This window comes from Gossypium hirsutum, chromosome A04, assembly GCF_007990345.1.
Source record: "Gossypium hirsutum isolate 1008001.06 chromosome A04, Gossypium_hirsutum_v2.1, whole genome shotgun sequence".
NCBI lineage: Eukaryota > Viridiplantae > Streptophyta > Magnoliopsida > Malvales > Malvaceae > Gossypium > Gossypium hirsutum.
The window spans coordinates 12541729-12613817 of record NC_053427.1 but is presented as its reverse complement, the minus strand read 5'-3'; the positions used below and the strand labels follow the sequence as shown (position 1 = coordinate 12613817).

The 72089-nt window shown below is 32.0% G+C and overlaps 5 protein-coding genes and 1 long non-coding RNA gene across 24 annotated transcripts; 4 read left to right on the top strand and 2 right to left on the bottom strand.

Moving 5' to 3' along the window:
- Positions 1-2990: 2990 nt before the first annotated feature.
- LOC121227960 (uncharacterized) lies at positions 2991-4179 on the top strand. The gene is made up of 2 exons (XR_005925475.1): positions 2991-3611; positions 3896-4179. It is a non-coding gene; the product is annotated as an uncharacterized lncRNA (long non-coding RNA).
- Positions 4180-5417: 1238 nt separating this feature from the next.
- LOC107944770 (tubulin-folding cofactor D) lies at positions 5418-17920 on the top strand. Of its 3 annotated transcripts, none has more exons than XM_041110949.1 (17): positions 5431-5913; positions 6010-6560; positions 6673-6775; positions 7051-7227; positions 7596-7787; positions 11974-12090; positions 12277-12381; positions 12606-12776; positions 12881-13096; positions 13524-13722; positions 14345-14550; positions 14652-14882; positions 15385-15951; positions 16039-16299; positions 16530-16574; positions 17178-17353; positions 17530-17920. In XM_041110949.1, exons 1-17 carry the CDS (start codon positions 5704-5706, stop codon positions 17738-17740), a joined length of 3738 nt encoding a protein of 1245 aa, XP_040966883.1. In that variant the 5' UTR covers positions 5431-5703; the 3' UTR covers positions 17741-17920. The 3 variants fall into 3 exon arrangements, with proteins under 3 accessions (XP_040966884.1, XP_040966883.1, XP_040966882.1); XM_041110948.1 differs by having other exon boundaries at positions 5437-5913; positions 17178-17363; XM_041110950.1 differs by lacking the exons at positions 16530-16574; positions 17178-17353; positions 17530-17920 and having other exon boundaries at positions 5418-5913; positions 15385-15958; positions 16039-16206.
- Positions 17921-37992: 20072 nt separating this feature from the next.
- LOC107904017 (mitogen-activated protein kinase 19) lies at positions 37993-43536 on the top strand. The gene is made up of 10 exons (XM_016830267.2): positions 37993-38311; positions 39881-40286; positions 40506-40633; positions 40723-40782; positions 41140-41289; positions 41410-41565; positions 41698-41909; positions 42014-42115; positions 42388-42542; positions 42854-43536. The coding sequence occupies exons 1-10, from the start codon at positions 38288-38290 to the stop codon at positions 43246-43248; spliced, it is 1788 nt and encodes a 595-aa protein (XP_016685756.2). The 5' UTR covers positions 37993-38287; the 3' UTR covers positions 43249-43536.
- A 1602-nt stretch (positions 43537-45138) lies between these two features.
- LOC107904018 (SART-1 family protein DOT2) lies at positions 45139-51689 on the top strand. Its single transcript, XM_016830268.2, has 13 exons — positions 45139-45332; positions 45998-46836; positions 47252-47393; positions 47506-47560; positions 47897-48010; positions 48109-48205; positions 48540-48606; positions 48759-48818; positions 48919-49531; positions 49909-50294; positions 50416-50636; positions 51061-51145; positions 51354-51689. The coding sequence occupies exons 2-13, from the start codon at positions 46028-46030 to the stop codon at positions 51426-51428; spliced, it is 2724 nt and encodes a 907-aa protein (XP_016685757.2). The 5' UTR covers positions 45139-45332; positions 45998-46027; the 3' UTR covers positions 51429-51689.
- Positions 51690-52458: 769 nt separating this feature from the next.
- LOC121227959 (histone H3-lysine(4) N-trimethyltransferase ATX1) lies at positions 52459-54234 on the bottom strand. The gene is made up of 2 exons (XM_041110947.1): positions 52857-54234; positions 52459-52766 (listed from the first exon to the last, which is right to left on the bottom strand). Exons 1-2 carry the CDS (start codon positions 53931-53933, stop codon positions 52716-52718), a joined length of 1128 nt encoding a protein of 375 aa, XP_040966881.1. The 5' UTR covers positions 53934-54234; the 3' UTR covers positions 52459-52715.
- Positions 54235-56668: 2434 nt separating this feature from the next.
- Positions 56669-65750, bottom strand: LOC107904020 (protein FLX-like 1). Of its 17 annotated transcripts, none has more exons than XM_041110942.1 (11): positions 65515-65718; positions 65374-65436; positions 64493-65143; positions 64203-64369; positions 63615-63700; positions 63328-63450; positions 58370-58437; positions 57578-57689; positions 57420-57450; positions 57123-57334; positions 56669-57048 (listed from the first exon to the last, which is right to left on the bottom strand). In XM_041110942.1, the coding sequence occupies exons 3-6, from the start codon at positions 65098-65100 to the stop codon at positions 63364-63366; spliced, it is 948 nt and encodes a 315-aa protein (XP_040966876.1). In that variant the 5' UTR covers positions 65101-65143; positions 65374-65436; positions 65515-65718; the 3' UTR covers positions 56669-57048; positions 57123-57334; positions 57420-57450; positions 57578-57689; positions 58370-58437; positions 63328-63363. The 17 variants fall into 17 exon arrangements, with proteins under 17 accessions (XP_040966876.1, XP_040966878.1, XP_040966880.1 ...); XM_041110944.1 differs by having other exon boundaries at positions 57420-57446; XM_041110946.1 differs by lacking the exon at positions 65374-65436 and having other exon boundaries at positions 57590-57689; positions 65515-65749.
- Positions 65751-72089: the final 6339 nt, after the last annotated feature.

The window sequence follows — 72089 nt, the reverse complement described above, 5'->3', positions numbered from 1 at the left end:
TCACTGAAAACGGGCTGTTATATAAGTATCTGACGAAGAATCAATTAAGCCCGTAACAGGGCTCGATAAGAGAGTTGGTCTAAATACAAGTCAAGGTGGGGATTTGTGGGTGAATGCCTCTTAATTTGACCAAAAATTATTTTAGCTTTTCTTCTCATTGTTAAAACTTTGTTTTTACTTTCTCACTTAAACCCTAATTAATCTAGAGTTGTTGTAGTTATATACGCTACAAATTTCAGCCTATAAATAGGCCTTAGTTACTTTATGTTTTACACAATGAAAATATTTAGATTGAGAGAATTTTTTCTTTGTTTCGAAGGGTTTTTTGTGGGGCTTCAGGTTTTCTTTTAATTCTCTCCATCTTTTATACTCTCATTTATTATAGTGAAATCTCTTTTTTTTTCGATTCTTCTTTTCTTCACTTTGTTCGTTGTTTAATTGGGTTTATCTCTTACATGTCTCATTACCTTAGTAATTGTATTTCCAAGACCTTTAGCATCTAAGTGAATTTCAACATCAAACATCCATAATAAATAGTTCTTACCTAATATGTCAATAATCACAAATTCGAGTATTTGCAAGATTTGACATTATGCAAGCTAGTATATAATAATGATAGTTAGAATATAAAACATCACATAATCAATAAAACTTCATATAAAATGATTGGATAAAATTAATTGCATGCACATTTGAAAAAACCATGACATATTAAGAAAAATAGAATAAATAAATCTTTAGTTAGTGATTTTTTTATAAATCACAATAAAATATGCATATAAAAAATTCATGAATAATCACAGACAAAGAAAAATTAAAAAAGACATAACATTACTCTTATAAAAGCTTTGGAATTTAAAAACATAAACCAAACAATAATAATTAATGAGATTGTCGTAACCATTTTTTGAAAACGGGATCGACTTGATTTTGAAAACGAAAATTAAAACGGGAGTCGCCACCGATCCTTGTTAGGTGTGATCGGATCACCTTCGTTTTAATAAAACATTTTAGTTTACTAAAATAGCATTTTTGGTCTACGAAACTCAAGGGAACGGGATCTGGAGTCGGTTACGTGCGAGGAAGGATTAGCACCTTCGACACGCCCAAAAATTGGTACCGAATTGATTAGTTAGTGTCTTAATGTCGAAAATGGAAAATCCGGAATGGATTTGAAATACGATCTTTTCTATTAATATTGATTTTAAAATTCTTGAATTAGCTTGAATCGATTGTTTAAAGATTTCCTTATTCTCAAGATATCGTAGTATCACATCCCGTAAGTTAGGACACAATACCATGAATTCCCGAGCACAAGTTCGTCTTTTAATTTAAATGAGAATTTCATGTGTTTTAAAACTCGAAAAGGATATTTAGCTATTTAGAAATAACGAGAAAATCGAAACCCCGTAAGTTAGGGCACAACTCCTCGATATTTCAAAATGCATAACATTGCCTTATTTGGAAAATTTTGTTTTTGAATAGTAGCGAATACAATATTTAAACGACGTGTATTTGTTAGATTAAAATAAGGTGATTTATTGGATAAATGTATTGGGGTCTAATTTGAGGTAATGATATGAAATGAAGTATAGTGCGACATAGAACAAGGATCCACGCATAAAATATTCCACAAGCACATGGCAATAATATAAACGTGAGTAAGCAAATTTACATACATGCAATAGCAATAATTCCACAACATACATTATTTAACATTAAGCTTAATAAATATAGAAATGAAGCAATAGTATTAAACAACTTAAATCAAATAATAAGATGATCTTAAATATAAAATATACGTGAAAAAGGTTTAAGATAAATACTATAAAAGCAACTTAAAGTAAATAATAATAAATAATTTTAAAACCATTAACGCAAAGTCTAAAATAAGTAATATGTAAAAATAATTTTTTTTTTTAAAAATAACATACAAAGTATATATAAAAACAACTTAACATAAATATATGTATATAAAGAATAAATAATGTATAAAGAGTTTAAGATAAAAACATAAGGAAATTCAAAATAAGTGATCTATACAAAAAGAAGTTTAAGAACAAACATTCTATAAACTTAAAAATAATAAGCTATTCAAAAATAATATATAAAAAGGGTTTAAAATAAATAAATAAAAAGCAAATGTAAAGTGATTAACATATATATAATAATTCAAAATGACTTATATAAAAAAAGGGTTTAAAATAAATGATATGTAAGGTGATTTAAGACAAATAATAAAAATAAGTTTAAAATGAATGTTATGTAGTGAGAAATTTAAAATAAGTAAGGTAAAAAAATTAAAAAATAAGTGGTACATAAAAAATAGATAATACATATAAAAATTTGAAATTGATAATATAGGGAAAAGAAATTAAAGTAAACAATAAAACAATTTAAAATGAATAATACATAAAACAAGTTTAAAATAAATAATGTATAAAGCATTTTAAAATCAATAATACACAAAGCAAATTAAAGAATTACATATATGAATAGTTTTAAAATAAATAATATATAAGTTAATTTAAAGTAATTAATAAGAAGTTTAGAATATATGATGCGTAAAAGAATTAAAAATAGACAATATAACTATACTTTATAATAACGATTTAGATATAATATATAAAGGATTATTAGATATACATAACACATAATAACTGAAGAATAAACAACATAATATAATTTGAAATAAGTATATAGCAAAGCAGTTTTGAAATAATAGCAAACATATAGAAACTTGAAATAGATGGTATATATATACAAATATGATAAGTAAGGATTATAAAATAAATAATACATACATAAAGTAAGTTGAGATAAAGTAATATTTAGAATAAACAACATATTAAAGTGAGTTACAACTAACAATAATGATATGAGCAAACAGTATATTAAACAAATTAAGATAGATGTAAAGAGAATAAATTAAATGAATTTAGGATATAGATGAAAACAAATCAAAATTTCAGGGTATAAATTTGAAATAATAAAAAAAGGGCCACCAGGGATTAAATTGAAACGCACTGAGACTTGCGAGGACCAACTGGAGTAATGTCCCAAGTCTATACGCCGCGTTTCATTAACCCAGATCAGGGACCAAATCAGAGAGGGAATAAAATAATCGGGCTAGATTTAAAAATAAAAAAAAAAGAAATCGGGACTAAATCGAATATCAGGAAAAGGGGAGGGACCAAAGCGGGTAATTTCCCCTTTAAGGGAAACATGCGGATCCCCCCTTTTCTAAACGGCACCGTTTTGTAGCCTGATAAAAGGCCCCAAATTTTTGTTTGTTTCATTTTTCCCTAGTGTTTAAAAAAAAAACAACAGAGAGCATTCCTTCCCTCTCTCTCCTTTTTCTAATTTTCCCATTTGGCTAGGGTAATATACCCATCCTCGCCGGACCGCCGCTCCTCCACCGTAGATGGTGGTCGGTGAGTTGCAAAACGGTTTTTTAGCCCCGTTCAGACCAGATCTAAAGGTCTAGTCCTTTATTTGTGACAAAAAGACGAATAAAGAGGACTTTGGTCCTTGTAGCCAGCCTTAAAGAGCTGTGAGGCCCTCGGCGCCGGTGAAACAACCACGACGACGGAGGACGTGAGGCTACTCAGGTAAGTTTATTTCTTCCTTCTTTATTTTGAAAGATTTTTTGTTAGAAAAAAAATAAAAATAAAAATGAAAGAGGCAGAGACGAAAATAGATAAAAAATCCACCTTTCGAAACTTCTGTTCTTTTTGATTAATCTTGCTTGTAAATGTCTGTAAAAACTTACAGGAGAGTAGATCCGGGCTTTTAAAGCCATTTACAATTGATTCCCTTTTAGTTTTTTTTGTTTTTTTGCTCTTTATTTCTCTGCGCTCGCATGCTTCTTTCTCTGCTATTGTGCTTGTTTCAGATGTCATACGACGCGTGGAGGGCGACTGATGGAGCAGCGTCCGAGCAGACGAAGAGGCGTGGGGCGGTGGCTGAACTTTCCTAGGGTTCTGCTGATATTTTTTGCATTAGATTGATAGTTTGGGCTGTATTTGTTATTGGGCTGTTTATTTTGGTTTGAAATTTTGTTTTTTGGTTTTGAGTCATGGGCATCGGACAAATTTAAGCCCGTACAGAGATGATCAAATATAATATAGTAATTCAAATATAAAACAAGAATGAAAATATAAGAGATTAGAGTGAAAAGTGATACCTAAAAATTTTACCTTCTATCATTTAATACTAAAAATCTAATGGTAATTTATAGAACTTAATAGTTAAAAGGACAAATTCCAAATCTGTTAGTAATTGTACGTTGGATCAAGTTTTACTTTCTATATAATACTAATAAAAAAATATAATAATGTTAATAACATGTTATAGAAAAATTAAGAAAATAGTTGTAACAAATAAAAAGTAAATAAAAAGTACGGAAGAATTTTTCTCGTATTCAAATTTCACTTACAAGGAGTTTTATTTATAAGTTTCTTTACATTCGACGAGGTATAAGTGAATAAGTTTTATTAATTGTTTCATTGGAACATTTAAGTTACTCTCATGTTTATAAATGAATTAGAGAATTTTATCTCGTCATTTTAATAAGAGTTTGATGGGGTTATAGACATTCATTATTAATGTATTTACAACATCATTATTGTTAAATTTTATTTAATAAAATAAATTTTAATATTAAATAATTTGTTAAAATATAAATTATATTATTAAATATATATAATGAGATATGTATGTTTAATAATACTAAAATTATAATATTTGATATTAAAAATTTTATTGTATTTAGAACTATCTATGGGGGTGGGAAGGTTTGGACAAAAATATAGGTTCAAAATATCTATGGGGTGGGAAGGTTTGGACAAAAATATAGGTTCAAAAAATAGACTTGGTAAAAAATATAAGGTCCATTTAGAATATAGGTTGGACTTCGGGTAAGACTTCTTTTGCCAGGGCACTTCTTTTGCCAGGGCCCTACCCGAATTTGCAAAAGGAAAAAAAAATTGCTATCTTCGCACTATTTTGCTGTTATTTCACTATTATGTTGCTACTATTCTATTGTTATTGTTTGAATATTATATAACTCTTATTGTTTTATTGTTAATTTTGCTACTATTTTAGAGGCGTTTGTGTTAGTGTTATTTAAGTATAATTTTTTTTATTTCCAATTTGTTGAGTAACATTTATTTTAATGTTTTTAGTATTTTTGATGTATTATATTTAAAAAAATAATAAAAAATTTAATACGAGTAGGTCGGGTTCAGATTTTAGCATTTTTATCCGAGCCGGACTTGGGTAAAATTTTAGACCCATTTTCTGGCTCGTGTTGACCCGACCCATGAACATTTCTAATTATATAAAAAATTAATATTTTTAAAATTAAAATATTATTATAATAATATTAAAGAGGTTAATAAAATTAGTCATAAAGATATGTATATTTAAATTATATCCATCTGTTCTTTCATGAAATAAATTTAATGTACCCTAAAATCAACCAAATTAGAGGGATTAATAACAGAATTAGACCAATTAGAAATATATTCACTTAGTAAGTGAACAGAAGGGAAAAGAAATCGTCAGTCATGAGTGTTTGAAATCAGATTCAGCTTGAATTAGGTGCTTGAGGTCAGTCATCAGTGTTTAAGGGAGTGACACTCTCGAGTTTTGAGATTGAAGCCCTTTTCTTTCTTTCATCTTTCAAGAAATTTGGGCTAAATGGCAACGAGAGAAGAAGAGACTTGCAAGAAAGAGGAGGAAATGGGGATTGCAGCCAACGATGAAGAAGACGATGAACATGATTCAAAGGAAAGGGTTCTACAAAGGTACTTTCTTCAAGAGTGGAAACTTGTAAAATCTCTCTTAGATGACATTGTTTCCAATGGCCGCGTCTCAGATCCTTCCTCCGTTCACAAGATCCGTTCCATCGTAATTTCTCATCCTCTCTCATTTTTCTAATACCCAGTTTCAAATTTTTGATTTTTAATCAGTTCATTCTCTCTCTCTCTTTTTTTTTCTTTTCAGATGGATAAGTACCAAGAACAAGGCCAACTGCTAGAACCCTACTTAGAAAGCATGGTCTCTCCTTTAATGTTCATTATCCGGTCTAAAACAATCGAATTAGGCATTGATTCTGATGAGATTCTTCAAATAATCAAGCCTATATCCATCATTATTTATTCTCTTGTTACTGTTTCCGGTTACAAAGCTGTTATCAAGTTCTTTCCGCATCAAGTTTCTGATCTAGAACTTGCCGTTTCTCTCTTAGAAAAATGCCACAACACATCTTCTGTGACATCGTTACGGCAAGAAAGCACAGGAGAAATGGAGGCCAAATGTGTAATGCTTTTGTGGCTTTCGATTCTTGTTTTGGTTCCATTTGATATTTCTTCTGTTGATACCAGCATTGTGAATAGTAGTGGTAGTATTGGTGTAGATGAGGTGGCTCCTTTGGTGTTGAGGATTATAGGGTTTTCTAAAGATTACCTTTCGAATGCCGGTCCAATGCGTACTATGGCAGGATTAGTTCTCTCAAAGCTTTTGACACGACCAGATATGCCCAAGGCTTTGTCCAGGTCTTCATCTTTGCTTGCATTAGGCATTTCTCTCTAGTTATTATGCTCTAATTTAAGTTAATTTAGTTTCAGGGTAAGTTAACTAGTTGCTTCTTATTACTTTTGTTTTCAGCTTTATTGAATGGACTCAGGAAGTTTTATCTTCAACAGCAGATGATGTAGTAAGTCATTTTCAGTTGATAGGAGCTGTGGAAGCCCTTGCTGCCATTTTTAAGGTGTGTATAATCTATATTAACTAGATATGAAGGAAATATAAAAGAGTATAATATCAAAAATCATATAGGTAACCTAGTGTAAAAGGATACTCTAGTGGTATCATTTTTATATCTGTCATTATAAAAAAAAACTATGATCCACTTGAAATTGCTCTTTAGTATATTAATCTATGGTAAGAAAGTTATTTCTATTGTATTAGTAAGGTTACTGCTATTTTGCATTGCTTTAATTATCTCAGTATATCAATCTCATTGGTACTATTTACTGTTGTCAGGCTGGCAGCGGGAGAGTTTTGCTGGATGTTGTTCCTACCATCTGGAATGACGTCTCTGTGTTGATCAAGTCAGGTTCTGCTTCTAGGAGTCCTTTGCTTCGCAAGTATCTGGTGAAGTTAACTCAAAGAATTGGACTTACTTGCCTCCCTCATCGTTTACCTACCTGGCGCTATGTGGTTAGTGTTGTTGAATGCGTAGCTTTCTGGCTGTGAACTACATATAATTGGGGGTTGCTTCACAGATGAAAACTACTAAATTGGTCTAAGCACAATATTATGCTAATATTTTAAGTGTTGAAATACTTGTTCATCAAAGATCCTATGTAACATGCAAAGTTTCCATCAAAAGAATGACAAATCTTGCAAGATTTGCTTGGTGATATATATCTTATGCTTTTGAGTCATTACTGGTACTAATTTGCTTGGGCTTCAAATTTAATTTATCATCTTGGTGCAGTTCTTGTTTTATCACTAATCTTTGTGTTGAATGGATATGGTTCTACATTGATGGTGCTTTCTCACCTTTTTGTTTGCCTTTTATGTAGGGAAGAACAAGCTCACTTGGAGAGAATATTTCTTTGAGTGCATCCAACAAGAATAATCAATTAAACCATGGTGTGATTCTAGAAAACTCTGAATCAGAAGAAAATTCCAACTGTCCAGAAGATGAAGATATGGATGTTCCTGAGATTGTAGAAGAGGTTATCGAGGTGTTACTTTCTGGATTGAAAGATACGGTATGTCTTAAGAGTAAGATTCCATAATGTGAACTTTTTTTATTTCTCGTGTAAACTAGCTCGTAGGAAGCTTTGAATGGTGTTGTCATGTCTGGACTTCTATTTACGTTGTTCACATTATTGTTTGTGAAATTGTCATATTTCTGTTTGTTGGAATTCCTTAAATTAAGCAGATTTTCTACCTTAGTTCTAGGAATTTCCTTGTACTATTAGCCATAATCAAATTACTAATTTTTAGGGATAGGCTAATTTCTAGTGATTATTTCCTTTTTATTTTTCCTGTTATTCTTTAAAAGGCTGTAGTCAGATTAGAAGAAATAAGAATAATTCTTCTTCCTAAATTTGTACATGGTATCAAGAGCATCAGGAATTCAGTAGATCCTGCTCTTTCTTCTCTTTTCTTGTTCTGTTTTCTCTGTTAGAAACCCTACTCCCATGGGTGACACCGAAAATTCCTATGAGACTCTTCATAAACTTCGGCTAACCAAAACTCAACTTGAGGCTCTTCATAAACTACTCGGGACTTCTACAGCCAGTGGGTCACTAGCTATTCACGGTACTGCTTTAAATACTACACACAAACCTATCATAACTTCCTGGATACTAGACTCAGGTGCATCCGACCACATGACAGGTTGTGTGGTTCAGGAACAAGAATCGGGGAAGATGATTGGCACTGCTAAAGATGATGATGGCTTATATGTTTGGAACAAAAACAGTTCACAAGAAGGGATGGCCTTATCTACATCAAAAGAAGATTCTATCATGCTATGGCACCGTAGACTAGGACACCAAATTTCATGTACTTGAAGAAATTGTTTCCTCTACTATTTCTAAATAAGAAATTAAGTTCATTGAACTGTGAAGTTTGCCAACTGTCTAAACACACTCGTGTCCCTTATCCTTTGAAACCTTATGTTCAATCTCAACCTTTCTCTTTAATCCATAGTGATCTATGGGGAGCTAGTCGAGTAAAAAACATCACAGGGGCGAGGTGGTTCATAACTTTCATTGATGACCACACTAGAGTTTGTTGGATCTATCTCCTTAAAGAAAAATCCGAAGTCTCTAGAGTCTTCAAAAATTTTCATTCAATGATTCGAACCTAGTTCAATTCAAATATTCACACCCTTAGAACTGATAATGGGAGAGAGTACTTTAATTCTATCCTAAGTCCTTATCTTTTTGAGCAAGGAATCATACATCAAAGTTCTTGTCCTGACACCCCTCAACAAAACGGGGTTTCCGAGAGGAAAAATAGACACCTTGTAGCCGTGGCTCGTGCTCTTATGTTTACTATGGGTGTACCAAAGTATTTATGCGGAGAAGCTGTCCTCACTGCTTGTTACCTTATAAACCGACTCCCATCTAAGGTATTAAACTTTCAAACACCTTTACATACTCTTCAAAAAGTTTTCCCTTGTTTCGTGTTCCTAATCTCCCAACCAAAACATTTGGTTGCAAAGCATTTGTCCACAACCATCAACCTAACCGATCTGAACTTGATCCTAGAGCCCACACTTGTGTCTTTATTGGTTACTCACCTACACAAAAAGGGTACAAGTGCTACTCTCCAACCTTACACCGGATGTTTGTGTCCCTTGATGTTACTTTCTTCGAAAATGAGCCATATTTTTTAGCCTCTCATCTTCAGGGGGAGATACTTAGTGAAGATGAGACCTTGAGCAATCTTCTCATTATACCTCAAGGCTCTATCAGCCCTACCACCACTACAAAACCTGCTGAAAATCCTACAGCCACTGTTATTCCTGTTTTGGAACCTGTTTTTCCTATCTCCACTGTTCAGCAACAAGAAACAAGGGTGATTAACCATACTAATGAAGAAAAACAGCCTACTCATTCTGAAAAACAACAAGAAAAAACTCAGGGGCTTCGTGTATACTCTCGGAGACATCAGCTGCCTGAGACAGAAACAGCAGTGCCAATGCCATCTTTACCCGAGGACTGTCTTGAGGAAGAAGTTTCACCTCCTTCATCTTCCATCTATCTTCCAATTGCAGTAAGAAAGGGCACTAGGAGCTGCATTCAACATCCCATTTCTCGGTTTGTATCCTATGGAAACTTGTCTAAATCCTACAATGCCTTTGTTTCTAATGTTGACTCTATAGAAACTCCAAAACACATAGAAGAGGCTCTTAAGTCAACCAAATGGAGGCAAGCTGTGTTGGAAGAAATAAAGGCTCTTGAAGACAATGGAACTTGGGAAATATCTAAACTACCTACTGGGAAGAAGACTGTGGGTTGTAAGTGGATTTTCACCACAAAATTTAAACCAGATGGGAGCATTGATCGATACAAGGCTAGACTTGTGGCCAGGGGTTTCACTCAAACATATGGGTTGGACTATGAGGAAACCTTTGCACCGGTGGCCAAATTGAATACTATTTGAGTGCTTCTCTCAATTGCTGTCAACTTAGAATGGCCTTTGGCCTTTGATCCAATTGGATGTAAAGAACGCTTTTCTCAATGGAGAATTAAACGAAGAAGTCTACATGGATTTTCCGCCTGGATTCGAAGGAAGCAAGGGCCAAGTATGCAAGTTGAAGAAGTCCTTGTATGGACTAAAGCAATCCCCTAGGGCTTGGTTTAATCGTTTTGCCAAAGCCATGACTAGTAGACATTATACTCAAGGTCAAGTTGATCACACCTTATTCTACAAACACTCGGATAACGGGAAGTGTTGTATTCTCATTGTCTATGTAGATGACATAATATTAACAGGGGATGATTCTATTGAAATTGAAAGACTAAAAGAGTTCTTAAGTCTTGAGTTTCAACTTAAAGACTTGGGGAATCTTCGATATTTTCTAGGAATGGAGATAGCAAGGTCAAAGGCAAGTATTTCAATCTCTCAAAGAAAGTATGTTCTTGATCTACTTTCTGAAGTTGGACTGTTGGGTTGCAAACCAGCCGAGACTCCTATGGAACCCAACCTTAAATTAGGAACTGATAAGGATGGAGAAGAGGTAGACAGGAGGAGATATCAACGGTTAATGGGAAAACTTATCTATCTTTCTCACACTCGTCCGGACATAGCTTTTGGAGTAAGTGTCATAAGTCAATTTATGCATGCTCCTAGGGAGAAACATTTGGAAGCTGCCTATAGGATATTGAGATACTTAAAAGGGACTCCTGGTAAGGGGTTGCATTTCAAGAAAGATGTAAATCGAAGCATAGAAGTCTACACTGATGCAAACTGGGTAGGGGCAGTTAATGACAGGCGCTCCACAAGCGGTTACTGCAGCTATGTTTGGGGTAATCTCGTGACATGGAGGAGTAAAAAGCAATCTGTTGTGGCACGCAGTAGTGCTGAATCTGAATATCGAGCTTTGTCCCACGGTATATGTGAAGGAATGTGGTTAAAACGGCTAATGGGAGAACTAAAATTATCCTATACAAAACCTATAACATTATACTGTGACAACCAGGCAGCAGTTAGCATAGCTCATAACCCTGTACACCATGACCGTACCAAGCATGTGGAAATTGATCGCCACTTTATTACGGAGAAAATTAACAAAGGGGAAGTTTGTGTTTCATATCTACCTACAAGACAACAAGTAGCAGACGTGTTAACCAAAAGCTTGAGCAGAAAAATGTTCGAAGAAATTATGGGCAAGCTGGGTTTGATTAACATCTACACTCCAGCTTGAGGGGGAGTGTTGGAATTCCTTAAATTAAGCAGATTTTCTACCTTAGTTCTAGGAATTTCCTTGTACTATTAGCCATAATCAAATTACTAATTTTTAGGGATAGGCTAATTTCTAGAGATTATTTCCTTTTTATTTTTCCTGTTATTCTTTAAAAGGCTGTAGTCAGATTAGAAGAAATAAGAATAATTCTTCTTCCTAAATTTGTACACTGTTCCCTTGGTGTTAAGTAGTCCTTGGTGGCACCCTTAAATAAAACTTCAATACGACTATTTATGGAATTTCCATCCCTCTGAAAAAATGTAGGCTGATTGGAAATGTTGTACCCACCTGAGTGTGAAATTGGAAGTGTTCCAGTTGTTGAAGATTATCATAGCATTGTAGAATGTAGCACAAGCCTAACCAACTAATAGATAGAAGTTTACATGAATATGTGGACTATTGTAGATGAGCAATGTGTTCATTTTTTTCCTGTTCTTTTAGACTGCTGATTTGATCTGAGATTTGATATGCAGGACACCGTTGTACGTTGGTCTGCTGCAAAAGGTATAGGCCGTGTAACTTCACGTTTAACATCTGGGCTCTCAGAGGAGGTTTTGTCATCTGTATTGGAGCTGTTTGCACCTGGTGAGGTATGCTGATGTTATTGCTCTCTATTATATCTTAATCTCCCCTAATGAGATGGGAAATTGGATTAATTATGCATTTCTAGCAATATCATGTGGCACTTGCATTCCTTCTAAAATTGTTCTTAAACCATTTTTAGCTTGTTGAGACTTTATCAGTCATGCTGAATGCCGATATGTACTGTTTTTCAGGGAGATGGTTCTTGGCATGGGGGTTGCTTAGCATTGGCTGAACTGGCAAGGAGAGGGTTGCTCTTACCTTCTAGTCTCCCCAAAGTTGTACCTGTTGTTATAAAGGTTGTGTGGTTTTCAACCTTCTCAAAGTAATCGATTACTATGAACCATAGATGAAGTTCTCCTTGAATCCTGGGAAGCTAATTTGGTTGTAAAATTTCATCCCAGATGAAAATTCAGTGCTTGAGCCTGGTTTACTTGCATTTTAAATGGAAATTGCTTACTTCAAATGCTTTTAAGGATAAGGCTCGAATTTATTTGCTGATTATGATCAGTCTTCTTGACAGGCATTACATTATGATGTCCGAAGAGGCCCACATAGTGTTGGATCTCATGTACGTGATGCTGCTGCCTATGTTTGTTGGGCATTTGGCCGTGCATATCATCATACAGATATGAGAAATGTATTGGAACAGCTTTCTCCCCACCTATTAAGTGTGGCATGCTATGATCGTGAGGTGCTGACCTTTGTGCATTTGTCATGTGCCATATTATAAATTCTGCTTATGCACATAATATTTTATTACTATATTTCACCATGCTAATTTGGTATTTTCATTAGGTTAACTGTAGAAGAGCTGCTGCAGCTGCTTTTCAGGAGAATGTTGGAAGACAGGGGAATTACCCACATGGAATTGACATAGTGAATACTGCTGATTACTTTTCGCTTTCATCGCGAACAAACTCTTACATTCATGTTGCCACCTGTATTGCTCAGTATGAAGGGTATCTTCATCCATTTGTGGATGAGCTTATGCATAGCAAGATCTCTCACTGGGTATGGTCTGAACTATAAGTTTAACAATTATGTCTATTAGAGAAAGTTTAACTTTTTGGATGTTGAAATGTTGATTGGGCTTATAACATTTTCATTATTTTTTCCTAGCAAGAATCAGAGCGTTAAGGATTTCTTGTTTATATAACATTTTCATTATTTTTTCCTCTTGGTTGTTATTGCTATTTGTTAATAGCTTTAGCCCTTTCTTTTTTTTTTTTCTAAATGAAACATCCTAGTTGTGGTATATGTTTGAGCTGAGCATATGGCATGCGCTAGGACATTTTGTTATTTTTGCTGATTTATTATAGTAGTCATATATAACCAATTTTAATCATTTGCCTTTTTTCTTTTTGGGTACTGCAACTTTTGATGTTAAGTAGTTTTAGGAACTGATGACTTTTGTACTAATTGTACTTGATTTCTTCAGGATAGGAGCTTGAGAGAGCTTGCCACAGAGGCACTTGCTGCTCTTGTCAGATATGATGCCGCATACTTTGCGGACTTTGTTCTGGAAAAGTTAATTCCTTTTACTCTGTCATCTGATTTATGCACACGCCATGGTGCAACCTTAGCGGCTGGAGAACTTGTTCTGGCTCTACATCAGTGCGGTTATGATCTTCCCAATGGTAAGCCACTTTCCTGGCCCTTTAAGTATATAGTATGGAAATTTTGACTAAATTTATCTTAAAGTAAACCGAATAATTGCTCAGTATTTGTTTAGATTTTTATTTTAATCCTTGTTTTTGGTTATTCTTATCTATTCCTGGTTCTGATGGAATAATTTCTTGAATTGAGAATTTGTGACTGCACCATTATATATGTTGAATAATGCAATGTTTCAGAAACATTTATGGAAAAAAAAATAGAATTGGTCAAATATCTTAGTCGTTTGAAAATGTTTATAAAAATAAAAGAGAGTTACTGGCGGTTGCTGCTGTAGTATAGGCTTTGTGGATTGAGTTGATTGATTTAGTATCCTATAGGAGTTCGATTTTTTTTTTTGGGGGGGGGGGATATAAAGGCAGATGCAATGAGTCAAAGAGCCTTCATATGTTCCATGATGGTAGCAATTCATCTTCAAGATTCAGAAAATGCATTTACTTAAAATAAGATCTTGTCTGCTGCTATAGTTTGTCATATTTTATCTCAGTTTCTCATTCAATCAAGTATAAATTGCTATTATGTTCAAGCTTCAAATCTAGAAATTGAGCCACAGTTTTCCCTACTTTTGTGTTTATATATACACAGATAAACAGAAACAAGTTTCTGGTATCGTTCCAGCTATTGAGAAAGCACGCCTCTATCGGGGGAAGGGTGGAGAAATAATGCGGTTAGCTGTTTCCCGGTTTATTGAATGCATCTCATTTTCTCGAGTTCCTTTACCAGAGAAAGTAAAACGAAGTTTGATTGACTCCCTTAATGAGAATCTAAGGCACCCTAACTCTCAGATACAGGTGCATTTTAGCCATAAGATTTTCTTTTCTTAAAATTGAATTTTCCCTTTAATTAATTTAATAACTTGAATTGAGAATCTAAATTATTATCTGACATACAGACTGCAGCTGTGAAAGCCCTAAAACACTTTGTACAAGCATACCTTGTTGCTACTGATAATAAAGGTGCGGCTAGTAATAATATAACGTTGAAATACCTACAACTCTTGAATGATTCAAATGTCGCTGTAAGAAGAGGATCTGCAATGGCATTGGGTGTTCTCCCCTATGAAATGTTGGCTAATCAATGGAAGGATGTGATTTTGAAGCTTTGCAGCTCTTGTGCAATTGAGGTACAAGTTCTCACTTTGAATAAGTTTCTTGGTTGAAGAACTATGGATGCAAGAGTGTAAGTGATCGGATGCTTTGTTGAAAGGCTCCTAAACTAGTTCAGTTGTGGCTCAGTTATATTCATCTAGGCCTATCAAATCTAACCTAAACCCAAATAACTGCCTGATCCTCCCAAATCCAAACTTGATCCAATTCGATTTTACCATAAGGGCCACTTGGCTCCTTCATAAATGGCATATAGTTTTTAGGTTGGCTGCATTGATTGCTAGGCTGAGCCGAGTCCAAGTCTTAATATTTGGGATTAAAATCTTTTGTAGTGATTAATTACAAGAGCTTGAATTTGTTAAAAGTTCAATACGATAAATAATCTGAGCACGGTGAATGATTTTGTTTGTGCTTGTTTAAATTTTGTCAGAGTTTGAACAAGCTGATGCTTGGATTGGCTCAGTTCATTTACAGCCCTATGTGGGGATTTCTGATGATATAAGTCTGTTTTCTGTGTAGGATAACCCTGAGGATAGAGATGCTGAAGCACGAGTTAATGCTGTCAAAGGACTTGTATCTGTTTGTGAGACATTAGCTCAGGAAAGAGAAAGTTCTGATATTCATTCTGTAGAAGACAACATGTCTCTATTTCATCTCATGAAGAATGAGGTAATGGTTAGTTTGTTTAAAGCTCTTGAGGACTATTCAGTTGATAACCGAGGAGATGTGGGTTCCTGGGTTCGTGAGGCTGCTATGGAAGGCCTAGAAAGATGTACATATATCCTCTGTAAGAGAGATTCCATGAGTTCTACCGGGAAACCAGACATACTTGAATCTATGTCGAAGCAACCTAATAACAATGTTGTTGAAGAAAATCAAATGTGCTCGCTTTTTGATGTAAATCTTGCTACCAATTTAGTGGGAGGGATCTCCAAGCAAGCTGTAGAAAAGATGGATAAACTAAGAGAACTGGCTGCTAAGGCTCTCCAAAGGATTCTGTACCACAAGGAAATTTTCGTTCCTTTTATACCATATAGGGAAAACATAGAAGAAATTGTTCCAAACGAAACAGATCTAAAGTGGGGAGTAAGTAGTTATGTGTCACTTGTTGTCCAGTTTGATTTGGGTACTTTTGGATGTTATATTAAAATGCCATTATATTCTTGCTTGTAGGTACCTACCTTTTCATATCCGCGATTTGTTCAATTACTTCAATTCAGTTGTTATAGCAGACCAGTGCTGTCTGGTTTAGTTATTTCAATTGGTGGCTTGCAAGATTCTTTGAGGAAGGCATCACTGTCAGCTTTTCTGGAATATCTTAATGTCGATCAAGATGTTAATGAAGAACTCAAATTGTGCAAGTTACCCACGGACATCCTTTGGATTCTCCAACAGTATAAGCGATGTGACAGGGTTATTATACCCACATTGAAGGTAACTCAACCTCTTGATACCTTTCTCAGAGAAATTGTTGTACCATGTCTTTGAATTCAAACACTGTATTTTTATGTATTTGTTTTGATATTTGCTGCGAACCAAGGAACAGAAATAACAGAAGCCTTCCATTGTATTGTGAAACCTCTAATTTTTCTTGATATGAATTAACTATGGAATATTATTTTATTTTTCTCATATACATGTATTTGGTGATGCATTTATTGCAGACAATTGAGATTCTTTTCAGCAAAAGGATATTCTTGGATATGGAGGTTAGTTTCTTTAATTCCCTCTTGCTCCTGAGCCTGTGCAGTTATGCTGTTTGGTTTTTTTTGTTCTATCCAGTTATTAGCAACAATGTTTTACTTCTCTTTTGTCGAAACAAACTGTTTTCATGCTTTATATTTATCGACTTAGTATATCTCACAACTTCTAGATGCAAATGGCAATCAGATGGTTCTTTCGTAGTCATTGTGTTATAAACAAGCTGAGCTTTCTTTCATAAAGTGAGTAGTTTTAAAATTTGATGTCATTTCAATTTTCTCCCAGACTAGATAAATTCTGATATTTGCTTTATGGTGGCATTATTAAAAATTTGTTTTTCCATATCATAATTCAAAGAGATCAGTTAATGTGCTTTGACATATGTGGCTTTGAGGATCGTATAAGTGATTTCCTTACTGGCCTGAAATGCCAATACATGCTGTTTCCACTTACCGTCAGTATTGTGGAGACTTTTTGGTGGTGCTTGGAAGTTTTATCAGTTACTTTATATTGCAAAAAAAAAAAGTTGAGGAATAATTGTGGTTTAATAATTTATTTGTTTAGATGTCAAACTTATGAATATTTCTTTGCAATGCATTTTTAACTTACAGGCGCATACTTCGGCTTTCTGTTCTGGTGTTTTGGATTCTCTGGCGGTTGAATTGAAAGCATCAAAGGACTTCTCTAAGTTATATGCAGGCATTGCAATACTTGGTTACATTTGTTCAGTTTCCGATCCTATCAACGCCCGTGCCTTTTCTCATCTTCTTACATTCCTTACTCATCGGTACCCTAAGGTCTTTTTTGTTGACTGAGTTTGTTGAATAGAAACATGTGTAATTCCAACTTTTCAGTTTCCTTGAATTTATTTGGGCATGAATGTATATCTATCCGCATCAACACTTACTCCGGGATTGCTTATAGTATTTCTTTTTGTTTCTTAAAATGTCATTTATCTACCAGATTCGCAAAGCCACTGCAGAACAAGTTTACCTCGTCCTGCTGCAGAACGGAAGCCTGGTGTCGGAGGAAAAAACCGAAAAGGCGCTCGAAATTGTTTCAGAAACTTGCTGGGATGGTGACATGGAAACAGCAAAGGTTAAGAAGCTGGAAGTGTTTGAAATTGTGGGACTGGATGTGGGAGTTGGACAGTCAAAAACTACAGGAAATGTAACATCAAACAAAGGAGGTAGGAAATCTACAACTTTAGATGAAAATGAATCTTACTCTTCGTTAGTTGAGTCAAGTGGATTTTGATTGCTTCATCTAAGCTTGAACCAGCCCTCTGTTGTATATTGTTTCTTCTTTTTTGATCTTTTTCCTTTGATTAATGAGAGGTAATGATGATTTGACATTCTTTTCTCACGAGGTTGAATTTTGTTTTAGAAATAGTAATACTTTGTGAGTGCGTTTTTTTTTAAATATTGATTTTTCTAATATATATTTTAGAGTTTTTTACTCAAGGATGAAAATACCAGTGTTGTAAAAATCTGACTAGACTCGTTGGTACTTGGTTGAATTGATGTTCCATCCCGTTCAGAATATACCATTCAATATGGAGTCCTTCCAATTGGTAAGAACTAACTTTGATCTAATTTGTAATGTGATTTATAAATTTTGATTTCTTTTGCGGTTTTATACAAGAAATTTTGATTTGATATAATTTTTACAAATAACTAACAACATTATCAAATTAGTATAATTTTACATTGATGTATTGTATACATGAACAATTATATTAATTCAATTTGAAAATAAATATATGTATTAATTTTTTTTAAAATATATATAATTGAATCAAAATTTAAAATTTATTTATACATATGAACCACATTTAAGTTACATGTATGATTATATTAATACCGGTTGAATACTAATAAAAGGCTTCATTAATCTACTGTGATTTTTTGAAATATTGAAAATCTGTACCAAACAGTTTCATATATTCAATATGTACCATATAGTTTTTCAAATAGCAAAAATTTTATATTGATTTGTTGCATACATAAAATTGATTTTTTTTAAAAAAAGTTTACAAATACAATAATGTATAAATTATAAATACTGTTAAAACAATTATAAAGTATAGAATTAAATTACGAACTAAAAATTGGAATAAAATGTTTAATCAAACAATTATAAACTAGAACATTCTATACTAGAATTAACTCTATTAAGTGAACTAAAACTCCAAATATGACAGGATTTGGAGAGTCATACATATAATTGGGTATGAGGATCTTAAATTTAAATATCTAGAATTTAAAACATCCACCTTTGCCAGTTATGTCAAGCCCTCGTTATTATTATTTATTTATAATTAAAAACAACTAAATACGTAAATAGATATTAGATTCTCATATCTAAAACTTCTCAAATTAAGATCTACACGAACTTGAGTGGCATATGTTGAAAGGTTTAAAGATAATAAATCAAATAGTCAAATTCTCCAAAAACAGATAAAATATAATTTAATTACCTAGTTAATATTAAGTTAAATTATTACATTAAATTGAGTTTGTTGGTAATACAAAATCAGAAATATTTTTTTAAAATATTTTCTGTTCTAGAATATTTTTCGGTTGAGGAAAATTTTCTAAATATTTTCTGTTGAGGAAAATTCTTTACTATTTTTGGAAATTGATATTGTTGTTTTATCATTTTGTTCCTTCTAAAAATAATATAAATAGCAAGCTATTTTACTCATTTTTCACAACACAGAAAAACATGAAAACTCAATTCTCTCTTTTCTCTCTTATTCTTGCTCTTTGAAAATTCTGACGTTTTACTAAAATACATTAGTGCAATATTCTGTTTAAGAGGTTAGGTTTTAAGCGGGAACGTCTGTGACCCCTCCAATCTTGATTGGGAATTGAACCTTGTGTGGTTTACCCAAGTTTCTTCCAGTTTGTTTCCCAACTTTTATGAGAAAAACAATCCTTTTGAGTTCCATCTTCCTCATTCGAGTGTACGAATTTGGAAGTAATGTGTTAACCTTGAAAGGTGACATCTATTTCCGATTACACCGATTAGGGCGAAATCACTTCTAAGGCAATAGTTCTTCCACGACACAGTGATTGCTTTATTTTTTTACGCTTAATTTGGTTTCCTGTCAGTACTAACGATTTTGTTTGTAGTAGTATATTTCCAAAAATTTAGAAGCGATATCTTTGTTGTTGTTTAAATGTGAGAATCATTTTCGTTTCTCGTTGCTAGAACCAATGAAGACTCCTATAGGTAATTTAGAAGCCGAGCTTGTAACCTAAGTGAGGGGCTTTAAGGTGCTGGAACGCAAGCTTGGTTTTCGTTTCTCTCACGATAGCCCAACATCGTCTTTCATTACGATCAATAATTCAAGTCAATAAAATGATACCAGATTTCATTCCATCATTTTTGTTTCTTGCTACTAGAACCAACGAAGTCTTCTATAGGTCTGGGTTTTCATTTCTCTCACGACAGCCCACCATCGTCTTTCATTACGATCGATAATTCAAGCTAATAAAATGATATCATATGTCATTCAATCCATATCCAAATACAAAGTCACTCATATTTTGCATTTTATTCTATTTAGTCTGTAACACCCCTAACCCGTATTTGTCGTTGGAACAGGGTTACAGAGTATTACCGAAGTTTACAGAATAATTACAGATAATTCATGTTAAATACTGTTCATTTCTGAAACTAGTCATATTGTCCCTTGAATGGACCCTCGAGGCCCATTATAAACATTGAAATCAAGTCGGGACTAAATCGGGAACTCCGGAAATTTTTCGCAAAATTTCACAATTTCTCTCATATACAAGGGTCACACGCCTATGTGGATAGGCAGTGGGGCTCACATGGCTAAGTGACACACCCATGTCCTAGGCCGTGTGGTGTATGATTTAGGTCACACGACCATGTCCCTAACCCATGTAACTCTCTAACTTGCAAAACATTAAGGTGCAGGATTTACACAGCTAAGACACACGCCAGTGTTTTAGTCCGTGTAGCACACACAGCTGAGACACACGCCCGTGTGCCAAATTCTAAGCATTCTGTTTCTAAATTTTAGGATACAAGGGAAACACGGCCAAACCACAGTCCCATGTGTCAGGCCGTATGTCACATATGGTTAAGACACGCGCCCATGTGTCTACCTGTATAGACAAAATAAGGTCATTTCCTAGCCTTATTTCTCACCCAAACCTTGCCATCAACTTGCTAAATCACTTACACACATATATCAACCAATTCAAGTATGATAACCAAGCTAATTTTATTCATCTAACATGATATATTATTTCATGCATTCATGCTTTTAATCTCACCTTTTGTAAGCATACTTGTTTAACCTTTCTCAATCAATTAATAATAAACACTTATGTTATCACCATGAAATAATCTTAATATATATACACCAAAACATAATCATCACTAGTCATTCCAATGGCTAGATTACAATAACCATTTACATTTACATACCATTATGACCAATTTAACCTATACATGCCATTACAACCATAATTGATTTACCTTATATACCTAAATGGGCTGATAGATAGTGTGAGTGATATCCATCAAGCTTCCAATCCAACGAGCTTCTGATTTATTATAAAACAGGGAAATAAAACTAAGCATATAATGCTTAGTAAGTTCGTATAACATGGTACTTAACTTACCATTCATTCTATTTCAAGATAAACATGTAAGGCACATTCAATCAATTTGATCTCAAGCCCTACACATATCCCCATTGCCCTTGTTAGTCATATATTCCATAATAACATCCAGAAACATATATGGGCTCAACTACAATCAGATTTCCAGATATATATACTTTTTATATCATGTATTCATATAACATGCATAAATCATATATTTGTATTTCAAGTACATATTCATAATAATTTATCTCGAGTTTAGATTATTTCATGTCAGAACTTTACCCATTAAATTATTTGAAATATCAATGTCAGACGAGTAGTACATTCAAGGTGTACAAATCTATAATCATAGATGAACGTATTCATCAAATAAATTCCATATAGATATATCATCATCTCATATTTCCATATATCATGTATCATTATTTTCATGTATTTCAGGCAAATACATGTAATAAGTCATTTCTTATTCATATCATATGTCAGGATTTTTCCCGTTGAATTTATCTGAAATATCGATGGATACACAGGTAGTACACTCGAGGTGTACAAATCAGGATCTGTCAACTTATATTCAGGGGTACCCATTAGGGTACGTTACCAGAGAGCACACTCTCGAACCACATATTAGGGTGCCCAGATCAGCCATGTAATAGGAAGCTTATCTGGGCTAAATCAGGAGTGCTCATAAGAGCCACAATCAGGAAGTTCACAAAGAACTTTTAATTAGGAAACTTACGAAAAGCCTATCAGGATTGCTCATGAAGAGCCATGTAAGAAGAGCATCGGATAGCCATATCACAGGGAGTTCAAACGAGCTATGTCAGGATGTTCACAAGGAGCTGCGTTTGTGTTCGTAACATATACAGAACTATAATCGATCAATAAACATGACGCTCACAAAGAGCTGCGGTAGTGTGCAACACATGCAGAATCGCTACCTATCAGAATGCTCGTAGGAACTATATAATAGAATACTCGAGAGGGCTTTTATCAAGATTACTCGTCTGAGATAAATCCTGTCTGCAACATATGCAGGATCACATTCAATATAGGGAAATCACCTATATCCATCGAATTTCATTATTCAAAACATTTCTGAACATGTGAACATTTCATGCATTTATAAAATTCCTATAATTCCCATAAATGCATTCCATATTTATTTCAAGTATAAAAGTAACATTTTTATCATTTATCATTTATCGGCCAATATCATTTATTGTAGGCATTATCATTTACCGGGCTTTGTCGAATATGTTTCAAATGTCATATATGTATAATATTTATACAATTCACATACACTACATTTAATTCTAGCATATAAATATACACAATTTAGTTACATGAACTTACCTTGACAAATGTTCGTGTACGTAAAATCTACTAATCTGACATTTTTCTCTTTTCTTCGTTCTAACTCCAAATTTGGTATATCCGAATCTATACGAGTAAATTTAACATCAATTTAATACAATTTAAACTCAATTCAGTCCAATTCACATATTAGACAAAATTACCATTTTGCCCCTAAACTTTTAATTAATGACGATTTCATCCCTAGGCTCGGAAAATGAAATTCATGCAATTTAATCCTTGTTCCAAGTCTAGCCAATTTTTACATGTAACATTTACAGCTCATGTATTTCATAAAATTCAAAAATTTTCCATGAATTTTATAACTTTTCAATTTAGTCCCTAAATCATGTTTTCATTAAAATTCATTTTGTAAAAGTTGTTTATCTATCAACAACCTTCCATATTTTACCATAAAATTTCAAATTTCAGCATATTCATCCATGGAAAAAAATTTCATGCTTTGATAACTTTACAAATTAATCCCCAAAATAGCTAGATTAGGTTATCCCAATCTCAAAAATATAAAAATTACTAAAAACGAGACTTGAATACTTACCTAATTAGCCAAGAAAGCTTGCTTTCTCTTTCCTAGGGTTTCCATGCATTTTGGAGAAGAAGATGACATAAAATGATGATATTTTGTTATTTAGTTAATTTATCACATTTTATTTTTCATCTTTCCAATGTCATCCTTTTTTTATTTTATTTTGCATGGATGAATCATCATCCTTAACAACTAAGTATTTTTAATGGTCTAATTACCATGTAAGGACCTCCAATTTAAAGGTCTATAGCTATTTAATCCCTTTAGCTATTAGAACTCAACTTTTGCATTTTGTGCAATTTGATCATTTATCAAATTAAACATGTAATCGATAAAATTTCTTTACAAAATTTTCACACAATATTATTGTCATACTGTAGATCATAAAATAGTATTAAAATAATTTTTCTTTCTGAACTCGGATCTGTGGTCCCAAAACCATTATTCCGATTTTATTAAAAATGGGTTGTTACATAGTCCCTATACTCAAAATAGGCATATTTTTTTATATCTAGCTTCGAATCAAAATTTGATTTCACATTCTCTCATAAGGGATCCTATATTTTCTGTTTATAGCATAAGCTTGTGAAATGTTTTCAATTTATTCAATTTGGTATATAATTTACAAAGTTAACTAGCAAGCTTATTTAACTTTACAATTTAGTTCTTATCATGATCTAAGCTTAATATCTATCAAATTCAAGCCTAATTCATCAATTTCTCTTTAATGACAATTTTCTAAAAACTCAACAATTGAACAAATTGATACATGAGCTCACTAGATCAAGATCTTATGATCACAAATCTATATTTAAAAAAAAAAGAAGCTTAAGGATCTTACTTGAATAGTTGGTCGATTGTTTGAAGGTTTTCTTCATTTTTTTTCTTCAATGGAGGGATGACCTTTTAGGAAGAATATGAAAATTTTTTATTCATGTCCACTAACTTGTAACACCCCACACCCGCACCCTACGCCGGGACGGAATACGAGGTGTTACCACACTTAAACACATGCATTCAAACGTTTTTGAGTCACCAAAACTTGCTCAAATTTAAAACTTTTTCGGACTATGTCTAAACTTCTTTAACATGGGCTTATGAGACCCGAAACATCCATTGGAAACCACTCGGGACCATCTCGGGTCCTTTAACCAACTATATAAAAATGACTTTTGAAACAGGGCACACTTCTGTGTGGAAGGGCAACACGCCCGTGTGGAACTTGAGCATGGTCGTGTTGATGGCCCGTGTGGCTCACACGGCCTAGGCATCTAGGGATACACCCTTGCCTCTTACCCTTGTAGACTTATTTTTCATTTTGAACCTACAGGGGTTTTCACACGGCCTGGCACACGCCCGTGTCTCAGCCTGTGTCCAAAAACCTGGACATTCTGTTTCTAGCATCAACAACCCTTAAGCGTCACACGGCCAAGGCACATGCCCGTGTGCTAGGTCGTGCCCTTCACACGGCTGAGACACACGGCCGTGTCTCTACCCGTGTGTTTACTACCATGCATACTGACTTGCAAATTTAACGTGCAGAGGACGCACGGCCGGATAATACGTCTATGAGGCAGACCGTGTGTCACACACAGCCTAGACACACGCCGTATGGACAAAATAAGACTATTTACCAAGCCTCTTTGCGACCCTTACTTGCACCAACCTACACAATTATCTGACATGACAAAACCACACAACAATACAAGGTCTAATCAACCACATAAGGCACTAACTCATTCATGCGTTTTACTCATCCATGAAAATATCATTATTTGCATATATCAATAATAAATATTAGCCATTATTCAAGGCTTTATACAAAATGAAGGGTTCATCTCAAGCCAAAACATTTGGCCCCAAAACAATGTGACACCAAACAAAATCAATGTTCCTATACATTCCATAATCAAAATAAAAGAACTAACTATACCAACTGCTTCAGATGATAGTGTTACTAGATTCTCTGATGTAGGCGATGATCCTTGAGCTACTATGGCGGCACTAAAAGAAAATGAAAAGGAAATAGGGTAAGCATAAAGCTTAGTAAGTTGCATAAAAATAAACGTCAACTAATTATCACAAAACAATATACTCATAACCTTTCATAACTTATTTATGACTACTATAATTAGACATAAATACAGCTTACTCATCATCACCCAATACAATTCATATTGCATATGTAGAGTCCACATCTCATACATTCCAAATAGGTACTTGTACCACTCATCGCATAATCATAACTTTTCTCATTTCGATATAAATCATAAATCTTTTGTTGAACCATTTGAAATACTATCGGATACTCTATCGCCCAAACATGGGTTAAAATGCCAACGCCATGTCCCAGACATGGTCTTACACTGGCTTTCATATAGTGAGGTAGATGCCATGTCCTAGACAGGTCTTACACTGGCTTTCATCTATTGGTGTCGATGCCATGTCCCAGACAGGTCTTACACTGACACATAACAAGCTGATGCCATTCCCAGATAGGTCTTACACTAGCTTGTATATCGTGAGGCCGATGCATGTCCCAGACATGTCTTACACTAGCTTAAATATCTCGAGGCCGACACATGTCCCATACATGTCTTACACTGGCTCTCATATTGTGGTCGATGCATGTCCCAGACATGTCTTACACTAGCACACAAATGACCCAAATGTCATGGCATGAATATCTGATAATTCCTATGGTTCAACCGGGAATTCTACTACCTCAATTATCATCATGCTTAATCATTTCCACAATCAAATAATTTATGCTATAAAAATTCATTCATACATAATAACAATGTAGTTGCATTATTTACACACAACTTACCTCGGATTACAAAATGTAAACGACTAGTCCGCTCAATCCACAAGCTTGGTTTTCCCTCAGTCCAAGTCCAGTTTTCGTGTTTCTTGATCTAAAATAATACAAATTCATCCATTTAATCACTAGATAAATTTACACAATTAACAATTCACATTTTTGGTAAATTAACCATTTTGCCCCTAGACTTTCACAAAATGACCATTTTACCCTTAGGTCTGGAAATCGATTTTCATTACATTTTCTCATTAACCAAGCCTAGCCGAATCCTTTTTATACTAGAAGCAGCCCACAATTCTCATTATTTCACACATTTATCACCTATTTAATAGCTTATGCAAAATGGTCCTTTGTTAGGGTTTCCATGAAAACTACTTCACAAAAGTTGTTTATTTCACAACCATGATTCATTTTCTTCCATAAGTTTCAGAAAAAAACATGAACACTCTCATGGTAAAACCCTAGACTTTCAACCATTTTGCAAAATAGTCTCCTCATTTGAAAGCTCATGCTACAAGGGTTCTAAAAGTACAAAAATCATCAAGAAAGACCATCAAAATCACTTACTTGTGAGGGCTACAATTTGCTGAAATTTTCAAGCTTTCAAACCCCTAATTTTTATAAAAAATTGATAGAGAATTAGATAGGAAAAAAATGATATTTTTTTCTCTTTATTTTATTTTTATTTTAGTCAAATAAGCTACCAAAACCCACCTAATTTGACTTTTTTTTACCATTCTTGTCCCTATGGCCAGCCAAGCACTCTTTTTAGGGTCTATTTACACTTTAAACACCCCAAATTATGGTTCTCTAGCTATTTGACACCTTTAGCTATCAAAATAGGACTTTTGCACTTAATGCGATTTAGTCCTTTTTCGCGATTAAGCTCACAAACGCTAAAATTATTTCACCAAAATTTTCATGCACTCATATAATCATGCAAAAAAACATAAAATAATATAAAAAATAATTTCTTCAACCTCGGGTTAGTGGTTCCGAAACTACTGTTCCGACTAGGCCCAAAATCGGGCTATTACATAACTTGTCTATATATACACTTTAATCAAGGTTTAATTAAACTAATTAATCATATTTTACTTAATTAAGTTAATCATTTAATTATTAATTATGATTATAAACTAATGGTTGTCATCATCACTTCCCACTAACAATATAAAAACAATAGTTTAATAACCATTTAAGTCCCTTGGATAATTGCTATCTAGGTCCTCAAGCATTTTCTAAATTAAAACTCAATAGCAATTGAAATTTTACAATTTAGTCTCTAAGTTTTAATTAACTACTATTTCGGCTAAATTACTTAATCAATCTTGTCGAAACCCTTTTTATTTGGAAAATAATGAGGATCGACTTTTGAAAACGAAAATGTGGAGTTGCCACCAATCTCTTGATTTAGGTGTGATTGGACCACCTATTAAAACGTTTTTATTCAATGACAAATAAATTTAGTTCTTGTAAAATAAAAAGGGTTCGGGAGTCGATTACGCATGAGGAAGGATTAGCACCCTCACTACGCCCAAAAATTGGTACCAAATTGATTTGATGCTATCCTTATGTCAAAAGACCTTTTTTAAAGAAAAGATTTTCCAAAGTATGACCCTTTTTAAAATGTTTGAATAGTTTAAATTAGTAGTCAAAATTCCCTCGTTTTAAAGATATGCAGTTTCATACCCAGTACGATTGAATACGATCCCTTATACTTTAAAATGCGATTGATTTTTAACTTTTGAAAACTCGTAGAAAGGTTATCCAAATATTTAGTTCACCGGAAAAATCATACCCAGTACGATTGAGCACGATTTTTCGAACTCCCCAAATATTGGATATGGCCTTATTTCAGAATTTTTGAATGATAAAGAAAATTAAGAATTTGCTCAAAACGCTTTTATTTGACTTGAAAATAAAAAAACGACTATTATCAATCAAAACATTGAAACTTGAACCACAGTGCAATAATATAAAAAAAATCAAAGTTACAAACATGAATCAATATACATATATGAAATATTATACAAGTGGACAAAAAAGAACAAATTAACATACACACAATGGCAATGAGCTCACATCCAAAAAATAAATTAGAATAAAATATAACAAGTTTTGAACATAGATGAACAGAAATTGAAGTAATAGTACAAAAGACTGATTGACAATATACAATAATAATATATAAAATAACATGAAAAATAAAACACAACACATAATATACAGAGCAATATGGACACTAAGAGCTAATATAATACAGAACAATTTAAAAACTATATGAAAAACTTACAAATAAATAATGCATGCTAGGGTTTGACAATGGTTTACATATATAAAAATAAACTTAAAAATATGTAAATGGATATTAAAATAAAAATATTGTGAAAGAAGAAATTCGGAGCAAATATCATACAAAAATATTTTAAAAACAATACATATCTATTTAAAGGTGATAATATACATACAATAATAAAAAAATCGATGTAAACAATATATAATGAAGATACAATAAAAATAAGGAATGAACAATATACATGAAAGATAAACAGATCAATATATAATAAAATTATATGTACATGAAAAAATCTTAACTAACAGAGAAATAATATATATATATATTTTAAAGAATAAATTATGCATATAATAAATTTGGAAAGAAATACAAGTAGAAATTATATAAAATATCATGGAATTAAAATATAAACTATAAGATTGAATTAACTTTATCATAAGTTATATACGTAATATATTTTAACAACATTATTACATATACAAATGGTTTTCCTTTTTTTTTAAAATATATATATTTAAAATAATATGATCAAATATATGCATCAATTATGTGAATAATAATCGTTTAAATGATACATAAAATATGTGGATTTTTCCTTCAAATAATAAAAAAATATATTTAACAAAATATAAGGGTAAGTTTAAAAGAAATCACATGTATAAAGTAATATAAAATTAATAATATACATAGCATTCTATCATGAATCATATATATATATAATAATATAAAAAAAATTAAGAAAAAATATTATACAAAATGTTAAGTGATATGATATAAAAACTTTACAATAATGATTTTAAAAAACAAAATAAAATTATCAAAGTAGCTAAAAAAATAAATAAATAAGAATTAAAAAATGAATACTAAGTGGATTTTTTTTTAAAAAAATGATGAATTACATAGAAATAAAGAAACTCAATTAAAATAAAGTTAAAATGAAAGGGATAATTAATAACTTAAACTATTGAAATCAAAAAAAGAACTACAATGCAATGTGCGAGAATGTGCAGGGATCGAAACTGGAAATATACCGAGTCTCAAAGCACAATGTTTAAATTCGGGCTAAACTGAAATGCCGCGCAAATTCTAAGGAGAAATTTAAAACAAATAAAATGTGAATAAGGACTAATTAAAAAGTCAATGCGAAAGAAAAGGACTATATGCGCAAATTAACCATCTGAAGCACCAAAGCGTGGATCCAGCTTATGTCACCGTTTTGAATTCTGCATACAATCAATTCTAAAAAACTAAAATTCAATATGCAGCCATTTAAATGCCAATTAAAATAAAAAAAGAATACCCTAAAACCTATTCCCTATTTACTTGGCCGAACCTAAGAGACCTTTCCACTGCTGCTTTGCCTCCATATTCAGCCAACGGCCATGAAACAAGGGCCAAGTTTAGTCCCGTTCGACCACAAATCTGAAAGCCTTACTCATAGGCTTCAAAATCTTCGCCTTGATTTCAGTTTCGACGAAGCAAACAAGGAGTTCAAAGCCTCCTTCAACAACAGATTAGTCTTCTTTCTTTCTTTTCTTTCTTATAAATTTATTTTCATGCAATAGATAAAGAATGACGAAACAGAAATGAAAATCAAAGAAGAATACAATCTAAAATTACCTTAAAGCTAATTTCGAATGGATTTTTAGTATCTGCATATATTTCTCTGCTATTCTCTTTGTGACAAGAAGAAAAAAGAAAAAAAACCATTTACACCGTTTTTTCTCGGTTTTATAGCCGAAAAACAAAAATAAATAAATAAAATAAAAAATACAAATTTCATCTCATTTGCTGTCCATTGCTTGTGGTTATTTTCTGTTGCAGGTGTGTATGGCGTGGAGGAGTCGTTCGTGGAGCATGGCACGAGTGGAAGAATCGACTAGAGGCTGCGGTGGCTGAAACTTCTAGGGTTTCTGCCGAAAAAATCCTTAGTGTTTTGGGCTTGGGGTAATGGGTTATTTGGGCTAATTGGGTTTTATATTTTTATTGGGTTTGACGATTTATTTGGGTTAATTGGGTTATTTTATTATTTGTAAAAAAAAATTGGACTTTGACTAATTTTGGGCCATTTATTTTCTTTTGTTTTTTATATTTATTATTTTTGGTTTATAATGGGCCGAGCGAATTGGGCCTATTACAAATCTTTATTATATTTTCATAATAACTCTGTAAATATTACTATTTTATTTTTACGAACTCGGTTTACGAAAATGAGGTTTCGAAATCGCATTATTCAACACCATTAAAAATTAGGTCGTTACAATTCTCCCTCTTAAGAAATTTCGTCTTTAAAATTTACTTGAAAAGAGGTAGGGATACTGAGATCTCATTGTCTCTGCCACTTGTAAACTTTTTATGTTCTTTATAAGTCTTCATCATCATGAAATTCCTTACCACTTTTATAACACTTCAAGATCACTTTATATTTAATAAACTATCATATATCACTTCATTTAAGTACTCAAACATGATATCTAATTCACATATCAAATTTGTACATTTTACAATTTAGTCCCTTTTTCCATAGTTTCAATACACTACTCAAATCACTTTGTAATGGAAATTCAATTGATATCAACACTTTTATCTAATTAATTTTATATTAAATATTAACAAATTCATAAATAAATTAATCACACAAATATTAATATAACTAATCTAACATAATTTTATACTTATATTTTATTAGGTATAGTAAAAATTCTTGATGTACTTTTTCTTACCTATCTTACATAGAAGAAATTGAAGAAATCAAGCTTGGAATGGTTGAAAATGGTAGAAAGGAATAGTTTAGAATAAAAGCAAAGTTTGCTTCAAACATGAATGAAGGTAATGTGAGAATGGAAGAAAAATGATGAGATTTCTACACTATTCTTAATAAAAAGCTATTAGATTTATTTGAATAAAATATGATAATTATAGTTTATTATTATAAGCATCATCATTTTTAACTAATGGATATTATTCATTCTCAACTTCCAACACCATCCAAAGGATCTAATTTCACCAACAATTATAAGGTTTTCATCATAATTATCTATTTAAGAAAAAGACCATTTTGCCCCTTATCATTCTCCATAATTCCATCTTTGTTTCATAACACTCTCTTGATATAATTACACTTCTAATCATTTCTTTTTTTCCCTTTAATTCAATTTAATCATTTATACTTTAAATTTTCACAATTTTTCCCAACATTTTTCACGCTTGTACGATTTAACGTATACCCTATATTAATATATTTCATTATATTAGTCTTTTCAATTCTCTCCGCTTCCCAACTACATTCTCTACTAACACTGATAATTGCTATTTTATTTGCTTTGAAAATTCTAACACACGCAATCTCCAAATAACACTATTGCCGACTTAAGGGGTGTTAGGGATGTTACAAACTACATGACAAAATAATGTTGTAACCAATAGATGAAGAATTACAAATTATTTGAACCGTGATTATATATGTCCAATTGATTCCTCCACTAGCTCAACACAACCATATTCGGAGTGCAAATAGAATCGATATGTTGAATCAATGAAAACAACAAAAAGAGAAATAGATTGCAAGTATTGCTATTCACAATGAACGTAGTTTCTCACGGGGAGCAAGAGATAACTTAGGAATTAATTTAATTTATTTGAACTATTATTTAATTGATTGTAATTAAATAATTCAATTCAAAGTAGAAAAACTAAATTAAATTGTCATTGTAGTTTTACTGAATAATACAATTAAATTTATTTACTCAGATCTTAGTATAGTAAAGTTGTCATGATGAGTTTAATGGAATTAGAATTGAGTTGAGGAAATAATTAAATTTACAAAATTAATTAATATTTTGGAAATAAAAAATTGATTATTGGGTTGGATAAATTATATGAGTTGGTTTAAAGACTAAATAATACATATAATTGTACCTAATACATGAAAGAGGACTTGTAAGCCCAGTATATATTATTATTTTGATTTTTTTGTTCTAGTAGAACTCTTGTGATTTTTTCTTTATATATAGAGTCCATGAGTTAAGCTTTTTTTTTTAAAAACAATATGTTCCGATCATATTTGATCTTTTTGACATAATGCCTAGATATCCATAACCCCCATCTCTAACACTTAAATAGGAGGATAATGCACTTCAGCACATTCGAACCTACGTTCTCTTGCCCTGACAACAATGTCTGTAGCAATCGAGATAAGACTCAACCGGCGACTAACATCATCATTGAGTGTAGTTATTATATTGAAATATAATGAGATTCCCAAATTAAAATCTATTTTTTGTGGGAACTTGAGTTTTACTTTTGATTTCTTTACCCATAGAGAAAATTAACTTTTCCCATTAAAAAGTTAAAGTTTTCATTATGTGATCAATTCATGAATTAAAATCGATTGTTGAGACAATTAGCGAAAGTCTGGGTATTCCAAGATGCAATGTTGATGGTAAACGTCTTGATCAAACCACCTGAAGACTGTTATCCGTTCAGCACCTTGATTGAAGAGTGTCTGGCTTTCATTGTGAATTTGCAGACCATTAAATGAATTTGGCACAAGTGACCGACGTAGGTTTGGTCCTTCTTGAAGCTCCACCAGAGGATTTCCTCCCCTTTCTACAACATGATGCTTGTGGGTTTAGCTTTCCTTAACATTATCTTTATGTACCAACAAAAATAGGGTTATGATAAGTTGATTTTGGAAGTATTTATAAAGCTTGATTCATGTACAAGTTTTTTGCTTTTCATTCTCAATCCATAATTATATAAGCTTTCGATATTAATACCATATTTTAGTTCGTAAGTGTAAAATTTAACTCGATACTAATTTAGTTAGAAAATAATTTAAATTTAAATTTTAAAAAAATAAAAAATTTATGTCTTTTCAATAATTTTTTAAATATTTTAAATAAATAACTTAATTTACAACCTTTAAAAAATTCTCAAAATTATTTTTAATGATTTAAACGTGGGTTTGATTTTTTTTATATTTTATTTATTCTGTAACTACGTAAGTATCACGTCATTTTGTATTAGTAATAAAACTGTCACCACCGACCAAATTTTTTCTGTTCTTCCAATTTTAAACAGCTTTAACCAAAACTTGACCAACTTCATTCATTTCCTTTAGATTTCCTCTCCATTTTAAAGATTACTTATCATCCATTTTAAGTATTTATAAATATATAATAAAATATTTTTTAAAAAAAGACAAAAAAAGAATATACTGTCAGTGTACCAAACACTCATTTCTTATTTATTGTAATTGTTTTTGTAAGTCTAAAAAATAACAAAATTCGAATAAATAAAGTTGGTTATTTTCTTCAAAGGGACCAAAAAGAAAATGAGAAGAGGAAAATGATTCCCCATGAATGAGGGCACAACTGATTGGCTTTAAGGTGGTTATAAAGTGAAAGCAACATTATTGGCTTTAAGATGATGCCCTCTGATGTTTGGCAAATTTTTTAAGTGGTTAATTAAAAACATTAATTACTTATTTAATATCATCTTTTTCATAGATTTTAATATAAGAAATTAGATGTTGAAGGATTCATTTACATAAGTGTAAAATTAAAGTAATTTTATATTATTTCTTATTATTTATGCATTTAATATTTTAATAATTCAATTATTGAATTTATCAATATATTTATATTTATCATGTATGTAAAATTTTGAATCGATCTGGTATCGTTATTATATTGATTTAAAAAATTATTTACATTAATATATATTAAACAATTAGAATTTTTTTAATTTATGTGTAAAATATGACGATTAAATTATTAAAAAAGAAAATATTTAATACAAGAGTTTTTAATATTTTGAAGAGAAAATTATTGAAACCCCATAAAAATCCATTTATCCCTTATGGTTTGGAAAATGCTTTTTATCCTTTTAAGTTTTGATGATAAATACACTAAACCTTAAAGATTTATTTATTAAATAAATTTTAAATAGAAGGATAGCTTTACTTTTAAGTTAATTTTTTTTTATTTTTTTATCTTTAAGTTTTATATTCAATCATTTTCAATTTAAAATAATAAAAACCTTATTACTTATAAAAATATATTAATTATTGTAAAATTAAATTATAAATTTTATTATTAACTAATATAATTATACGCTAAACATAATTGTATTTTCAATTAATATGTGTAAGTTTTTTTTTTCTTTTTAAAAAAAATTACAAGTACATTTACAATTGTAATTATAAAGAGTACATTCATGTAACTATAATTAGAATTGATCATTGTAAAGTTCGATTCGACTTATAACCATAATATATCTAAGCATAAATCAAAATAAATCTATATAGAGCCCACCTATAGTGGGACATAAACCAAAATAAATATGCATTGAGAATCCATACACAATTTATACAAAGTGAGATTTAAAAGTTATTAGGACTTTAATATTTTCATTAAACTAAGGTCTCATTAGCTATAAATTTATTTTTAAAAAATTCTTATTAATTATAATTATAATTTGTTTTTTTTAAAGATTTTTTATGTAAATACATGTTGAGTATTTAAATTTTAGTTTTAATTTAAGTAAATATTAATTTTCAAATGATTTTATTTTTTCATTTAATATTTTAATCAAATTCTTTTCCATTAAAATTTTTAAATTAATAATGAAAATTAACTAATTTACATAAAAATAAGTTAATGAATTTATGTCAAAGGTTAATATATAACCAAATTAAATATAATTTTATCAAATAATTCAAATATATTTAATTTTATACTAATTTAATATGTAAATAAAAATTTATTATTTTGTAATTAAAAATGGAAAATGAATAAAATATATATAACTTACATAGATAAATAATAGCAATGATATAATTAACTTTTTATTTAAAATTTGCATAATAAATAGATCTCAAGCAGGTTTATGAGATTTTCTTCAAAGGTGGAAAGTGTATCATATATAAATATACATATATATATATATGAAAAATAATTGTTACACTATTAGTGAAGTTTTTAGATTCCATAAGTAGGATTAGAGGGTTAATAAATATTTTATAAAAGTATAATAAAATATTAAAAAATAGATATCAATTTTTTGAAATTACTTGTCGAACAAAAAAATATACTACCAGTATATCAAAAACTCACCCTATATATATATATACATATACTATAATATATGAGGTTAAAAAAAAAAAGTCTATGCGGTACAGTTTATAAGCAACCCATTTGACATATTAATACGATGACAACTCTAAAATAAAAATCTATTTTAACATACTAAAATATAAAAAATATACCAAGTTTTATTTAAATTACTCATATTATATACTTCATACATATTATATTTATATATATATATTTATATACACACTAAAGTAAGATTTAGAGATATAAAAAGTACATTTATATAATTCAATTTAAGTTTATAATTTTATTTCTGCATACTTAATTTGTTTAATATTAATATTTGTACTTCATAATCCTTATGCACGTAATAGATTCAAAACAATATATATATATATTTTAAATATTTTTATACACAAGTTAAACTCATGCATTGTATAAGAAAAAAAAAAACTAATTTTACATTAAACATGAGGGGAAGTGTGTTTTACCCTATTTAACAATTAGAAATATTCATAGGACTCGACTATGTAACGCAATTAATATTATTTACACTTGTCAAAATTTAAGCTAACTCAAAATATGTGTCTCAAAATTTACCTCTGCCCTTCTCTATTTTTAAATTGTTAATTTAAATATTTTTAGCCATATTAATATTTTATTTTATTTTTTTTAAAAAAAATTGTGCTATTTTTATTCACAATTTACTAATTTAATATATTTTACTTAAAATTAAAAATGAACAACTTAATTTATTTTTTAATGTTTAAAAATTATAAATTATAAATTTGTTTAAAATTCAATATTTATGTAATTAGATAATATATGAAAGTAAAATAATATATTACAAAATTAAAAAAGAAGAAGAAGCTAAAGCCTTAATATTAAAGTTCAATCCCAACCATATCTTAAATAAGCCTAATCTTTTTACCTAAATTCTTATTTCAAACTTAATATATTTACCCAAATATTTCCAAATATTAATTTATATATTACTAAAATTAATTTAGTTTTAGATTAATGTTTTCATATGTAAATTGTCAATTTAATATTTCCATCCCATCACATCATTTCTAGTTGCTTTCCAGTTGTTTCTAGTAAAATCAGATTCTTGATTGTGATAAATCAAATTTATTAATTATATTTAAAAAAAGAAAAAATAATATAATTACAAATACAAGAAAGTATAAATTCAATATAATTATATATCCAACTAATTATAAAAAAAATTACGACATACAAATAAACGAAAAATATAAAAAAAAATCCAAACTAAAACTCACATTTACACAGATGCACATAATAAAATTGGAGACCCAAATATACGCAATTAGGTACAACGAGATTAGAGCTTAAATACTTAAAATTCATAACATTAGTCAACAGTACCAAAGTTTTATTAGCTACTCGTATATAACTTTAATTAATTATTCCCCCTAAGTATCTATATTATTATAGATTATTTAATTGAGTTAAATGTCAATTAGAGAACTGAAAAAAATAATAATTTATAAAAGAAAAACACATGAAATCATACAAGTATTTAATTTCTTAAAATACATTTTTAAGAGTACTTTGATATTTATAGGTATCGAGTTCAATTGTAAAATATGCGCTACAAAATTTTTATATATATATTATATATAAAATAATTTAATTTAAAGGATAATCTAATTTTATTATAATGATGTTTTATTAGATAATTTTTAATAAAATTATTATTTAAGAATCAAACAGATAATTAAAAAATTCATGCCACTCAGTCAATAATAATTTATTGAAATGATTTTATAAATATATTTTTTTAAGATAAATATTTCCATTCATCCATATCATAAATGTTACAAAATCTAAACTTATTAAAAAAAATTAAAACCATATTTATCGTTAATAAATAATATTAAAATATAAAACATCAAAGTAAAAAAAAATTATCAAAAAGCGATTATAAATAAAGGAAAATAGTAATGGTCAAATTCTGCTGTTATGCCCTGTACTTTGTGTAAGTTATAGATTTACTATCTATACTTTAATTTAATCAATTTTAGTCCCTATATTTTTCAAATTTTAAAATTTCAATCCTGAACAAACGATATCAGCTAAATTTGTTTGGTTAAAATATGCTATTAGTCTTGTATTATTTGTAACATTGTAGATTTTGTCTATGTTCTCCAATTAGATCATTCTTATCATTCTTAATCACTATATTTTTTGAATTTCAGTATTAATGTAAACGACACAAGTTAAATCTATTAATTGGTTTTTTATTTGTCAGTAGTATATGGAAATAACAAATTAGCATAGCATTCCACGTCTGATAATAATTTTGACATATCAAATTTTAAAAATAAAAGAATTTAACTTAATGGATTTAATAGTTACCATTTAGTTAGGACTAAAATTTTCCAATTCTAAAAATATAGACACCAAAAATGACCAAATTAAAATATAAATACTAAATCCCTAACTTATATAAAGTGCAAGTCTAATAGCAGAATTTGACCAATAGCAATTATTAAAAAGGGCTTAAACTGAAAAAATGAAATTCAGAATAAAAAACTGGTGGATAGCAAATTATTTGAATACGATATTAATCCTTTTTTTTTTTTTTAAATGTTCATTGAATATAAAATATATTTTTTTGAAAGGAATATAAAGTGAAGTTTAATGAAGACAACAGAAAACCAAAATCACATTCGAGCTCTCCCAGATCTTTCAGTTTTTCAAACGACCCAGAATTCAGGAACTTCTGAATAAGTTTTTTTTTTAATTAAAAAAGAAACTTTGGTTTAGGCAAATGTGGCTGGTTTACTCTTTCTAGTCTGCTTGTGTTTGGCTACTCAGACAAATCTTTTTCCTTTTTTGTTTCTATTTCTGTTCTTTGGGTGACTTTTCAGTTAAGAAGAACTCTCTATATATAAAGGAGATATTTTTGGGGTTGAAGAAAATATGCAGCAGGATCAGTGGAAGAAGGTTGGTTTCTTTTCTTTTGGTATAAAATATGTTGTTTTTTTTTCCTTTTATTTTTAAAGCTTTAGAATTCTAAGTTCTTTTGTGTTTGAAAGTGGAAAAGATTTTAACTTTTTGATTGTCTTGAGCATACATTGAAAATTTAAGGTTCTTCTTTCTTTCCTTTGTTAGAATAGAATGGATAAGGCGTTGGTGTTATGGATTCTAAGTTGATAATAATCCTTTGGAGGTGTTGTGAAAGGAGATAAATTGACATTTGGGGTTAGATTCTTCTTTTTTGTTAAGTTTTGGCATTAATTTTGGAACTGAGCTTAGAGAAGATCACTTTTAGTTTTTTTCTTTTTTTGCTGAAATGAAGCAATTCTTAGTGTAGAAGAGAAAGAGAACAAAGAAAAAGACCTTGACTTGTACTTGATAAGTTATTAAATCAACTTGAAGTTTCAGAACTGTTAAAGCATGTTTCATTACCAGTCGTGTAGACAAGATATTCCATATTTTGAAAAGAGGAATTTAACTTATAAGAAGTGGTGGATTTTTAAATTCTTGAATTAGTTTTGTTATTTAAAATGATTGCGAGGCTTAATGTTGTAAATGATTCCTGAAATTTATTCTCTTTGAACTTGTTTTGGATTACTGTAAAGATGCTTTTGTTTTTTATATGATAAACACGAATAACTTTATTGGTTCTTTTTGATTTGGCTTTCTTCTTTGAAGGTGATATTGGTTTCCTTTCTAGCTATGATTGGCAACAAGAAATGAGTCTAGTCTAGATGGATTCTATGTTTGGTTTTTTACTATTAGAAATTGTCAAGCAAAGAGAAATATTTGGAATGTTCCCCTTAGGCAATGACTTTGGATCCATTTCCGAACGTCAATCTTTTTTTGCATCTCTAAATGCTATTAGAAGCTGTAGGAAGACTCTTGGTTTTGGGCTTTTGGCTTCATTTGAGCAACTTCAAGTTCAATGGATATCTTTTGCAGGCAGTCGAACAAAGATTTGTGTGCATTTGTAACGTCTTAAATGCAGTTAATTTATTGAGTTCTTGATAATGCCATACTCATGTTTCCAGGTCTTCATTCATTTTTAACATCAAGTCTATTTAGACCTTTAGTTTTGAGTGAGATTCAGATTATCATTTCCTATTAGCTCCCTTTGTATCCCATATGCGAAGTTGTAGTGGATCGATTCATTAGAAGGAATTGATTCAATTCATTTCTTATGTACCCATAAGTGTTATATTGGATTTGAATCAGATTTTGGATCAATCTATCTTGATTAACTGACTCCGTTATCTTATATGCTTGTTAGTAGTTATACAGTTATGGTATGCTGGTTGTTTTGGCTATTTTTGTTACTGCTTCTCTGCTGCATTCTTTAGCTGCTGTTGCTACTTTTCTTTGTCCTTAACTCCATAGAAAATTCACTTGTTGCATGTTTTGTATGATCCAGTAATGCCCGATTCTGTTTTTCCCCTCTCGCTGCTGCTTCTTATTCTTTTCTTTAATTCATAGATAACTTACTTATGGTCCAGTCATGCGCGGTTCTGATTGTTTTTCTCTTTTGTTCTTCAGGACCTAAAAGAGGACTTTTTCACTGAATATGGCGATGCAAACCAGTACAAAATTATTGAAGTCATTGGGAAGGGAAGCTATGGAGTTGTTTGTGCGGCACTTGACACTCATACTGGTAAGAAAGTCGCAATAAAGAAAATACGAGATGTATTCGACTACACATCCGATGCTTTAAGGATTTTACGTGAAGTCAAGCTGCTTAGACTTCTTAGACATCCTGATATAGTTGAAATTAAGCATATAATGTTGCCACCGTCAAAGAGGGAATTCAATGATATATTTGTTGTTTTTGAGCTCATGGAGTCTGATCTTCACGAAGTCATCAAAGCTAATGATGACTTAACCCGTGAACACCACCAGTTTTTCCTTTACCAAATGCTTCGTGCAATGAAATATATGCATACAGGTAAACAATTGTTTCATCTCTTTAATTGTCTTTCGTACATGTCTGTAATTAAGGCTATATTTTTCATTGGCTTTTGGCTTGTTACTGTTCTTAATGGAAGGTTGAAGTCTCTCCCTCATTGATGTAAATTGCTTTTGCCTCGGTTTTTGCCATCTAATTGGGATATGGTGCTTGAAAGCAATTGCAAATTTACACTGATTGCTAAGTTCTCGGTTGCAGCTAATGTTTACCATCGTGACCTTAAACCAAAGAATATACTGGCAAATGCCAATTGCAAGCTTAAAGTTTGCGACTTCGGGCTAGCAAGAGTTGCATTTAGTGACACCCCAACCACCGTCTTTTGGACGGTATGTAGTTTTGGGTGCATGCTTTCTTTTCTACCACTAAGAAGAGTTGATACTCATGTTTATACGTTATTTTCCTATGTTCCTTTCAGGACTATGTTGCTACGCGATGGTACAGGGCACCAGAGCTGTGTGGATTTTTCTTTTCCAAGGTATGCCTCTTCTAGTTTAATGTATTGGTTTTATTTCGAGGGTTGACTTTTTTAGCCAATCACCACATTTATTGCCAAATATTGAATTAACCATGTCTTATTTGAACTATGTCGTATTTAGCGAATCACCACAATTTTGTTTATATAAATGATACTTGAGTGCCTTTTAGTGAACAGTAATTCTTAGATTAAAAGAATTGTTGTTCAGGGAGGACTATGAACTCTCTTGGAAGTTGAAATATCTGTCATTCAGGTAATTCTGTCTAGTTATGTCTATTTCTCGAGAATGCTTAACTTGTGGCGGGGCTTTTTAATTTTACGTATTCAAGTCTAATTTTTGTTGGTAACTGTCTGCAGTATACACCGGCTATTGATATTTGGAGCATTGGCTGCATCTTTGCCGAGGTATTGATGGGGAAGCCTCTATTTCCTGGAAAAAGTGTCGTTCATCAATTGGAATTGATCACTGATCTTTTGGGGACGCCTTCACCTGAAACTATTTCTGGAGTATGGCCTCTTTCTCGCTTTCCTTTTATGTGTGTGTTTATGTTTTGTTTCTGGAGGGTGATATTTTACTCTTTTCTTTTATAGAGTGCGAATGGTGATGTTTGTTTCACACGATTGCAGGTCCGAAATGATAAAGCACGAAAATACTTGACAGAAATGCGGATAAAACAACCTGTGCCTTTCTCACAGAAGTTCCCAAATGTAGACCCGTTAGCAGTGCGGCTATTGCAGAGGCTGTTAGCGTTTGATCCAAAAGACCGACCAACTGCTGAGGAGGTGTCATATCGTTTATTTTAATGCTATAAATATGGTGTCCTGGATGCAATTGAGTCAAAAAATGGTGGACGTTTCTGATGCATGTTTGTGTGTTCTTTACATTAATTGTACTTCTTTGTCTTAATGTGATAGGCATTAGCCGATCCTTACTTCAAAGGCTTGGCTAAAATTGAGAGGGAACCTTCTTGTCAGCCAATCTCGAAATTAGAGTTCGAGTTTGAGAGGCGAAGGTTGGTAAAGGAGGATGTTAGGGAATTAATTTACAGAGAGATACTAGAATATCATCCTCAGCTGCTCAAAGACTATATAAACGGAAATGAAGGAACTAATTTTCTTTATCCGAGGTTTGAATTTTTCCTACTTATCTTAATGCATTTATCGTTAATTTTTATGTTTCTCGTATTTTTTCACTCTTAATCTGCTTGATTATATTTTGGTTTTATCGCAGTGCCATTGGTCAATTCAGAAAGCAGTTTGCATATCTTGAAGAAAACAGTGGTAGAAGTGTGCCGGTTTTCCCTCCGGAGAGGAAGCACACGTCCCTACCGAGGTATTTCATGTTTTAACATTTTCCTTTAATCAGAAATGTTCTTTATACAGTTATTCTCAACTGCTCTGGGGTTTACGGTTTTATGATAGGGTGAAGAGAAATTTAGTCTCGTGATCAATATATGCATATGAACATGATAAACAAAAATAAATATGTTCTTTTAATTTTTATGCATTCCCCCACTAACATATGGATTCAAACAAATTACCACATTTTCTCCCCTTATGGTAACGCGATATTCCAATTTCCGACTTGTGTCCTATTTATTGCAGGAATACAGTTCATTCCAGTACAATACCTCTGAATAGGCAGTCAGCTTCGGTTTTGTGTGAGAATCAAAACGTTACCGAAGAGGCTTCCAAAAAAGTAACTGATGCAATTTCTGGTAATCGAAAGTTAGCACGTCCTCCACCTAAGGTGCCAGCAGGTATGAATGGTGCTCTCTGTTCTTTTTACTGTTGTTTCTGCCTGCTGTTTGAAAACCGGGACTGGATTGAAAACTATTTCATATGTTGTCCCTCCGGGCCCCACTCTCTGTTTGCTGTTTGAAAACCGGGAGTGGATTTTTCTACAATAATTTCACATTGTTGAAGATTCCAACATTCCTTAGGCATATTCACTAGCACGAAATGTGAAAATACGTTTACTCATTGATCATAGGCATACGGCCAAGTATATGTTTTTCTTGCTTCACCATTTAGCTGATCCTGAAGTTTGTTCTCCTCTTGTTTTGTACAGCAAAACCCGGGAGAGTTGTCGAATCTGTCATACCACATGAGAATCCAAAGAATACTAAAGATGGTTACGATGCTGAGGTCTTTCACCAAACCACAGTCCTTCCTCCGCAGCCCCGTTCCAGCACCAACACCATAAATCAAGAGAAATCCAGAATACAGAGTGAAATGAATCAACAAGCCAAACTGCAACCACAGTTCAGCATGGCCGCAAGCCAATCCCCAGCAATGGCTGTCGGCATGAAGAGCAACCCGTATCAACAACCGCAAGCAAAGGCAGAGCAATTAAATGATAGATTGGGCATTGATGCAAAAATTCTGCAGGCACAAACCCAGTTTGGTGCAGTCGGTGCTGCTGCTGTGGCTGTAGTTGCCCATAGGACTGTAGGTACAGTTTAGTATAGATTGTCTTAAATTGAAGTTAACCGGGAGCATCGGGTCAAACTCTTCTTCGTTATCAAGGTAATAGCTACGAATGTTCATCGACTACCCGGAAATGGGGTGGCCTTTCTTTGAACAATCACTGACTTCTCATAAACAGTTAGGGTATTCTTTGTGAAGGCTAGGAAAGATGGATCTTGATATTTTTATTTATTTTCCATTATCTAATTTATGTTATGTGTAAATATATGTTTTTATAATTGAATTTTATATTTAATAAATCGCTTCCAATTGGTATTGATTTTAGCTTAAATTCGTGTGTATATTTATGGCCTAATTGGAACAAGGTTTGGAAAAACAAAATATTAGGCAAGCCTGGTTTAGCTCATTTTTCAATTTTATAACATTATTTTTATTTTTATATGATATGTAACATATATTATGAGAAAATTAAGCATGTATAAAGATATATAAAATTACTAAATATTAAATAAAATAATTTTTTTTACTAAATTTATATATTTTGAATTTTTTTATTAAACATCATATTTTTATATTAAAAATATATAAAATCTAAAATTATTTTTTAAATTATTTTTATATATTTATAAAAAATTTATAAAAACTATAATGAATTTAGATAAAATGTTGTCAAGATTCAAATAAACTTAAATAATTATTTATCCTTATTCATTTTGAATGTTTTTTAAAAATAAATTTATATTTTTTAAAATTTTAAATATCTATAAATTTATAATAAAAAAACCATTTCATGTCTAAAATGAATAACGATAAATGGAAGTCTAAATTTAGATGATATTGTATATCATTTTATGTTTTTTTTAGTAATTTTATGATTTTTACTTATTACCATTTATATATTATGTTATGGTATTCTTTTTAATTTGCTGGAGTTTTGTAAAATGTTGATATAGTATTATTTGATTTTTTTATTTTTTAATATTCGTATGATCAATTTTGTTATAAAAAATTTAAAAATAATAAAAATATAAAAAACACTTCTAGAATGAATCTGGATAAAATGAAGTTGTCCATTTATCCCTGTTTATTCTAAACTTAAAATGATATATATTTTAAAAAAAATTATATATTTTTTAATTTCAAAATAATAATATAAAAACATAGTATTTAAAGAATAAAAATAAATAAAATTGCTAAAAAATACATCCAGAATGCATCCGGACAAACTGGTACCCAAACTAGGATAACCATTTGTCTATATTAGTCTTGATGTGAAATATAATTTTTTATAAATTTATAATTTTTAGAAATATAATTGTTTTAGATTTTATATATTTTTCAATTTAAAAATAATAATATATAAAAGCATGCTATTTTATAATAAAAATATAAATATATTACTAAAAAAACACTTCTAGAATGAATTTTGACAACTTTTGTTTAGGATGATTCTTAACCTAAAATAATTTTTACAATTTTTTTAAATTTATATTTAAAAAAATTAATAGGATTGTCACGTGTCGTAATATAAAATTATCACGTGTTCCTGTATTATTGGTTGTTAGTACCATGTAGTATTGCAGAATTATCTATATGATGAAATTAAGTTTAGCTACCAATATAATACTAATGGTTATGTTAACTCTTATATTAAATGCAATTTGAAATTAAAGCTTAACTTTATTTAGAGATGCTCGTATTTTTTAAAGAGTAAGGAATAATAATATCAATTGAACCTTAATTCAATTGACAATGTTATTTTACTGTTATAACAATTAGAATAATATAAGTTCGAATGCGTTTAAACACAAATTTTCGATCTATTTAAAAGTTACAACATAAACAAACTCTAAGAAGCCCCTAAAGAAAAAATTCCCAAAAGCCCAACCCAATTAATGACCGTCTCAATCCAAAATATACCAACCCGACCCATTAAACCCTTTTCTTCTCAAAATCAGGAGTGCAGAATTTTTGCGAAGAAATCCTTCTTCTCTTTGTGCCAAACTAGCTTTACTCTCGAAAACTTCCGTCACCTATAATTCATCTCCGGCCGCCGGATCTCATACGCCGCCGCTACCGGTACCGCTACCGCGTCTTCTTGGCATTCATTCGAGTTTCCGGTAACATCCGTTTCGCTTATTTTATTTTCAATTTCCCTTTTTCTCTCTATGCTTCTTTTTCTTTGTATTCTCTATTTGGTCAACAACAACTTATGGGTCTATGGAATTTTATTTTCGTGTTTTAGATGATTTTATGGGTATGTTCTTTTGGTGAGTTTTGTTAAGGAAGCTTTTAGTAATTTACATACTTCACCCTAACCTTAAAAAAAAAAAACAGCAATTACTATTCATTGTGTTTATCTTTTTGAAACTGAGAACTGTTTAGATTTCACAACTTTAGGCACTGTTTGATTGATCATTTACCAGTTTAAAAGAGGGCGTTAGGATTTAAGCAAATAGTAGGTTTTAAAGAATTAGAGAAGTATATGATTCTATTTTTATATAGATTTCCTTTTTCTTATTTTTTTGTATTTGAATTTGCCTATGGTTTTGCATCTCTACTCTTCTCTTTCTTTCTTTTTTTCCTTTTTTGCAAATTTTGAAGGAAAAAAAAAAGTGAATAGCAAAAGCAATAACCAAATAGAGGCTTGCTTGTTCTGGCTTTACTTTTGTGGTTTTGATCATATACTGATTCCCCACCACTGGTATGATTTTGGGTTGTACATCTGATTATGTTTGGGTCATTGTATGGAATGAATCACATATTGTTCATGGTTTCTTTGCAGATAAGTTTTTGAGTGTTTCTGTTATTTGCGATGGAGAAGGATCGATATGATAGGGAAGATGATGCTTCTAGAGAACGCAGGCTTGGAGGAGCCTACAGTGATGAATTAGAGCAAACCGAAAAGCATCGGAGTAAGGACAAGAAGAAGAGCAGTCGAGAAGAAGAAAAGGATCATCGAAATAGGGATAGAGAAAGGGACCGTTCTAAGAGAAGCAGTGATGAGATCTTGAAAGAAAGGGAGAAAGATTCCTTGGAGAAGGATAGAGTGTCAACCAGGGAGAGGAGGAAGGATGACAGAGATGAGCACGGGAAAGACAGAGCTAAAGATAGTAAGGTGAGGGAAAAAGAGAAAGATTATGACAGGGATAAGCATAGAGAAAAAGAACATGAGCGTGAGAGAGAAAAGGACCGAAAGGATCGAGGAAAGGATAAGGACAGGGAGAGGGATAGGGAGTCTGAGAAGGAAAGGGGAAAGGACAAAAGTAGAGATAGGGACAGAGAAAAGGAAAAGGAAAGAGACAAGGCCAAGGAAAGGGAAAAGGAGAGAGACAAACTTAAGGATCGAGAGAAGGAGAGGGAAGGAGAGAAGGATAGAGATAGAGAGAAGGGAAAAGATAGAAGTAAACAGAAAAATAGAGAGACGGACCTAGAGAAGGAGAGATCAAGAGATAGGGACAATGTGGTCAAAAACCATGAGGAAGATTATGAAGGAAGCAAAGATGGAGAACTTGCGTTAGACTATGAAGATCGTAGAGATAAGGATGAAGCTGAACTGAATGCTGGAAGCAATGCTAGTTTAGTGCAGGCATCTTCATCAGAGCTCGAGGAGCGCATAGTGAGGTGAATGAATCATTTATTCTCAATTGACCTTAAATTGTCTATATATTAGACGTTCTTTCTTCTTCATTCCATCTTTATAATTTTTTATGGTAGATTTGTCATGTAAAATAGTAGCTCTGGAAGGGATTATGCTATTTGAATTCTGTAGCATATTCTAGTAGATGGAAAATTTTAAATCATGAGGTAATTTTGAACTTCATTTTTATAAGGAATGGCTATGATATACTCAAGTCTTTAAAATATTTGGTGATCAGGCCAAAAGGTTCTCTAAATGCATGACAGGATTGGTTTCTGAACTTGATGACGTATTTGGGCTTTGCTTTGGGAGAATGTGTTCTAGGTCTTGTTTGTTTTTCTTAATTATAAGGCTTAACCTAGTGCAAGTATTTATCATTGCCTTTACATTCTCTTTCAGAATGAAAGAGGACAGATTGAAAAAGAAATCTGAAGGTCTTTCAGAGGTTTCAGCATGGGTTAGTAGAAGTCGTAAGCTTGAGGACAAAAGGAATGCTGAAAAGGAGAAAGCTTTGCAGCTATCAAAGATTTTTGAAGAGCAGGTAGATATTCTTTGTTCTTTCTTTTCTACAATACATGGTTTCTTCTCATGGTTGTTTATTGCAAGTGATATGAATGATGGTAATAATTAATTCTATGGAATAAATTTCTCAGGATAATTTCGTTCAAGGAGAAGATGAAGATGAGGAAGCTGATAATCGCCCTACTCGTATGTTCACTTTCCTTTTGAACTTTTCTTGTTGCAAATAATGCCAATTATGTATTAAATGTAGTCATTGAATGTTGAACAAAAAGAGTTGAGCAGCATACTGTTAGTGCCACAATGGTCCATTTTTGTCTTTGTTATGATGTCCAAACCAAACATTGCAACTGATTATGGTGAACAAATGAACCATTAATTATAAATAGATCAGATAAATTAGGGTATTGTTCAGTGTCCTGAATAGGAGCTAATGTTTCATTTTGAAGTGTGATGACTGTTTTTACTTGTATCTCAGCATCTGGCTGATTGGCTCATTTATTGTTACTGACAATCCATTAACAGATGATCTAGGAGGGGTTAAAGTTCTTCATGGCCTTGACAAAGTGATGGATGGTGGAGCTGTCGTTTTAACACTCAAAGATCAGAGCATACTTGCTGATGGTGACCTTAATGAAGGTAAACAAGTCTTGGGGTGCTACTCATGTATTTTTTGGCTATGTTTGTGAGATGACGTAGATTTTTGTGTAACAGAGCTTTCTGGTCTGATCCGACAGATGTTGATATGCTTGAAAATATTGAAATTGGAGAGCAGAAGCAGCGGGATGAGGCTTACAAGGCTGCAAAGAAGAAAACCGGGGTTTATGATGATAAGTAAGATTCTGATATATATTGTGTAAATCTGTGTGTGTGAATATGCATGTGCTCAGTTCTATTGTATGCATATAATTTGCCTTTAATACAAAACTAAAAACTTATAGGTTCGCTTCTCATTCTTCTCTAGCTATGTGGTTGAATTTAATACTAACCTAGGTTTAACTCTATATTACAATGTATTCAATTTTTTTGGGTGTGTAATTTACCTATTAGCAGGTTTAATATATTCCTTTAATATGGATTATGTTAATTAAGGTTCAATGAAGAGCCTGTGTAATTTACCTACTAGCAGATTTAGTAGTTACCTTTAATATGGATTATGTTAATTTAGGTTCAACGAAGATCCTGGTTCTGAGAAAAAAATACTGCCACAATATGATGATCCAGTTGCAGATGAGGTTAGTTTATAAGCTCTGTCCTCATGCGAAATCTTTCTTTTCCTTCTTGAATTTCAATTAGAATATTGTCTTTTGAAATTTCCTTGTATTTTATTGGAAGAAAAGTGGTATTTGATCATTGGTGGCTGTTTTTACTTTATATTTATTTTCAGGGTGTAACTCTGGATGAAAGGGGGCGCTTTACTGGTGAAGCTGAAAAGAAATTAGAAGAGGTGATTTTTAAATGATTTTTTTTGAGCTGTTATAACAAACATATTTTAACATTTTTTTGCTAATGGTGTTCCTTTTATTTTCTTTTCCCTCACTTGGCAGCTGCGTAAAAGGTTACTAGGTGTTCCCACTAATAACCGTGTTGAAGATCTGAATAATGTTGGGAAGGTTTCATCGGATTATTACACCCAAGAGGAAATGCTTCGATTTAAAAAGCCCAAAAAGAAGAAAGCTTTGCGGAAGAAAGAGAAGTTGGATATAGATGCCCTTGAAGCAGAAGCTGTCTCTGCCGGGCTGGGTGCTGGAGACCTTGGATCTAGGAATGACTCTAGAAGACAAGCAATTAAAGAAGAGGAGGCCAGATCCGAGGCTGAAAAGAGAAATAATGCATACCAAGCAGCATTTGCCAAAGCAGATGAGGCATCAAAATCACTGCGGCTCGAACAAACTCTTACAGTTAAACCTGAGGAAGATGAAAATCAGGTTTTTGCTGATGATGAAGAGGATCTTTATAAATCCCTTGAAAAAGCAAGGAGGTTGGCTCTTAAAAAGCAAGAAGAAAAATCAGGTCCACAAGCTGTAGCGCTCCTTGCTGCCACATCTGCTAGCAATCAAACTACAGATGATCAAAATACCTCAACTGGAGAGGCACAAGAAAACAAGGTTGTGATCACAGAGATGGAGGAGTTTGTATGGGGTCTTCAGCTTGATGAAGGTTTGGTTTCTTTCAAAATCTACTCACTATAATATCGTTTATAACATGACCACATTTTTTCTTTTCTTGTTTTCTGCCAGCTACTAAATCATCTGCTAAAATCTGGAATATATTTAGCTTCACAGGTTCCTGTGTCAGGGTAGTCTCCTGGAAGTTTTAGGTTCTAGATTTTCTACCAGTAATATGCATTTTTTATCATAATTTTGATCTTGTTTTTGAATATCCGTCTTTTCTATTTTGGCCACACATATTCCTATTACACCAGCTAACTTGACCCCTTCTCTTTCAATAGAGAAAAAAAAAGAAAAGAATTTGATGTTTATGCTTATAATTTCTTTCTGGTAAATAATAACAGTTAATGTTAATTTGGTCTTCAGAAGCCCATAAGCCTGACAGTGAAGATGTCTTCATGGATGAGGATGAAGTGCCAGGAGCTTCTGAACAAGATAGAGAAAATGGAGAAAACGAGGTGGGTGGATGGACAGAGGTCGTTGATACTAGTGCTGATGAAAAACCTGCTAATGAGGACAACAATGAGGTTGTTCCAGATGAAACCATTCACGAAATTGCGGTTGGCAAAGGATTATCAGGTGCGCTGAAGCTGCTTAAAGATCGAGGAACACTTAAAGAAACTATTGAATGGGGTGGCCGAAACATGGACAAGAAAAAGAGCAAACTTGTTGGCATTGTAGACGATGATCACCAAACTGATAATAGATTTAAAGATATTCGCATTGAAAGGACAGATGAATTTGGTCGAATTGTAAGTACTTCAATCTGGTCTATTGCTTTCTTAAGTCTGTGCCGACGTTTATATATTTATAAAATGAATGTGTTATATTTGCATTTGGACTTACAAATAACTACTTTCCTATCTTCTCCAGGTGACTCCTAAGGAAGCCTTCCGGATGCTTTCTCATAAATTTCATGGCAAGGGGCCTGGCAAAATGAAGCAAGAAAAGCGAATGAAGCAATATCAGGAAGAGTTGAAGCTGAAGCAAATGAAAAATTCAGATACACCTTCACTTTCAGTGGAGAGGATGAGGGAAGCTCAAGCTCAGCTGAAAACACCCTACCTTGTCCTTAGTGGTCACGTCAAACCAGGGTATGTTCTTTCTTTCCTTGGGTTAATTCATGATCTCTGCTTGCTGGGTTTTAAACATTTTAGTTCAAGAACTGAAAGAAATCCACATATCATATTAGCTGCCTGGAACTAGGGTTTATTATCTAGCTTCTTCTTCCTTTTTCTCTGTTATGGTATTTTTTTTTCTTTGAATGGATATTTTATGAACTTGGAAATCAACTTGATCCGCTCTGTTGGTAATAATTCTTGTGACTATTAGGTCTGATGTGCAGTTACAGGGACTTGACCTTGTGCAAAATGAAGCTTGGTTTACCATTTTATGCTACGTGATATGTGTTGCCATTGCATATAATTTTGATCATCAATTAATATGATTGCTTGTTTATTACATTTTCAGTTGTGGGTTGCAATTGTACCTCATTTCTTTCATGTGATTTATTTCCAGGCAAACTAGTGATCCTGCAAGTGGCTTTGCTACTGTTGAGAAGGATTTTCCGGGAGGCTTGACGCCTATGCTTGGTGATAGAAAGGCAAGTTAATTCTTACCTTATACATTTACTGAAAGCCAATCATGTTTCATTGCCATAGAATCTTTTTCATTGGAATTCAAGTGAAGGTCTAGTTCTTTTTATTTATTGGATACTTTTAGTGATTATGATGCTAAACTCTTCAATCATCATTAATGGGGATGATATCAGAATTCAGTATTTTAGTTTAATTCATATTCCAATTCAATAGGTTGAGCATTTCTTGGGAATCAAGCGCAAGGCTGAGGCAGGGAATTCAGGCACACCAAAGAAGCCTAAAACTTGAAAATTGTAAGATGTATGGTTTGGGTATGATGAAAGATGAAGATGGGAGATGGCTGCAACCTGGTGGTCAAGGTGTCTGTAGCCAACTGTCGAACACAAATCCAAGTTGTAGAGAAATTTTCCAACTTGATTTTACTTGTTTTTTGGGTAACATGAAAATTGATCTAAAAAATGATTTTTGTATTGTGTAAGATTTGACCTAAAAAAAAACTGATGTCAAATGCTGTACTATTTAAAGCTGATTTATGTTTGCATCTTAAAATACATTGGCCATCATTGAAGTATATTATTAGGGATATGATCTGCTTTTAACTGATTTGAATCATTATAGAATGTTCCAATTCTTACTATTATTCCAACCACTCATCTATTATTTAAAAGGCTAAAGGAGACCAAATAAATTTAAGCATCCAACCATTATCAATGATAAGGGTTTTAAGGGTTTTATGTGATTATCTGATTTGAGGAAGGCAGTTGGTTAAAAGTAATAGTGATTGAAGTGTAATGGTGGTATCAAGTGAAAGATAATTTATTGTGATTGAGAAGAATAAATTGAGTTATAATATAGAGAAAACGAAATGTCATATTTTTATAGTTTTTTTTTCATTTTAAATATTTATAGATTTTTTAAATAATTTTAATATTTTTTTTATACTTTTATTATTTGCCGTCAAATGGTATGTCATGTGCCATCATCATATGATATAATTTGTCAAAAGCAAAATTTGATCATTAACAATAACAAAAAAAAAAAAAGAAACCTTAATTGATTAATCTATCATCAATAAAAATTCAATTAAATATAAAATTTCGATAAAACCAATTGATATTTGAAATTCTTAGTGAGAGTAATGCTACACATTATCCATTTTAATTTAACAAATTTTAATTATTTAAAACATCAAATTTAATGAATTATCCAGTCATCCATGGTCAAATACCATACTCCCTAAATATCTTTGCAAATATAAAAAAACATAACATCAAATTTAGTTTTTAAAGACAGTAAAGATTAAATTGATAAAAAAATATATAAATATTAAAAGTTAAATTTGACATTTTATCAGTACACCAAAATTACAAAATTAAGCTGAATAAGCAACAAAGATGAGAAGTGTGTAGAAACAAACATTGGGAATTGAAAACTTAAACAAAATTTTTGTTCCAACTTCATCACATATAAGTTGAAGGAAAAAAAAAAACAACCTAAATTTATAGAATCTGTAATCCAAAGAAATCACCAACAAAAGTTATAAAACTCATCAAGTTACAAAGTTGCCACATTTGATTACTTGTGCTCATCTCTAGCTACAATCTTGAACTTCCCTGTCTGTTGTTGCTGCAAACAGAAACAAAACCCATTAGTGACACCTTCCTATTCACTGCATTAATAAAGTAAACATTGTGTAGAAAGCCTAAAAGAAAGTACCTTTTTCCACAATTCAGTGTGGGATTTACAAAACCCAGCAACAACAGCACCTTTCTTTCCTTCTTTATATTCAATGCAAAGATCTTCACTCAATCCACAAGTGACATGAAACTCCAATCCACATTTAGGTTCAGAACATTCAATGACACACCCTTTCCTAGTCTTACAAACATAACATCTCCCTTTCCATCTCTTCTCAGGTACCTTTGAACAATCAATCCTTTCCCTTCCTTCAGGATCCTCAAAGAACACTTCAGGTACCAAAAGTGCACAAACCAAATGAGCCCATTTACCATCAATAGTTGTGGGTTTCATTGCACCTACTTTGGTTGGACATAAGCAACAAGCAAAGGGTTTATCATTGTTTGGTTTCTCTAAGCAAAGGCTGCAAAACCAATCACCTTCTGGGATTTCTTTTATTAATGGATTCCCATAACATGTGGAATGTACCATTAAATCGCATCCATCACAAAACACAATGGGATCTTTTGGATCCCCATCTGTGCTTTTACAAATATCACATAAAATCCCATCTTCTTCCTCCTCTTCTACTTCTACTTCTTTGTTAGCTTTTGTAGGGCTAATGTTGATGCACTTTTGGTGACTTTTGGGGCTTTTAACAAGTGGGTTTTCCTTTGGGATTTGATTTTCTTTATTCCCTACTTCTTGCCTAGTTTTGATGCATTTTGGGGGACGATCTTCAAGTGGGGTTTTATTGCTTTTCTGGAAAATCTCATTTCGAGTATCAAAAATGCATTTTTGGGGAGTTTTACAAATTGGGTTGCTCTTGTTTTCCTCCATTTCAACTTGCTTCTCGTACTCAACATTCAAATCAAAAGGCAAAAGAGGCTTACCGGAAAGGAAATCAGGTTGGAAAGCCCATATTCTCTTCTTGGCAGGCAAGCAATATGAAGTAGTTTCAGGCAGAGGAACATCCCTGGTCTCCTTCCTTTTCTTCGCTGGGAGAGGAAAAGAGTTAGTTTTAGAGCCATTGAACACTTCATCTTCTTCGTGTTGTTGTTGTTGCAAAAGCCGAAATCTTTTGAGTGGAGGCAATACTTGAAATCTGCTATCCATTTTTCTTTTGCAAATGATGGTTTTTCTTTTTCTGGGTTATTTTTGGAGATTTGTGGAAAAGAGTTGAAGCTTGGATTTGGGTTTGGAGGTTAAAAGGGGATTTGATTTCAGATTTGAAATGAAAACAAGTAGAGATGGTGGGAACTGATGTTAAGTACCAAATCTTTTGTTTTGGGAATTTACCGCTAAAATCAAACACACAAATTTTGGCGGGGAAAAGAATGAACAAAAAAAAAAAAGAACCTTTGATTTTAGCTGTGTTGAGCTTAAAAAAACCCGCCAATTATTGTTTTTTTTATGCATATAATAAAATGGTCCTTTGCCTCTTTCTGGTTTTATTATAAAAATATTGTAGATAAAAAAATTCGTTTTAAATTATATTAAGTGCGGTTTGATGGTTGCTTATCTTATCCTTTAATCATAAGGTTGGAGATTTAATTCTTACCTTCGGGAATGAAGCATATTTTTGGCTAGTCATTTATCTTTTTAGAGAGCACATACGACAAAGACATTAGTCATTGCTATCAGTGGTGGACATTCTGGTCTCGACTAAAATTTTTTTTAATTATGTAAAAAAGTATATTTTTCCCCTCTCTAAGAGTGATCTAATGTGGCAAGTCTATTGTGCTTTTAATACATGACATAAATTCGAAATTTAAAAAAAATGAAACAGGTAGAACATATGACACAATCTTGTGAAATCCCTACACGTCCCACCATGAAATTTAAAAGAAAAGAATTTAATAGCGAATCAATTACGTCGAAAGATGGGTAGGTAGATTTGACTACATTTGTGATTCAACACATGACAAATCTTTGAAAATTTAAACATTGAACCCATAAAGAATGAGTTTGGATGAGCGATTGGGTGGTGTGCGTTCAGCTTTATTTTTGTTTTACGCTACAATATCGCTACAATATCTAATTTCATAGTTATCACTATTCTTACACTAACCACTAGTAAACATATTGCCCTTACAAATCTACCCTAAGTTAAATGATGGGTTCAATAGGGATAGAACACATGACTAACCTGTATCGGAAATCTCTATAAAACTAAAAAAAAAAAAAGTTAATTGTCTTGTAAGGTGACAATTTCAAGCTTCGAAATTCCAAATTTGAAACTAAAATTACGAAAACACCCGCAATGTAGTCTATATATAGAGCCATTCAATTTTTCATTTTTGCCTCGCACAAATCACTCCCCTCTTAGTTTCTAGTATAGGTATAATTTATAATATTTATAAAAACAAGATAAGAATACCTTTACTTTTTAATCATATTACTAAATTCTCATGTTAAAATAAAATAAAAAGTTTAGAAGTAAAATAATTGTGATAATGTGTTAAAAAAATTATAATTTAATACAAGTGATAGTTATCACTCATTTAAAAATATTAGAATTTTGTATCAAAAAAATTATTATTGTATAAAGAATATTATAATTTAATTTATAATTATTAGTTAAGAAAATATCATGCTAATTTTAAAATAGAGTTATTACTTGAATAGAAATTTAACCATCTTAATAATTACTTATTAATATATTAAAGTTAGTTATGTTTTTTTTTCTTTTAGAAAAGAATAACTTAAAGTTATTACAAAAAGACATATATTTTAGGACCCATGAAAGCTCATTTTATCAGCTAATAAAATTCCTCGGACTGAAATTGGAGATTCTTCAAAAACAACTATACTTGGAGGACTAGATACCGCAAGTCTTGCCATATGATCAGCAACTACGTTTTGGGATCTAGAAACATGGCGAATCCGCACTTTCCATTCATGATTAAGGATGCTATGAATCAAATGTAGCTCAACCATTCTGCTATCGATAGATCCACTAACCAACAACAATTCAACTAGAAGTGCATTATTACATTCGACTTCAACCTGTCGCAATCCTCTCCCCCATGCAACCACAACTCTTGCTTCCACCTTGAAAATATTATCTTTACTCATTCCCACAGAAAAGCTACATACCTAGTTCGCATTTGCATATCTGAAAACACCCCTGATTGTTGCATGTTGATTAGTTAATGATATTGCCCCATCAGTGTTAAATTTAAACCATCCACTCTCCGGTTAATATATAAAGTGAAACTATATTGTAAGTTAAATATATTAAAAATGATTTGAAAATATTCTATTATAATATTTAAATTCATAAGTTAATATACTTTAATTATATTCAATAATTCAAATAAAAATATTATTTTGCATGAATTAACAAATAATATTTAAAAATTGATTAAATATAGAATGCATAATATCATATGCAATGTATATAACATTATAAACCGTACGCAGTTTTTATTTACAGCAAATTGGTTAATGCCATAATCTTTTCGATAAAAAGGATTAGAATTATGTAAATATTGGTTCAAATTGTGTTGTTATAAGTATGCAATTATTCTATTGTTCTATTATTTTCTGAATGAGCAATAAATTCAATGTTGTAGCACATTGCAACACAGGCTCATTTCACTACAAATGGTGTTGTATTTAATTCGAGTGGCATAATACCACAAATTGCCCTAATTGTTAGCTACCTTTTGCAATGTTTTTTTCACAAGGTTACACCTACTGTTAAGAATATTTTCAAATAGGCCCGATTTGGATGGAAAATCAGATGTTGCAAATGTAAAAACAGACTAGTATTCCGATACATATTCAAAAATAGATATAAGAATATGATCCTCGGACTATATAAGAAAATAATTGAAATATCGGAGTTGAACAGTAAAACATGCTATGCTCATATTCAATACTCATCCATCCGGAGGCCACGTAATACAAACTAATACCAACATGCTAGAATAAAAATAGTACACTAGTAAGTTTTCATGTTAAAACAACTATAACCGATGAATTAAAGAAAAACTTCGAAATCTAACTGTTTGAGACAGTTCGCATACCTGCATGGTTCGTGATGAAACCATATCAAAGCCCGAGTACCCTTGCAAGGATATAGCCCAAGAAAAATTCCACTGCACGAAGGGATGAACCAAAGAATGATTCCTTTCTTTGAAATCTACCTGCTTCAAACAGTTTATATACCAGCACGGTTTATGATGACGCCATGTCAAGCCTGGATGCTCTTGATAGTATATAGCTGAAGAAAATTTCAATTGCATGAGGGATGAACCAAGAATAACTTCTTTGAACTGCTTGAAAAAGGTTGCACACCTGCATAGCCGAAGAAAAATCGCGATGCATGAAGGGATGAAGCTAGCACAACTTTTTGACCAGATGCAAGAAATACAGAAGCATTCTGCGCAATTTGCATTTTACACAGAACCAATAGTTGCCTTCAGGTGGTGGCATTAATGGAGAGTCTTAACCAGTTCCAAGAAGTACTGGGTTAAGAATGCACCACAAAGTTCAGGAAGAAGCACAACCTGTGGTAATAACATGGTAAAGCACAAATCAGAACAAGGTATGAATGTGGGGGGAGGAAAGCAACATGACGACAAGAGAATTTACCTGCAGTTTTGAGTTTAGCAGTCCGGCCTGGCTGTGGGAAAGGGTATCATAGAATGCATTACAAAATGGGAATAAGAAGATATTGATTCACATGATGTCTAGAAAACATCTCAAACTATCTCCATTCATAATAGCTAGAGTAAATAAAAGCTTAAGACCTTAAAAAACACCTCTTCCTTCAATGGATTGTCTGTCATACAGCTAAAACAAGCTGTTGCACACCATGGCAAAGTTATCATCCTCATCCTCATCACCATCGCATATCATGAGCTTGAAAATTAAGAAACCATTTTGTTTCAGTGATTTGGTGAAATTACTGAAACTAAAATATCATAAATCTTTTGGTATTTTCTTGTTTCCCCAAGACATAGTGCCAAATCTACACCTCTCACTAATAAAAAAAACTTTAGCTCCAGCAAAATCAAGGAAACCCTTATTTCTATTTTTATCCATTTATCTTGCTGCAGCTCTACCTGAAAAACCCTAGTTGTCACTATCTACAAATACTGGAAGGCAAGGACATACATATACATTCTGAAATTCTAGGTTTCTTTAAGTTTTCCAACTTTGGTATATATTTCCTATGTTGCTGCAACTCTTCTAGAAATATCCTAGGTGTCATTTAATCTACAAATGCATACTGCAGCTGGAATTCATCATGTATAAAAAAATATTATTAGATAGTTTATCAGTAGTAAGGGTTTCATATATTTAACCATGGGCAGGTTTGCTTAAAAAACTATAATTATGAATTTAGTGGACGCAAAAATCTTCATCAAATAGAAGTCCAGACATCTAAAGTGATTATTACTGTAGGCTATTTGTCAATGAGAAAGCTACAAAAGGGACACTACCTACTTTGCCTTACACAAACAGCCAACCTAGTCTTGCTAGAGGCTAACCGTTCCAGAAAAATACAACAACAATGAATTTTATGCTAGCTAACATACCTCAGGGAACTCCAACATCAATGGATAACTGCTGAAACAGAAAATTTGGAAGGTGCAAATTCATAAACCTGAAATGGATATAACTAGAATAAGTTACTAGAAAATGTGCAAGCATAAAAAGTTAAAAAAATGTAAGAATATGACATGCAAATATTAAATTTGAAGAGGGTATAAGATTAAAAAGGAAGGGAGAAAGAGAGAAAATAATCATCAAATTAGATAAGCACCACATTTATATTTCCTTAAGCCAACAGATAAAATTTACAATGTTTGACTGATTACTACCAATGAAGACCAGAAAGCAGTCATGAAAGTTCTTGATAGCTGATAAAATAATAACACTAAACAAGATTGTATATAACCAAGCATTACAAGGCACAAGAAGTTATAGAATATGAAAACATCAAATACCAGGCACAGATGCCAGAATAGCAGCAAGAGGCAAGGCAATTTAACTCGCATGTTATAACTGACAATTCCAGATCAGAAAAATTGATGGTACTACAACAAAAAAGGCAGAGCAAAATGATAAATGCTCTTTAAGAAAAGAATGGAAAATGTCTAGCAAAATCAAACAACTTTAATGTCAAAGAAGTCAAAGTCCCAAATCCAGGAAGAGAACTAGCCTTCACATAAAAAATAAAAGGCATTCCAATTTAACGTATAACTTTAGCTTTTCTACAATTATTAAAATATATAAGATGGCATACGCTTCTAGCTGGCAGGATTTCATCATCATGACCCATCTACATAACACCAGCCCTAAGGTGAAAATACAGCCGTTACTTTCCTACTGGATATTACTTACAGCTATTTCATTCTACAACATGCACACCAACCTAAATCATTGGCTCTTAACCACAAATCTATTGAGCACCCCCTCCTCAAGTTGTCTCTCTAATTATGTTTCAAGCATTCTTTGCTCCTGAGACCAAATGATGATTGTCTAATAAAATTAACATTAACAAGCACAAACCAAGCCTGCTACATATTTACATAACGAACTAAATTAACTGAAGCATCCTCCACTAATTAATAATAGTTATATATTAGGAAAAAATAAGTCGCAAAGAGGTAATACACACATAAGAAGTATTCTAAATAGCTACAGCAGAAAAAGTAATGAAATCATCACCACAGCTCACACTGAGACATGATATTTTCTCAGTATGAAAGTCAAAACATACGACAATTTAGGAATGTTACAAGGCATTACCTAATCATGGATTGCAACACCATAAAAATTTTTACTAAAAAGAAAATTTGGTGAACTTAAGTCTAAAGGAGCAAAAATAATGAAAATCTTATAAAAATACAACCATCAATGTGAAAAAATGAAAGGAAGGTGATTTTCTCAGAAATTTACATCACTTACTTGACTGGAGAACTCATCCTGCACCATCATTGTTGACCATGTCTTGCCAATGCCGCATAACTCATGCAATGAATAAGCTTCTTCCAGCGCTTAGTCACTGTCTTTCCAAATTGAACAAGACATGGATGGTCCCTTAAAGAAGTTTAAGAGTTTCTCATGACCACATTTCCCCACAATAAAGCCATTAAGGAGGTATTTTCAAACCATGACATCCTCTATTTTCAATATTTTGCTCCAATTTTTAACTTGTAATGTTTCAGCAACTTAACAGTTGCCACAACAACTAAGACAATTATTTAGAATAGGTAACATGAAAATGGATTCCCACTTCAGATGAGTAATCCATGACATCCTCTATTCTCAATATTTTGCTCCACTTTTTAACTTGTAACACATTTCAGCAACTTAACAGTTCCCACAACAACTAAGACAATTATTTAGAATAGGTAACATGAAAATGGACTCCCACTTCAGATGAGTAATCCATGGAAATTCATCTGATTGCAGTAGACTAATAGTAGAAGCAGTAGTATTAAGGGAGAGAAAGCGAGAGAGAGTGAAAGAGAGGAGGGAAGTAGACCAGAAGTTCACAGGCACACCAAAAGGAAATTCCTCCACTGAGCATGAGAATTGAGTAATAAAAATAAAATCTAGAGATCACACACCGACATAAAACAACTTAAATCTTCCCAAGACCACAGAGTCCAATACTTAAAACTAAGCAATAGCTAAGAGCTTATCAGATAAACAGCCAGGGCTGACTGGATTAAAATTCAAATATGGCAATTTGAGAAACAAACAGACTAGTACTCACAGAAACAACTCAAAAGCTAGCCAAATGCTTCTCTTATATTCATTGCTCTAGGACCCAAACAGGCAATATAAATCATAAAGGAAAATGGGAAGAATACTAACTAGAAAAAGAAGATTAGTTAGTGAGAGAACACTTATTTGACAAGTAGGCACTTTAACATTTCACCCATGGAAATGTGAGAAATTAAGGAGAAAAGAACCAATAATGATAAAGTTTACAAAAAATAAAATACCAGCAATTTGCTTTTAAAGATAGAGAAGGGAAGCAACTGCAACACTAATGGTAGTAACAATGCTTCATGTAGGCAACCAAGGAAGTTAATCCAGATGAGATGTTAATCAAGAGGAAAGGCATTGAGATTATGCACAGAATCAGTTCAAGGAACATGAGAAACCATAGGGTGGAAAACACAGTAGCCACTGCTATAGAGATAAGTATATTCTAAGAAATCCTGAAGCACATAGCTTTTCGCTTATAAAATGGCCTACCATCTAAAAACTGACATATAGTCTATAGATTTCAAACTCCCAGATAGATTATAAGGTCAAAATACGAGCTGCATTACTTCATTACCTGCTTTATTGCCAAATCATACACTATTAGTGTTACTCAACCCGACAACTCTATATTTCCAGTCCTGTCCCATGTATTCCGTACAATTAACTAGGATGTTTCTCATATTTCTTAGACTTACAGAAGAACTGAAAACACAAAACTAAGACACTGTTATTTATTATAACAAGAGCAATTACTTTTTCTTTACACTTGAGCATAAGTTGAGCTACATACAAATTCTAGAGAACAACATTCCTCACTTTTAATTATAGACATTAGCCAGGGAGGAAACATGGTATAGACTGTACAATAAAATAATTGATGTAACCAAACTACCAGATGATGAAAGAAGTCAGTGAGGCGTAACTGATACAAATACAAAAATGGAGGCCAGATGATAGCCACCATGGTAAAGTATGATTCTACTCTCCTTGAAAAATCTCTGATAAAGGTGGCAGTGATCTCCAAAGAACAGTCGCAAACCCTGATGAGTTGCATTAGTATCCTAGGTGGCAAACTTTGTAAAATCAATGCTAAAACAGGCCAACGCCAGCAGTGGGCTACTTGTTCTCACTGATAAATCTGTCCAGTTAAAGCTGACTACATCACACCCTTTAGTTGTTTTTATAGGTAATCTCACATATAAATCTACATACGCCAACCTTAGGAAAAGCATATCATCTGCCAACACTAGAAGAACATATCTGATGTTGACATTGTTCACTATGTTGCTTTTCATTTTTCTTCAAGTACTCATGTTTGATGCATATCCAGACATGGTTATCGGATTACAAACTTCTAAGGATCCTCCAAATATATGGAAAAACTTTTGAAACATTGAACAAAGCCATGTAACATACATACCATTATCAATCAATCAGTCCTGACTCCAAGCAACTCAGTTTTCTTGACCCACACCCCATGCATCCCATGAAATTATAGATGAAATCAAATCAATTAGAAATATAAGTCCAATGGCACAGTCTTGCAAAAGGTGTTAAGGCTAGTTTTTGGAACAAATGGACATAATTGCAGGAAAAAGTTGCTAGTGTATTCTTCTATTATCTTATACTCAGTTAAACTGAAAGATTGGACAAAACTAAGCACCGAAATAGAGGGAAAAAGTTAAGTACTTCTACCTAAAAAAAACTACATAGAAAATTTATATGACTACCAGAAACATAATCCTACTCAAATTGGAATTCTAAGAGCAACACCAGACCATGTTTGGCAAACAAAGAATTTATTTAATTCCCCTTGGGTTAGAAAAACTTTAGAGGACCTAAATGAACTGAGTCAATGACACAGAACCAAGGAAAACAAAAAAACAGACTCAATATTTTCTAGAAGTAGAATAGGGAAAGTCATTTGATAAGCTTTAAATCTGTTTTTTTCCCCTCAATTTGTTTTTTCTGCATCAGGGCAAGCATCACCTTAAGTTTACAGTAAAATAGACTAAACACCTAAAGGAAAGATGGAATGATGATTACTCTTCATAACACAGTTTTATGGAAACTAAAAACCCTTTGCCTGTTTGCAGAGTTCATTATGGAACCTTTTAAGTAACTCTATCAGAACTTAACGGAGCAAAAATGCAAGAGCATAGCAAGGCCGCCAAATTAAAGGGTAAAACCAAGGTAAAGGCAACCCCCAAGTGAACCACAAAGAAGGTAAGCATAGATGTAAGAGTAAGCTTAAATGGAAGAGACCCTTGAGAAAACAGAACAAAGACAATCTAGAAAGGCTAGCTAAATTTGATCAATATGTTGCTAAATTGTGCCAGAGACATGACAGTTGGGGCTTTTCTCCAAATAAAGTACAATTGAACAGACCTATATTTCAAAAGATATGGAAGAGGAAGAAGAGACAACACATTGATAGGCAACCACGGGAATTTTTGTGATTCCCATTCTTCAAAACAAAATATCTAGCCTCAAAAAGGCACGGCAAAAATCTGATCTTTCTCCCCAAATTGAATAGTGAATTTAAAATTCATAAAAATATCTACGAAGAGCAAAGTATCAAATTGAAATACTTTTTATCATAAATAAATTGACAAAATATTTGCCACAGATAATACCAAGCAGAAAACAGCATACTGCAATTTCAAGCTAATATAAATTGTCAACTTTTTTGGCTACAATTCCAGGATGCCTATCATGACATAATACTTCAAACCCATGCCTAGAGAACTAATAAGTTGCCCAGAAGTACCAGATGAATCATCTCAGCATGCTTTTAAAAACCACACTAGCGATGTCCTCGAGCTCTCTGCATGTCATATGCACTCCAGGTACCAGCACCAGGTCCATACTGAGAATAACCATCCACACCACCCTGAACCTCAAATACAAACGAAAAGACAAAATAGCCAATCATTCTTTGTAAGACATTTATCCATGTACATACAACTTGCAAATACGGCTCACATACAAGTCATATAAATTTAAATCCACACACATCAAAACAGTCAAGCACGTGTATAAAACAGCATAACTTACAGGATTAATGCCATAGGTGACAGGATAAGTGTTTCCAGTATATCCAGCTTCAGCGTTTCCGTAATTTACATTATAACCAGGTGCTGCTGAAAATTTTGAAAAAATAAAATACTGTTAATAGAACTTACATAAACAGAAAAATCAAGGTCCATAACAGTACATCAAGCCTCACAAGCTTAAGTATCATCATTCATCACTACTCAAATAATAAGACTCACTAGGTGAACTAATCAAACAACTAACTAGACCCTATGTTAAATAAGGTGCCAAGGAGCTTCAGCCAGTAGAAATCAGCATTCAAAAGATTACAAGGCAGATTGAGTGACTAAATTAGCTCAAAATTCTGAAAACTAATTCATTCTACGCCCTTCAGCACATAATAGCCTCAAACCTGACTGAAAACCAACCCAACTTCTAATAAAAACTTAACTTGTAAAAAAAGATCATATCATAACAATAGAAAACTGGAAAGAGCAGCATATAAAACTCCAACAGCAACAGGAAGCAAAGGCCATGGAGATAAAGTCCTTTACGCTGTTTAAAAAAAAAAACTAACTGAAACAAATATCTCATTAAAGGTATACATACCCGGATTACCACCGCCAACACCAGCAGCATGACTTCTCTTGCCTGCATTCGCAATCTCTGCACGAAGTTTTTCCAGCTCCCGAGCCATGGAAATCAGTTTTTTCTCCATCACTTGACCATGTTCATAGTTTTCTGCATATCCTTTCTTCTCATACTCGATGGCAGCTCTACATATCCAGAAAGACATATTATTCAAACATAAACATCCACTTCATTCGTGCAACTACTTTTCAGTCTCACAGGGAGTCTCCTGTGAAAAGAGTAAAGGAAAAAAAAAAGTAAAATGTCACCTTGCACGTTGCAGTTCCTGTTTCACATTTTCAATCTCTGCCTTCAACACAGGAGCCTGTTGCAATTCTCCAGTAAATCTAGCCAAATCTTGACTCATGACCTGTACCTGACCTGTAAGATCCTGCCTCACAGCACTAAGCTGCTTAATATCAGCATTAACCTTAACAAGTTCAGCTCGCATAGCCTCCACACCACGAAGATCAACCTCCAATCTAACTGACTTCTCATACATCTCCTTCATCTGAACATCCTTCTCCATTCTCAAAGAATCTGCATAACGAGCCATACGATGTAACTCATGCTGAGTAGCCTCCAATTCCTGCTTTAATGCAACATGAGTAGCTGCCAGCCTCTGGTTATCTGCTAGGAGGCCTTGTATCTCTTGCAGTTGAGCTGCAAGACGTTCCTCAAAGATAGCAGGGTGGGGAGGGAGGCCTCCAGGACCCAACCCAAATTGGGTTTCTCGTAATTCATCAAGTAAAGCCGGATGTGGTGGCATTGGTCCTAGCCCCCTAGCATATGGGGGTTCATGTACTGGAGGCAGTAATCCAGGATGAGGAGGCCCTTTCATCGGAAGGGGCGGTGGCCCACGATTTCTTCCAGACATAACTATATTGACTATCCTTCTTTAAAATCAATGTGAATGAGTTCTGAACAAATAAATATAATTTATATCAAATAATGAATAAATTTTGAGACTTAACAAACAAATTAACGAAACTAAAAAGCAGGCAAGTTTCCAAATGTTAAAAGTAAAATGCAACTATAGAACTTGAACCTAACGAACTGTTTCCTTACCTGGAAAATTAAAGAGAAAAATTCTACGTATATGAATTATAATTAAAAATTGCAGGTATAAAACCTAAAGATAGCTATTTACCTATTTGGAGACGAAGAAAAATTCAGCGAAAAGCAAGAAAATCACTTTCTTGGGTACCAAACACTGGACATTTCATTTTATAAAAATTAATCTATCAAATAGATAACAAAAATAAAATCAAACAAAATTATAACCACTAACCTTTCAATTTTCAATAGTTCTCGATGTATTGATTTGAGAAAGAGGGGAAAAGTCTATTGTAAAGGAATTAGATTTTATTTTCACTGGAAACCCTAAGACGGGATTTAACAAAATCCAATTGATTAATTTAATTTAATTCAATTTATTTCACAGAAAAGGAATGTTTGCTGCAGTTTTTTTTTGTTTGTTTTTTTTTACACATCATGATTGGTAAACTAGAGTGATAGACGAGTATAAAAAATGTTTCAGCCTCAAATATTTTGTAATTTATACGGCATATATTTCGATTATTTTAGTCACTCCCAACAAAAAGTAAACTAATATAATAATTAAAAAAATCGACTATCAATTTTTATATATTATATTAATTTAGTTATAATTTTTAAAAAATTAACCATTAAACTTTACAAATGATTTCAAAGTTAACTAGTCGCACCTTCCCACCATGGTCCTCTTCCCTTAATATATTTTTTTCTTGATCATATGTTTTATTTTTTCTCTTTATTTCCATTATTTTTAATTCGTTTTATGTCTTCTTTCAAGTCAAATCTGGATCTTTCTCGAATAGAATAACATCAATACAATATTAGTTTGTTGCCCCTACCATTGAATAGTATGTTAAATGGAAAAAAAATATTGAATGAAAGAAAACGAAAATAAGATGGATGATGGAAAGATTGTCCCCCTTTTAAGAACAAAGTTTAAATAAAAACAACTTATGAAACCCTTCGAAACAAAGTTTCAATAAAAATAACTTATGAAACCCTTCGAAAAATTATCTTCTACAAGATCCACAAATGGCTCTAACCAACCCCCCTAAGGCAAAACCCTAATAAATTTGAAGGTGAAAAGTTCTCTCATGGCTTCAAAGAGGAAAACCAGGAAGAAAACCTACTTGTAAAATAATCAAAAGGGAAATCTCACAAATAGAAATAACTCATAGAGTTAAAATTTATTAATCAAGGTATGTGAATAATGAATAATGAAAGAGGCCTACCTAATTACATCAAATTAAAACTCTCAAATATAATAAACCTCTAATTAATCTAAATAATAAGTAGTTATAGTGGAACTAAACTTTCTTGTTGACTAAGAAACATAAAACTCCTAAACAACCTAAAATATTTAAAATATCCTAAAATACAGAATAAAATTTTTAAAGCTAGAAAATTTCAGAGAAACAAATTTTTGATTTTTTGAATTTAGTGTTTAAAGTTGTGCCTTTTTATTACAAAACTGAGAGTTTTTTATAGAGGGCTCTTACCACTTTACAACATCTTTGTTTGGGGAATCTTATCCCTTTCATCATTATCAAAATTACATAATTGCTACTTTTCAGAGAATATTCTCTAATTACAATTTTTTTTCTTTTTACAGAGAATCTTAGTGTTGAATTTTGTATAACATTTATCGAATTTGAAAAAGAGTCAGAAGAAATGGTTCGATCCTCTTATTTTGATTTCTCGGACCAAGAGATCCATGAATCGGGATCCTAATGCATATAGATACAAATGGTCCAATGGGAGCAAGAATTTCCAGGAGCATTTGGAACATTTCGTTTCTGAGCAGAAGAGCCGTTTTCAAGTAGTGCTCGATCGATTACGTATTAATCAATATTCGATTGATTGGTCTGAGGTTATCGATAAAAAAGATTTGTCTAAGTCACTTCGTTTCTTTTTGTCCAAGTTACTTCTTTCTTCTTCTTTTTTTTTTGCAAAGAATCTTCACTATTTATTGGAGGGAACCTTCACCGTAGGGAAACTTCATTGTTCATCCATCTTTTCTTGCAGGGAGTCTCCATTATTCATAGCAAAGAGTTTTCACTATTCATTCGCCTTTTCTTGCATAGAATCTTCCCTATTCATCTTTTGTTTTTGCTTTGCAGGGACTCATTCATCTCTTGTCATTATTTTTTATTTTTTCTGGTTTTGGTGATAGTTACTGAAGTGGTATTATCTACAAGATCCACTGTTTTGATTGAAGACGTCAAGGATTTCTTGTCTTCTGATCCAAAATCCATTAAGTTAAGCATTTCGATCATGAATTTTTATTATTCCTTCTTGGTTTTCGATTTGAGCCAACATTGCACTAGCAATCGATTTTGCTTGAAGAAATATTGTTGTAGTTTGATCTGGGGCCACGGACTTACATAGTCTTGGATTTTCGTTGAAAAAATTATTCAAATACTTGGAATCATATTTTTTATCATTAAATTTGTCCCACCATTTTGTTTTGAAATTTCGAACTAATAATGGAATTCCTACACATGGATCCTATTCATAAGAGTAATTTCAGTAAACAATCCAAGAAATACACAATTTTGAGAAAAAATAGATGTGTTTTTTGTTCGGTTCGGTCTGTAATTTGTCAAAGAACTTGGGCTATAAGTTTTGAATTTTTTCTGGTAGGATATCGAAAGATGATAGTCCATACTAGTTCCACTATTATTGAAACTAATTTGGGAATTTGAATTGGATACCATATTTGAAATATATGAGTCATGAATGTCTCATATGTTAATTGCTCATTAGGAAGGCATTGTACCAGGTCGTTTGGTAATCCTAATATATGAAATATGGGTGACAGTCTATTTTGGTGGTAAATTTGGCTGGAAATTTCTTTGGAGAATTTGAGTTTTCACCCCAATCTCTTGGTCGAAGAATTTTAACTATTTGAGCTGTTGAATGGGTGATAAAATTTGGATCTTTTGGGTTTGTGTAATGTTTGAACATTATTGATCTAGTTTGAGCCAATATGTTTTCATAATATTGTCGAGGTTTTTTTTGAGAGTCTAATGGTTTAAAATGTCATTCTTTGAAAAGTTATTTTATAAGAATATGTGGAGGTTTTTCTGAAAATTCCAACTCTACAATAAAAATTTTTTCAAAACATTTGTTTGGAAAATATTGTGAGGATTTTTGGGTAGCAGTCTGTAAAGATGTTCTTTTTGGAAAACATCTTAGAGAGACGTTTCTTTTAAAATAATTTTCAGAGATTTTTGTTTGTATAAAACAATCTATTTATGTTTTGAAATCTTTACTATTTCAGCAGCCATTTGCTTGAGAGGAATTTCTTCTTCTAATTGAGAAAAGACTAATGCCACTTTTAGGGGTTGCGAAAGGGACTCAATGTAACAACTTGTTTTCCAATGGTGTCGAAAACAGTGGTTTCAGGACCACAAGTCCGACAAGTGAGTTTGTAAATATTATCATTTAATATTTACGAGTCAATTATAATATTATATTGATTTAATAATTTTTGCTAATTGAATGAATAGTAAAGTACGAGTGGTTGCCCCTAAAGTCAAGTGGTTTTAGAAAATGAGGTTTTGAAACCTCATTTTTGTAAATCAAGACCGTAAATATTTTTATTAAATACTTACGGAGTTATTATATAGGTGTATTGAAATTCAGTCTGGAAATTTTAGTGATTTGTTAGTTAATTAAAGAAAGAGGACTAAATCGTAAAAGATGTAAAAGTTAATCACTATTGATGTTTATTAGCTAAATTGCATCATTAATGTGTGTTTAAGGATCTAAATGGAAATTAGGCCCTAGTGTAATGTAGTGGACCATAATGCTTTGTTTTAAGTGAATTTTCTTTATATTAAAATAATTTTAATTAATTATAATGTGTGAAATTAAGTAAATAAAAACCAATTTTTATTTTATTCATCATCTTTCACCGAAATAAGGAAACATTGCATGAGAAGTCATTAGTAAAGGCTTCCAAGGTTCGGCCATTGATATTCTCTTGCATGGTGAGCCATTTTTCATCCGTTTCTTATAATTTTTATGTTGAGATCGTTGCAACTAGATCCAGATAACCTGTATCTGTTTTCAAAACTGTTTAAGTTTGTTAAAATTACTATTGATGATTTTTGGATGTTCTTGATATTAAATGGAATATTTTGAAGCTTGGAAATGTTGTAAGGCTATTTTGTTAAGTGATTTTGGTTAATTTTAAGTTTAAGGACTAAATTGATAAAATAATAAACTTGGAATGAAATTCTTGTGATATTTTAGTAAATATGGGCTGTAATTGCATAGGGAAAAATTAGCTAGCATGAAGTTGATTTAATTGTGATAGATATGAAAGTTTAATGTTTAAGGACTAAATTGAATAAAAGGTAAAAGTGTAAAATGTTAATAAAATGTCAAATATGTGAGTTTCAGTATTTAAAAATATTTGAATTGAATATTGAATAAAATTATTATATATAGATTAAGAAACGAATCAATGGATAGACAAACGCGGAAAAAGAAAAATTGTTGATTAGACTTTAGAGTCATTTTTGCTGCAGAATTGGTTTAAGTAAGTTCATATTAGGTTTATTATGTTTATAATAATTTGAATTCAATTATATATGTGTTTGTGGATATATATTATAGTTAATATGATTAATTGAGGTAAGTCATGAAATTGGAAATGAATGATTAATTTGTAAAGCATGGTAAATGAGTATGTGTGAATTGAATAGTATATCATATGAAATGTATATGAGTAGGTTAATCATGATTCAAACGAGTAAGACCATATTTGAAAGATGCTATGGAATCAAGATAAAATGAGTAAGTCCATAGCTGAAAAATGCTATGACATCAGGATAAAATTAGTAAGACCATAGCTGAAAGACGCTATGGCATCATGATGGAAGTGAGTAAGACCATGGCTGAAAGACTTTATGGCATCATGGTAAATAGGGACTAAGACCATATCTGAAAGACGTTATGGCATCCTTTGACAATTATTTAGCAAGTACGTGATGGATACTGTACCAATAGCTTAAGATCCTACATATGTTGTGGATTCTCTGAAGCTTGTACAAGTAGCATTGTGTATCAGTTAATGTCCTTTTGTTAGGTTCTGTAAGCATTACCCTCCCATATATCTGAAGTCACTATTGTTCTCCGAGCAAAGCAGTTAATTATCGAAATGGAAGTGGAATAGAAATATATGATGATTTATATCTTGATATATGATTATTAACATGTTATGTTTGGTTATATGAAAATATATTTATGTAATGGAACATCGAATATAGAAATTTGAAATGAAATGTGAGTCTTAAATGTGTTTACTTGTAATGTTTATGACATGATGTGAACTCACTAACCTCGTGAGATTTGTTGTGTATAGGAATTAAATGAACTCATGACCTTATTTATAAAATTAAGTGTGAAATGTTTAAGTTACTACAATTACGGTAAGTTAAATTTTAGGTTTAAGTTTCTTCTGTAGATTGTCAAACTTTTGTTGTCAATTGGAACGTCGTTGGAGATCACACTATCTGACAACTCATTTGATAGATATTTGTTTATTTTGGTCGGTTATAAGTGGCATGTAAATAGGGTTTTGGTATATATATATGTTATACGTATCATGAATATGTTTTGTGTCAATTGAAGTATAAGATGTGTATATTGATGTAAATCTCATTTAGTATTTTTATTGGTTGTGATGGTGGATGCATAAGGTGATATCTAGATGCATTCAAATGGTTGTTTTGGTTATGTTATGTTATGCATTTGGAATAAGGTATTTGAATATTTAAAAGTTTGGTTTGTAGATGAACTTTGATGTTTGCTATCTAAAGTTTAAAGGATGTTTGGATGAAACCAAATTGTGTACATTTTTTGAATGAATGGTTGTTGTATATATGTTTGAATTGTGGTTCCAATGAGGGCATATTGGTTAGGCACACAGGTTGATTGTAAATTGGTATGCTTTGGCTTGTTTAGGCACATTTTGGATAGGTCTGATTGTTGGTTATTGCATTACTTGGAGCCTAAGCATTTGGATGTGAAATGGCTTGATTTTAAAGATAGTTTTGGGCACACATGACTTGTGACACGGGCTACTACACGGTCGTGTGATCTTTTAATTTTTGGTGCAGGAATTGTCCACACGGTCTCAAAGAGTTACATGGCCTAGTGACACGATCATGTGACCCTAAATTCAAATCATACATAGTCTAAGAACACAGGCGTGTGGATTAGCCACATGGGCTGGTCTCTTTCACACGGCCTGGCCACATTGCTCTGTGACTCCTATTTACACTTTGTTCTCGAAATTTTGTAAAAGTTTCATTTTAACCCAGAATTGATCCCAGTTGTTTTTAATGTTCCATAAGCTCGATTTAGGTTCTAATTTGATTAAATAGCATGAAAATGATTGCATATGAGTTATTTTGGTTATGTTTGATTAAATTATGAATAATGTTACAGTTTTATAATTGTAATACCATATAGCTTGGGTTAATGACGAGACCGGGTATAAGGTGTTACATTCAATCCATTTCTTGATTTGTGAACCAATTTCATTTAGATTTGGTGCATCTTGAAGGGATGCATTTTTTGAGGATTTAGATGATGATCCCTCTTTTTTTTTTCTTCGACGCAAATTTCACACTATGACTTAATTGGTTTTGAGGAAATTTGAGTTTTTGTGGATAATTCTTCTATTTTTCCTTTTCCTTTTCCTTTGTCTCTGAGTTTGGGTGGCATTCTTGAACAAACTCTCTAGTGAGAAAATCAGACAAAGAGTTAGTTTCTCCTTTGATGTATTCAATATCA

Coding starts and splice junctions, on each gene's coding strand:
- LOC107904020 (XM_041110930.1), bottom strand. CDS start 65,100: ATGTCTGGAAGAAATCGTGGGCCACCGCCCCTTCCGATGAAAGGGCCT. Junction 64,370..64,492: donor CAGGAACTGCAACGTGCAAG/GTGACATTTTAC, acceptor CTGGATATGTAG/AGCTGCCATCGAGTATGAGA. Junction 63,701..64,202: donor TGTTGGCGGTGGTAATCCGG/GTATGTATACCT, acceptor CAAAATTTTCAG/CAGCACCTGGTTATAATGTA.
- LOC107944770 (XM_041110948.1), top strand. CDS start 5,704: ATGGCAACGAGAGAAGAAGAGACTTGCAAGAAAGAGGAGGAAATGGGG. Junction 14,551..14,651: donor ACCCTAACTCTCAGATACAG/GTGCATTTTAGC, acceptor TCTGACATACAG/ACTGCAGCTGTGAAAGCCCT. Junction 16,575..17,177: donor GGATATTCTTGGATATGGAG/GTTAGTTTCTTT, acceptor TTTAACTTACAG/GCGCATACTTCGGCTTTCTG.
- LOC121227959 (XM_041110947.1), bottom strand. CDS start 53,933: ATGGATAGCAGATTTCAAGTATTGCCTCCACTCAAAAGATTTCGGCTT. Junction 52,767..52,856: donor ACACTGAATTGTGGAAAAAG/GTACTTTCTTTT, acceptor TTCTGTTTGCAG/CAACAACAGACAGGGAAGTT.
- LOC107904017 (XM_016830267.2), top strand. CDS start 38,288: ATGCAGCAGGATCAGTGGAAGAAG. Junction 41,566..41,697: donor ACCGACCAACTGCTGAGGAG/GTGTCATATCGT, acceptor TTAATGTGATAG/GCATTAGCCGATCCTTACTT. Junction 42,543..42,853: donor TCCACCTAAGGTGCCAGCAG/GTATGAATGGTG, acceptor TGTTTTGTACAG/CAAAACCCGGGAGAGTTGTC.
- LOC107904018 (XM_016830268.2), top strand. CDS start 46,028: ATGGAGAAGGATCGATATGATAGGGAAGATGATGCTTCTAGAGAACGC. Junction 46,837..47,251: donor CTCGAGGAGCGCATAGTGAG/GTGAATGAATCA, acceptor ATTCTCTTTCAG/AATGAAAGAGGACAGATTGA. Junction 50,637..51,060: donor AGTGGTCACGTCAAACCAGG/GTATGTTCTTTC, acceptor ATTTATTTCCAG/GCAAACTAGTGATCCTGCAA.